Source organism: Oryzias melastigma, linkage group LG4 (assembly GCF_002922805.2).
Source record: "Oryzias melastigma strain HK-1 linkage group LG4, ASM292280v2, whole genome shotgun sequence".
In the NCBI taxonomy this organism is placed as follows: Eukaryota; Metazoa; Chordata; class Actinopteri; order Beloniformes; family Adrianichthyidae; genus Oryzias; species Oryzias melastigma.
Genome location: NC_050515.1, coordinates 2,131,229 through 2,202,028, shown reverse-complemented (window position 1 = coordinate 2,202,028; position 70,800 = coordinate 2,131,229). Strand labels below are relative to the sequence as shown.

Here is a 70,800-nt window from a genome sequence, read left to right as displayed (position 1 = left end):
AACTAGATATATAGCATTACCTGTGATAATGCTAGTGTGAATGCTGTAAACTGAATATGGCCGCTGAAGATGCTACTGCTGACAGCTGAAGATGCTGAAGCTGATAGCTGTAAATGTTGAAGTTGAGAGTCAGCTAAAATATTAGCTAAATGCCAAATTAGCATTGAAAACAAAAAAAATTAAGTTAGCAAAAACAGCTAGCATGTAGCTGAAAAAACAGCTAAACTTCAAAACAGCGTAAAAAACTGAAAAAGGCCTAAATTAGTAGAAACAGCTAGCATGTGGCTGAAATATTAACTAAACTCCAAAACAGCCTAAAAGACTGAACAAAAAAGCTTAACTTAGCCAAAACAGCTAGCATGTAGTTAAAATATTGGCAAACTACAAAACAACATAAAAACAAAAAAAAAAAAACTAAATTAGCCAAAACAGCTAGCATGTAGCTGAAATATTAATCAAACTCTAAAACAGCCTAAACACAAAGACTAAAATAGCCTAAACAGCTAGCATGTAAATATTAGCCAAACTACAAAACAGCACAAAACACTAAACGAAAGCCTAAATTAGCCAAAATAGGTAGCAAATAGCTGAAATATTGGACTGAGTGACTCCTCCCCCCTGGTGTTCCAAACAGGAAGTGGCTCCTAGAAGCCAAAATCCCCTAGACTTGTATAGAGAAATAAACAGCTACACAGTTGTTCCATTGGTCACAATAACCATTATTTCCATTCAGTTTTTTTCATAGTTCAGCCAGGGGTGTGACTTATACTCAGGAGTGACTTATTTGTGTTCTTGACTTTTTTTTTGTTGTTGTTATTTCAGACATAAATAAGCTAATTTATTTGTTTCCTCTGACAACCGCTAGAGGGCGCTGCATCTGAAATATTTGCTACAGATAGCAACAGAAGAAGTGTTGTCAAAAACAAACATGGAAGAGAATCCCATTGTTTTCCTCTTAAACTTTGATATTTTTCTTATACGGATGAAAATATTAGTATTCTTGTTTATATTTATTTATTTTTTTAGCTACACCGGGCTTGGCGGGTTTGTTCTGAAACATCAGACTTTTCTCCCAAAAGTGCGACTTACACTCAAGAGCAGGAGTATCAAACTCAATCGCACAAGGGGCCAAAATCCAAAACACACCTTAGCCGCGGGCCGAACAGGATAAACATTGAACACTCTGAAACTACATTTTTAAAACTAACTTTTTAACATAATTATGAACTAGATATATAGCATTACCTGTAATAATGCTAGTGTGAATGCTGGAAGCTGAAATTGGCCACTGAAGATACTAGTGCTGATAGCTGAAACTGCTGAAATTGATAGCTAAAAATGCTAAAGCTGACAGCTCAAAACGCTGAAGCTGATAGCTAGCTAAATTATTAGCTAAATGCCAAATTGCCCTAAAAATGTACAGAAATCAGGTTAACCAAACATCAAAATAGCCTAAAAACTGAAAAAAGTCTAAATTAGCCAAAACCGCTAGCATGTAGGTATTATCCTAACTCCAAAACAGCCTAAAATACTTAAAAAAAGCCTAAAGTAGCCAAAACAGCTAGCATGTCGCTGAAATATTAGCTGAACTCCAAAACAGCCTAAAGATCTTAGTAAATGCCAAAATAGTCCATAAAGCTAGCCTTGACTTTGACACGTGCCATAGACCATCTCATTTAGTATTTTTTCTTTGAATAAATTTCAAAAAAACAAATTATGTTCCAGGATAAAATGAAAAACAAGTTTTTTTTCAGGAATGAGCTTTAAAGCTGGTGTATTAGGTGATGTAATCATTTATCCGTTTACTTAGAAAAAGCAAATTTTTAACTCTAATGCAGGAATATTGACAGTTCATGTGGAGAACAAAGTAGAACCTTTCTGTCCTGTCTTCATTCTTGACCTATTTTCCAAATAAAAAGATAAACAAATTATGACGTGAAACAGAATTTATTTTTTTTATTCCGTTTTTAAAAGCAAAATATGAAAAAAGCTACACTTTTAGGGCAGAAAAACATCTTTACAGGGTTTATACTTAATAAATCAAATCAAAATGTAAGCGTTTTCTTTCTCTTCCTCTTTTGGATACAATTATTACTCACCAACATCACAAAAAAAACTTTTTTAAATTTAATCTCTAAAGGTATGATTAGATGATAAATCCTTAAAACCCACTACGATGAACATGTTTTTTTGTGTGTTTTTAACATTTTTTTGTGGCATTTTACTCATAATGGAAGACGTATTGAAAGACTAAAACTGCATTTCTAAATATTTGCAACAGTGATCCTTTTTCTCATTATTATTCCTTATTTATTCTTCCGTACATTTTTGGATTTGTAAAAACTTAAATCACACTTTCAGTAATTTCTGCAATTTTGGTATTAAAACATTCAGCTCTTTAGGACATTCCTGCTTTAATTGTGGAGTTAATATGTTTTAAAAATTTTTATATTTTACGCAGTTTGTGTGATTTCTCAGCTCCATTGAAAATTAATAGGATTTTTTTCAAATTTCTGCAATTCTGCAAATTCAAAATATTCAGCATGTTCAGGACATTGATGCTTGTACTATAACATATGCATTTTTTTTCATTTTACCCCAATTTTCAATTTGTTTTCACATAATTCTTCAAATATTTGTGAACTTTATGCAAATTATGCAACTTTGGTATCAAAAGGTTTAACTCGTTAAGGACATTCCTGTTTGTAATTTTGGAATTTGTACATTTTTGGTTTCTTTTTTGGATTTTACGCAGTTTGTGTGATTGAAAATAAATGGGATTTTTTTTTATTTTTGTAAATAAACATTCATTAGCTAAACTCCATTTTTTAATTACTATAAAATATGAAAATATATTCCATGAATATATTTAAAGGCTTGTTGCTAATGTACTTCAAAATTTTGAAATTCTAAGACTTTCTCATTCATTTCCTATGGGGCATATTTTGCTCAATATTTCAAAAAACTATAACGTTTATAAATAACAAAACTAAAAGCAGTAATGTCCTGAACGAGCTGAACGTTTTGGTACCAAGATTGATGAAATCATTGAAAATGTGATTTTTATGTGCTGAAAAACGTACAGGAAGGAGAATCACAATAGTGTGAACGCTGACTAAACATTCACAATCAAAAGACGCTTCGGAAATCGATCGGAATCGATTATGATGAAGTTCAACTGATCCGTGTTGTTCACTGAGTGTTCAGCACCTTTGTGTTTGGGCTTGTAGATGGGCTTGTCGGTCTGGATGAAGACAGCCGTGCCCGTGCTCTCCACGGTGACGGTGGTGAAGTTGTGGAAAATGTAACCTCCCTCTGTAAGATGGCGGTTCCCCCACACTTTCAAATGAGCCTGACCTCTCAGCCCGGAGGGAACCTGCAGGCAGAAACGCTCGTGAGAGCCGAGCCGAGCCGGATCGGGGCTGGGTCACAAACAAAGGCAGAAAGTTGGACGGTGCGATGACACGAGATTTAAAAGGACTTCTTGATTTAGTGCGTTTAATAATAAGAGAACGCAGGAACAAAGCGATGACATAAAAGAGGAGAAGGAGGCCGTGTATTACATGTGACAGCTCTGGAGGGAAGTCCGGGTGTGATTTGGAAATAAGACAACAAAGCGAGGATGTTGTGCAAACTGGATTGATGTGTTGCAGCCTTCAGGGGCGGCAGCTCATACGTGCATGTCAGCAGCTGTTGTGTGTTATATTGAGGCCATTACGGTGCTCACAATGAATGAACAGAGACAGATGTTGCGTTATAAATGATGTTAGTGTTGATGCGCATGCTGCCAGAGGAATGTGGCCGTAACTGAGGGAAACAGAGGAATCGGAGGTATGTGATAAACACTGTCAGACTTACCTTCAGTTTAATGGTTCCTTTATCTAAAACAACAAGAGACAAAACAAGTCAGGCTTTTTTTATGTTTGTTTTTGCAAATTTTGTCACTTGTGTGGTTTTCTACATGTTGTTTTTCTGTAACCCGTTAACACCGGAGCTCCAGTGTTTTATGTTCTTTGATTTACTCGAAGTTTTCAACCGTTAAAACTTAAGGAGAAAAGCGGCTCACGCCACTTTTCTACTTAAGAATCTACTGCAATTATCATGTTAACAAGTTTCTAATGATAAAAACATTCATGGTTTCCCAGCTAGCAAGGCTAACTCCACCCCGATAGGGTTTGTCTGCAGTTTCTGGGGTGGCCTCACCAGAGTTGGTTTAATAGTTTAAGTGGACACTCAGTGGGTTGGCCCGCTATGCTAGCCACCCTCCCAGTGGACGCGTAGCATGCTAGCGAGCTCTACTGTAGCGAGCTAGTGAGCTAGCGAGCTCTGTGGGAGTGAGCTCCGCTGTATCGAGCTAGTGAGCCCCTTGCTGGAGCGAGTTATAGTGTATTTAAGTAGTGAGATCCACTGCAGCAAACAAGCGAGGTCTGTTGTAGCGAGCTAGTGAGCTTCGCTGTATTGAGCTAGCGAGCTCCACTGTAGCGAACTTCACTGTATTGAACTAGCAAGCTCCGCTAGCTAGCAACTTTGCTTTATTGAGCTAGCAAGCTCCACTGTAGCGAGCTCCGCTGTAGCGAGCTAGCGAGCTTCGCTGTATTGAACTAGCAAGCTCGGCTAGCTAGCAACTTCGCTTTATTGAGCTAGCAAGCTCCACTGTAGCGAGCTTCGCTTTATTGAGCTACCGGGCTTTACTGTAGCGAGCTAGAGAGCTTCGCTGTATTGAGCTAACGGGCTCCATTGTAGCGAGTACTGCTGTATCAAGCTAGCACACTTCCCTGTATTGAGCTAGCGAGCTCCACTTCAGGAAGTTCTATTGTAGTGAGCTTTACTGTATTGAGATAGCAAGTTCTACTGTAGCAATCTCCGCTGTAGCAAGCTAGCGAGCTCTACTGTAGCAAGCTCTACTGTAGCGAGATCCACTGTAGCGAGCTAACGATCTTCGCTGTATTGAGCTAGCGAGCTCCACGTTAGCGAACTCTGCTGTATTGAGCTAGTGAACTTCCCTATCCACCGGGCGGCTGGTTAGCGTAGCTAGTTAACCCACTGAGTGCCCACTTAAGCCAATGTGGGCACACAGGTGGAGTCTCCACAGAAACTGCAGACAAACCCACATTTTCTGCCCACTTTCAAACCATATGAAGCTCACTTGACCCTGTAGGCTGGATTCACTTGATTTTGGAATTGTATATTCGGACAGCACTGCAAAATGGTGAACGCACAGTAGAGTGAGTCGTGAAGGATTTTGGACGAGTAAACCATCGACTGTATATGAGAACTGGACAGAGTGACCCCTCCCCCCGCGTTCCAAAGAGGAAGTGGCTCCAAGAAGCCAAAATCCCGCAGACTTCTGTAGAGAAACAAACAGCTGTTACTCATTCATTCTATTGGTAAGAATTATCATTCTTGTTCTGATGCATTTTTTAGCATCTTCTTGATAATTCTCATTTTATTTTCATTTTTTTCTGTAATTCAAGTTTTAAACTGACCAATCAAATGGCTCATTAAAAGTAGGTGGAGCCTGCTGGCCCCAAAGCGTTTGACTGACAGATGTTCTGTAGCCTGCTTTCAAGTGGTAGGGGTGTGGCCTTCCAACAAGCTCACTCCTGATTGGTGGGAGGGTTGCCATAGAAACATTAACTCAGACCGACCAATCACTGCTTAATAACCTCGTCTAGCTTCAACATGACAACTGAATTGACTTCCTTTGGTTGCGGGTGACATCACAATCGCTCACTCCAGTTCTCGGACACAGTCGATGGAGAAACCTCAGCTTTGAGTTTGTCCTCACCGAACACGGAGCTGTGGCTGTGCGCCACCGTCTGCCCCTTCACCGACAGCTGCGCCTGAACCCGCGTTTCCGCTTTTGGGTTGAAGAGGGTCACGCTCACGCTCTCCTCGACGCCGGCTCGGAAAACTGAGGGTGCGGCGACCAGGTAACCCCTGACAGGAGATCCAACCGAAGAGTGAGAGGAGGGTCGGACAGATGAGGATGAGGAGGGACAAAACAGAGAAGAGGTCAGGAGGTCAAAAACACACAATTCACAAACAAAATGATTCATATTTAGTCATTCAGCAGAGAGTTTAAGTTGAAGCAACTAACATGTTAGATAAATAAAAAAACCTCGTATCCCTTCCGCTCTCCTTAGCTTGTTTACATTAAGAGTGGGGTCATCTGGACCCCCCAAGACAGTGCGCTGAACTTTTTTTTATCTTTGATTTTTGAGTTTCACTAATGTCCACAGCAGACATAAAATCCTGTCCACATTTGTCATGGAAGAAATCACATATCAATATGTGGTTGGAGTCATCTGGACCCCAAAGGGAGCGGAGGGGTTAATTTAAACTCAGAGAAAAACATGCATACGCAATTTTTGAAGTTGTACGCAAATTTTGCTTTTTTTCACGTAATTCTCCAAATTATTCATGTACTTCCTGCAAATTATGATAGTTTGGTATCAAAACGTTCAGCTTTTTCAGGACTTTCATGTCTGTACTTTTGGTATTCATACCTCTTACGCATTTTTTTTTTTGCGATCTTTTTTACAAAATTGTTCCAATTCTTTGTGCACTTTGAAATCTATGCAATATTGGTGTCAAAACGTTCAGCACATTCAGGACATTTCTGCTATTATTTTTGGTATTTAAATATTTTATGCAATTTTTGTAATCTCTTCTAATTAAAACTCAGAGAAAAACATGTTTTCTTTTCATCAACTATTGAGAATAATAGTAAATAATAGTAATAGTAAATTCACAAAATTGAAAATGTCTTTCACAAGTAAATTTGTGTCATATAAATGTGCACACCATTCAGGAAAGTTACTTATATTGCCTTTCAATACAATTAAACTATTGACAAACCCATTTTATGAGCTGTCTGCACCATTAAAAACAAAATAACTGATCAAAAAAACGATCCAGTAACTGAGTTTTCACTGAGTGAAAAAACAAAAAACATTAATTTACAATTACAAACAGCATATAAACAATGAAATGACGGTTCAAATACCTACAAATCAAAATTTCCTAAGAGTAAATCTCTGAATTGTCCTTTTTTTCTGTGGCACACAGATTAACAAATGAGGTTTTCAAACACAAAATAAAATAGTTCAATAAACATAATTCATAGAATGCGATTAGATATCACCTTCAGTCTTACTACACATGATGAACATATAAGATTATTCACATAAACACAAAAGAACTGAAGAAAAAAGCATCAAGATACCAAAACACTATCATGAAGCCATAATTGGCCATTTATTGTCTCATTTTTAAATGTATGTCTTGGACCACTTTGTGGTTGATCTGCAACAGTTCCAGTTTTATAAAATTTGCAAATACGTTTTGCCACAGTGTTGTGTGTGATGCTTGTTCAACTTTTTCTGTTAGAATTTTGTTAAACTGCTGCCTCCCGATCCAGTCATCTGTATAATTCAAATTTATTGCCCTTAGATCGCATGCCGAACAGGATAAACCTTTATTGAACACTGTAAAACTACATTTTCAAAACTTTAAAACCTTAACTTTTTAACATAGTGATGAACTAGATATACAGCATTACCTGAGATAATGCTAGTGTGAATGCTGGAAGCTGAATTTGGCCACTAAAGATCCTAGTGCTGATAGCTGAAGATGCTGAAACTGATAGCTAAAAACACTGAAGCTGATAGCCAACTAAAATATTAATTAAATGCCAAGTCAGCCTTAAATTAAAAAATATTCGCTGCATCCAAAGTATTTGCTACTGACAGCAGCAGAAGAAGTGTCGTCCAAAACAAACATGGCAGAGAATCCGATTGTTTTCCTCTTAAACTTTAATGTTTTTCTTATATCAAAATATTAGCGCTCTTGCTTTTATTTATTTTATTGTTTTTAGCTACACCGGGCTTGGCAAATTTGTTCTGAAACATCAGACTTTTCCCAAAAAGTACAACTTATACTCCACAGCAAGGGTGTCAAACTCAATCGCAGGGGGGGAAAATCCAAAACACACCTGAGGTCGCGGGCCGAACAGGATAAACATTTATTGAGACCACTACAACTACATTTTTAAAACTTTAAAACCGTAACTTTTAACATAATAGTAGAATAATAATAGTTATGAACTAGATATATAGCATTACCTGTGAGAATGTTAGTGTGAATGCTGTAAGCTGAAGTTGGCTGAAATTGATAGCTGAAAACGCTGAAGCTGATAGCTAAAAACGCTGAAGTTGATAGCCAGCTAAAATATTTGCTAAATGCCAAATTAGCCTAAAAACCTAAAAAAAAAAACTTAAGGTAGCCAAAACAGCTAGCATGTTGCTGAAAAAATAACTAAACTTCAAAATAGCCTAAAAATGGAAAAAGCCTAAATTAGCCAAAACAGCTAGCATGTAGCTGAAATATTAGCTAAACTCCGAAACAGTCTAAAAAATCTTAGTAAAAACCAAAATAGTCCAAAAAAGCTAGCAGAATGACAATTTTTAAAACTTTAAAACAGTAACATTAATAACAATAAAATCAAATGATCTGGAGGGCCGGATCCGGCCCCCGGGCCTTGACTTTGAGACTTGCTCCACAGCGACTTCTTCTTGATTAAAAATGTTTTGCTCTTGCGACTTATATTCCGTAAAATACGGTAATTCTTAAACTTTCCTGGAAGTTAGTTTACATTTTTTGATAATTACAGTATAACGTTGTATTTTTCCTCTAATTAGCATCTAAAAATAGCTAAATATTGATTTAAAGATGTGTTATAAACGGACAAACAGGTGATAAATGGGACCCCCACTACTTCCATAACATGTTTTTGTCCTTGCCCACTTCCCTGAGCCCCTGATTCTAGGTTTTCTATGTGGAAAAACACCCCTAGAGATCACATAAATTAGAACCCAATTGCATGCATGAGGGAAGGATCAGGTGGTTGGCATTACAGCTCTGCAGCTCTGGAGCCAGGAGCAGCTCAAGTTCTTGTGAGAGTCATGAGAAACAATCCCTGGAAAACAAGTGGGAGCCGTTTGATCTGTGGAGTTTAGCCCTCTCTTGGATGAGCTTGAATCAGGAGGTGGGGAAGGTCTTCCTCTGAGTCACATGGCTCACTGTACTCAGATTCTCATTGTTTTTGGCCAGCAGTCGGTCAGAGCCTGAGAGGGATTTGCCTTTCATCAGCCAGTCACATGTTCTCATGTTGTTGGCTCTGGCAAACTTGAAAGACTTTTTGACAACATGTGACAGAACACGAAAAAAAGAGACTTTTTTACAAGTTTGCATCCTTAAAGGAACTAGCTCATTAAATGCATCAATATGCAATTTAAAAAAAGAATGTTTAAAGATAAAAACGTGCCTTTAACAGTCCCTCCTTTGTGTTGAACAAACAGAAGCATCATGGAAAAACCACTCACTGCTTTTCTTCTGCTCCCATTGGGGAAACGCTGGACAGGATCAGGATCCACAGCGAATGCAAAGCTGGTAAACGCAGCATGTTCCGTCACTTCTGGAGATCCTGGATGAATGAGACTGGAGGAAAGCTTTGGATCAGGAACCCGCTCAGCCTCTCACTCCATTCAGGCGGTGCGCAGAGCTTCCTCCGGAACCACAGTGGCTGTAATCATCCCTTTTAGGCAAATCCACTTCTTTTCTTTTTTTCTTTCTTCTTCTCCTTTTACAGCCAGGAGTTCACGGCAAGTCCTCTCCCATGTGCTTTCCTTCACCCGCCCCGGTTCTGTTCTCTCATATTTCAGCATTAAAGTGCGGCGGTGTCCTCCCACTCCCGCGCGGCGCGGCGCTGCGTGCGCACGAGCTGCGGATCCGTTCCGGGATCCGTTCGGGGCTCGATCCGGTCGTTTCCAGCGAAACGGAGCCCAGAAACGTTCGGTCGCTCGCGGATCTTCATTCACTCCAACATAAGCTCTGACTGCACGTCTGTGCGCAAGAGCCGGCCTGGAACCGCAAACACGCTCCACAAAAAAATAAATAAATAAAAAAGCAGGATTTTTTTGTACGCATCACATTTATTTTAATGTTATTTAAATACACTAATGTCCCTGGCAAACCTTAAAAGAGAATATAACACAAATAATAATTGTGTTTTTTCATAAAGTTTTTATTCAGATAAACAGTGCCCTCTAGCGGCGGGGACGCACAGATGCAGAGTTTGAACCTGTTCGAGTTTATTCTGAATTCAGAGCATAGACTGTATATAATATATATATATATTTACAGTCAATAATTCAGAGTAAACATTCACACTATAGTGATTCTGATACTGCTTTCTAAACGTTTTTGACACGTAAAAACTCAATCACACTTTCAACGATTCCAAGAATCTTGATCTAAAAATGTTCAGCTCGCTCAGGACATTCTTGTAGTTCTTGAATACTAAATATTTCAAAAACTTTATATTTTTTGAAAAACTTCATAGTTTTTTTTTAATATTGAGCAAAATATGCCCCGTAGGAAATGAATGAAAAATGTCTAAAATCCAACAAAAATATTGTGCATTTGGACACGTCTGTGAACTTTCAGCTATAGACACCATTCAAACCTTAACATGTTTAGAAACTACTGTTTTTTAAGGTTATTTAGAGTTTAGCTTTTATTTTAGAAACATGTTAGCTGTTTTTGTCTAATTTAGACAAAATGCTAAAATATTGGCAAAATGAAACATGTTTTGTGTATCTTAGGCTAATTTGGAGTTCGGCTGATATTTTTGGCTTTATCTGATTGACAAAATTAGACTTTTTTCCAGCTATTTTAGTCTCATTCAGAGTTTAGCTAATATTTTAGTATTGGGCTAGCTGTTTTAGCAGGATTAGACATTTTCCCTGTTTTTTAGGCTAATTTGGAGTTTACTTCAAATTTATTATTATTATAGCTAATATTCTAGCAGTTTTGGCAAAGTGTCCAGTTTTTAAGGATAATTTGGAGTTTAGCTAACATTTTAGCATCATGCTAACTGTTTTGGGTAACTTAGACATTTTCCCATTTTTTTAGACTAATTTGGAGTTTAGCTATTATTTGTTAATATTAAAGCTGTTTTGGCAAAATCAGTCAAGTTTCCTGTTTTTTAGTTTAGTTTTTTGAGTTCAGCTAATATTTTAACATCATGCTAGCTGTTTTGACAAAATTAGATTTTTTTTAAAAAAACTTTTAGGATAATTTGGAGTTTAGCTCATATTTTAGCTAGCTGTTTTGGCTAAATTAGACATTTTCTTTTTTTGCTTATTTGGCATTAAGCTAATATTTTAGCAAGCTTTCGGCTTCTCTATTTTTAGCTAGCTATGAGTTTCAGCAGCCACATTCAGCTTACAGAGTTAATTTGTGAAAAACAATCACACTTTCAGCCATTTAGGCAATCTTTGTATGAAAACATTGAACTCTTTAAGGACATTCCTGCTTGTACTTTTGGTATTTTTACATTTGACGGTTTATAAGATTTTACACAATTTATGCAATTTTTCAGCCCCATTGAAAATAAATAGGACATTTTTCAAATGTATGCAATTTATAGTTAAAAACATTCAGTATGTTCTCGACATTCATGCTCTTACTTTTATAGAAACATTTGTAGTCTAACCAAGCTAAAAAAAAAAGCTTAAAAATAATATAAAAATATCAGAATAATTGATCTGAAACACCCGTTTGTGCTGTGCTAGCAATCCCTCTCTGAACAAGCCAACTTCAACTGCTTGAGCTTGTTGAAACATGAAATAACAGTTAAAACTTTGAACCAAAGATGGCGTCTCTGACATCAGATCTTCTGTCTGTTTTTGCAGTAATAGATAGAATAGAATAGAACGCTGCGACTTCCAACACCTGAGCAGCAACAGACAAAAACACAAACTCCAAAATTAAAATTTTTATTCAGTTAAAAAAACAAATCATAATTGGGAGCCAAAGAAAGAGCTTCTACTGGGCGCTCGTCTCATGCTGACCTTGGAGCAGCAGCCCTGAGAGGGACGTCAGGTTCTCAGGACTCTCACTGTGGTAACGTTTACAGTCCAGTGCTGTTGGTTTAGGCTCAGTAAAAGCAGATTTGGAAAAGAGAACTTGGTTTTCCAGGTCAACTTGAACGCCACACAGCTGACAGAGCTGAGCTGCGAGCGGCGGGTCTAAGCGCAGGAGCTGAGCGAGTCTGTCCAGAGGGAAGCGGCAGTTGCGGCTGCTGAATCCGTGGCTGTAGATCAGGAGGAGGGTCCGGCGGCACGTCACCAGGTGACGGTGCAGCGCGCACGTCTGCAGAAAGCTCAGGCCGCCGGCCAACCGCAGCAGCCGCACAGGGTTCCTCTCCAGGAAGGCTTGGTTGATGGACGTGGCGAGCGCGACTGAAGGGGACGTGCGAAGCTGCAGGGGGAGTTCCAGCACGTGCTGGTGGGCACGGACTGAACCTGCGGGGGGAAATCGAGCGGTTAGGCCTTCCAACTACCTTTACAGGTGGTTACGGGCCATCTGCGGGCGAAAAAGGGTCAAACCTGAACGGCAGGTGACCCGCACAAAATCAGCGAAGGGCCTCTGGTGCCGAGCAAGATGGGGCAACTTCAGGAAACCCTTTCACAAATACTTTAAAAACTTTTCAGAACTGTTAGCTTCAAAGCTAATAGTTCTGATAACGTGAATAAACTAACAGTTTACTGTGAAAGATGAGCCTCAAATGAGACAGAGAACGATAATCGTTTTATTTCTGTAATTCAATATTAACAAGTGTTCAAATTTGTATAACTTCACTCGTTTACCTCCAGAGAAAAAGCCAGCGAAATGCAGTTTTTTCTCTATGAATCAGATGATCAGAGAAGTAGTTACAGTAGAGCCGGGCGATATGGCCAAAAAAGAGAAGAAAAAAAAAGAAAAAAATCTTTTTTTTTCCTCCCTTCTTTTATTTTTTTTTTTAACAAAGGTTACAAATGACAATATTTTTAGCAAAAACTATTTTATTTGAACATGTCTTTTGTAAATCGGCTCAAAGACAAAGTGAAACTAAGTACAAACTGTAAAAATGTTTGTAGATCAAAGCAGCAGATGTTTTGTGAGCTACCGCTAGCCTTAGCATCCTATAAAGAGTTGCAGACCTCTGTCTAGACTTAACTTCAATAAATATTAGCTGACTTGTGTCGGGAAAATTCTTATCTAAATCCCAAGAAAACACACTTTACTTTGTTTTAAAACGTTTATGAAAATTGACTGTAGTTTCTCAGTAAAAGTGTTAAATGTCTTTAGTTAAAATATGTACATTTATCCTTTAAATTTTAGACAAATCATTATAAAAGAAGAAGGATTTTATAATAACTAAAATAGTTTCTGCATTTATACCTTCTTCGTCTGGTTTTATTCTGATTATTTTAAGCAGAATGCATTCCTCCTTCCCTCAGGCAGAAAGCATCGAAGGCATCAACTGACCTAAATTGTAGAGTAACCCCAGAGCCTGGAACTCCTCCTGGTTTGGGTTTGGACCAGAACCGGCTGTGTAGCAATCAAACAGCCAGCTGAGGAATTCCTGCAGGTGCGTGTCATTGATCCGCGGGTCGAACAGCCGTACGGGTTCCCCGCACAGACGGTAAGAAGCATAAATGAGGAACCGCACGATGGGCTCCAGGAGAGCCACACAGTCAGATCCAGACACTCTCTGGATGATCATGTCCTGCTTCACGCTCCGCAACCGATCGAAGACAAAGTTATAAACCTGAAAGACAAAATCACATCAGGGAAATCCATGTCGACAGGAAACGTTGATATATTTTGTTGTTTCAGGCTCTGCTTTTCAGTAAAAACTATTTATTGAATACTTTTCCTCTTAAGAATGTTGGAAAGATTTAAATGTAATACAACTGTATAATGAATGCATTGAGAACAAATGGTACAGGTGAGAGATAAAATATTTGAACTACTTTAAGATTTGACACCACAGAATTGGTTAAAGAAAAATAAATGTAACTTTATATGAGGAGCAACAAATGAAAATTAAAATTACGAAGCAATACTTAAAAAAAAAAAAAAATTGAAAACGTTGCTTTTGCATAAATTTGGGGAAAAACGATAATAGCACACGGGGAAAACAGTTGTTGTTTTCTTGATGCTGGCTCCTGAACATGTGACAAAAGTTAAAGGTGCAAAAAATAAGTTCAAGGTTAATCAAATATATTTTTACAAGGACTGTGAAAGTTGACACATTAGCGCACGCGATTAATAAATCATAATTAATACGTTATTATGTATTAAAGCTCTCAGGTGTGAGATCACCGAAATAAAACTCTGTTAAAATAAACAAACTTTTTTACATTCTGTGATTAAGGTTTTATTAAATTAAAAAGTCAATGTGGCATTTATTTGTAGTTTTTGGAGAAAAAGGATCTTTTATTTTTATAAAAAAGCAGGAAATGAACATCGATCTGACGGCTGTAATGCAGAGTAGCAACCTCGCTTTGGGGGCGGAGCCTAATGGAGCTGTCTCCTGTTAGAAATCCAAATACAAGGAAACTAACCATTATTTTATTTTGGGATGGGGACTGGCATGAATTTTCTACAATAAGGAGCATCGGCGTTGTCTAAAAATTGCGGAAACTCAGCGGTTCTCCGCAAAAGCCCCGCCCACTGCTGTTACGAGAGGCGAGCAGTTCAGAATGGGAAGACACGCCCCCACCTGTGTAGATTCCAGCCGAGCTGATTTGAAATCCAGCTGGATCAAACTTCCCAAAAAAACGTATTATTTATCACAAATACAATAAGGAAATTTTGGGATTAAAAAAAGCTGAAAAAAAAACATAAAGTAAAATAAAATCAAATAGAGAGTAGAGCTCTTGGGAGAAAATAATCTTGTTTTTTGGGCTGCCTGGAAGTTATAGCCACACAGACAGACTGAAGCCACATCCATCAGAAAGATCACATCATGGAGCTGTGAGGTCTGTGATTTTCATCTATCAACAGAAATATATGAGGCCCAAAGAAATCTGTTAATTTAGCCTGGATTTTTTTTAATATTTTCATTCAAAAACATTGTTAAGTCAAACTCAGGGAAACTGAGGTTTCAATATATTTTAAAGTAAATAAAAAGTAAAAAAAAAAAAACACAATAGATAAAAAGATACAAAAATAAATAAATAATAGTGCAAAGAAAATAAATAAGATTTTAACAGGAATTAAATAGTTAAGAAGTAAATTGTGATATTTGAGATTTAAAAAAAGAAAATATGATTGCGAAAGTAGGTCAAGTGCGGCAGGTGAGCAATTAAGCTGCGTCACCACGTCAGCGCGCCAACACGCACACAGTGATTCGGGTGTTTTGGAGAAAAGATTGATCTGACACGCCATCAGACAGAAACGAGCTTTGGGGGCCGTTCATCAACCGCGAGACTTTCCAAGGCATCTAAAAAGAAAAGTGGAGAGGCAGCCGGTAAGATGCGGAAACGCGGAAATAAACGGGGTGTTTGCTATTGATCAGCTGTTTCTTGCGGCTTCAAGTGCGCGTTTTGGTTGTGAATAGTTTGTAAATCCACGCTGTTAAATTTATTCTGTTTCTAATTTTTTTGATTGATGTAACTTTGTGTAATGCAATTTTGTATAGTTATTTATTTAAGTATGAAACGAAATTTATAAAATGAAAAAAAAACTCATTGTATTTATATTTGTGTACAGGTTTTTCACCTTGTTTGCTCACTGGGCTCACAAAAATGCGAAACTCTATTTGGAAAAATCACCATTGTGAAATGAGAAGAAAATCCAAATAAAAGAGTGGAAGACAAGTAATTGGGTCATGAGTGGAATCCTGCTAGTATTTCCTCCATTGGATGCCTTCCCCTTCAAGTGGGGTAAAAGAACTTGACAAACATGATGATTAGTTTAGTGACTAATGTTACTGTTGTTGTTTTTATGAAATTACACCTAAACTTTCATTATATGTTGTAAAAATAGTTTGTTGAACATTTTGGGGGTTTCCACAGCAAAATGAATCCCATTTTTCCAGATGGATTTTTCTGTTTTTGCATGATTTTGATGTCTAATGTGTGAATATAACATGGAAAAATGACATCAAATAAGCAACCAGGTAGTTTTTTAAATTGAAAATACAGAAAATTGAGTTTTAGACTCTTAAAGTGTTAAGAATAAACGTTCTAAATGTACAATTTTGCATGCGATTTCATATTGTGATTATTTGCAGATATAAGTAGTTGGCAAATACTGTTAAAATAAAAAAGTCACGATTAATCGCGATTAGTTTTCTCAAATAATTAATTTGTTAATTATTTTATATTTTTATTCATTATTATGCTGTTCCAGTTGATCTGTAAACAAACAAACATTTATGCTCTAAAGACCAGTTCTCCTCCACTTTTAAACTGACCTCTGTCCAGGGATGCAGATTGGGAGAAGCAGCGATTTCATCAATGAGGTAGTGAACTGTTTTCAACAACACGGCCGGTGGTCGAAGGTCAGTGGGGTTTGTGGCGTCTTTCCCAGCGGCTGGTCTCGCGTACTCCTTGACGGCACGCCGAGGGTCACCCTTGGGCCTTCGGTCTTTCTCGGTGCCCGGCACCATTTCAAAATGGTGAAGCCTGTTCTGAGCCTCGCGGTCCTGCAGTTCCTGAGAGGGACACATGGTCTGGCATGTTCCCTTGGGAACTGCTTCTGTGATTTTCTGTGCGAACTTCTGCTTCTCGTCCTCTGTAGCCACCGCTGGAGCTGGCCTTTGCCTCTGTCTCTGCCATTGGTCTCTGTTGTCCTCTCTCCTCTGCCTTCCTGATGTCACAGCACTCCTCTGTGACCGAGAGCTGCTGAAAAGAGTTTATTTTGAGTGGATTCAGATCGACACAACACACCGGAATAACACAGATTTTTTAAAAGTAAAAGTCACAACTGAGCTAAAACTGTTTGCCAAGAAGTCTGACATGATGTTAATGTAGCACAATTGTTTTCTTATTCAATGAGACACGAGAAAACTCCTAATTCATCTAAACATGACATTAATCCCCACTTAATTAAAAAATATATATATATTTAAAAAATAAAAAAGTGGGTTGTCAAACAATTCATTATTTTTGTTTAGTCCCTTCATTTGGTTCTTTCAATCTTAACAAAAAACACCGTTATGTTCATTATAAGCTAGGCTAATTGTAAGCTAGCTAACAACAACACGCGTCATTTCTATTCTTTTTATCATAAACGTAGCACAATTATGTGATCAACTGCCAGTTAACAAACACAAGTTTAACTATGTATTCATACTTTGTTTAGTTTTCAGAGAAATGCTTGTTTATTTGACACCTACATGTAACGGGCAGCTCTCCCGCGGTTCATTGGTACCCTCCGGACAATACCACCGGTACACTTCTTAAACAACGAATCAAATTAGTCATTTTATATAACGTAACTTCCGGAGGAGCATCCAGAATTCACGATATTAAATATTGGTCATAATATTTATCATTAAAATAAATTATATAAGAAAAACACATGTATACTATTTACTGACATTTTGTCTACATTTTGTTGTTTTTATCAGCCGCCTCAAAAGACCTAAGCGGAACATATATTTGTTCGACTTGTTCCTTCCGGTTCAGTATGCGGACGTACTGGCGGCTTTTCTTCAAAACATTATGGCGTCGAGACGAAAGACAGTAGCACCAAGTAGTTTTAAAAATACTTCTTCTGAGGGAAAAGGGTAAGTCACGGTGTATTAAGTAACATTTAAACATTTAGGATAACTCGAGTGTGTTAAAACGTTAATGCGATAAAAACGAAAGAATCGTCAATCTTGTGAGTTGTTGATTTGGCTAGCAGCGACGTTTGTTTATTTATTTATTTATCGCTGCAAGTTTAAACCTTTTGCGCTGTTTTTTAAAAGTTAATTTTTCCCATGTTTATTTCGCCTAACATTTTTTGTTTGTTTCCTAGTGTAAAAAGTGGAACGACAGCGGATACCAAAGCGAACAACAGCGGGAATGCAAAGAAAACTGTTAAACGCAAGTATTTAAAATGTGTTTTCACTTTGAACCCTTTGTTCAAAATAATCTGACAACAGTTTAATTCACCAATCTTTTTATTTTAAAACTGTTCTATTAAATTTACTAATCTCTTTAGTGTCTGTCAAGGAAATGATACATTTAACTCAAACTTAATTAATTTGTTTCTTTATTTCATTACTTTAAAAATAAAGATTATTATCCGCCTAAGGCATCTTTTTAATCTGTGATACAGTACTGTCATTTATTCTTTTTTTTAATGTAATTTTTGTACACCAATTTGTTAGAGATTTTTCTTTATCATAAGTTCATGTTCATGTCTGTTTTCTTGGAGGTTTGATATTTGTGGTGTTCAAAAACAAATTTTAAAGGTTATATCTGATAAGAGATAATAAACTGTTGAATATTATTTTTTTTTTTTAACTGTATGAGTATAAATCCACCTGAAGCATTTTTGGAGCGTTCTGTTGACATTGTTCTTTTCATTGTTAGCGAGTGGCACCATCGTCAAGTCTCGGTATCTCCAAGCTGCTGAGAAGACTTCCCTGTCAAAGGTTTGTATCTTTCATCTGTTTTGTTCTAGCATGTGCAGCATATGGAAATTTTCATTTTTTTATGTTCTTTTTTTTATTTTCATTTTTGAAGCTACACACAAGATTATATGATTGTTTACAGATTTTTCGGACTTAATTTCTATTCTAAATTGAGGTATATTCATGTTTCATTAATAATACATGCAGTGCTTAAAGGGAACTTTATGTTTTTATCTCTGATTATTTAGTTAATTTTGTCACGTCTCCATGCATCACCTCAGGGAGGAAATTTATTGTTTAGCTCCACTCAGCTGCAATACAGTTAATTTCAGTTAATCAGTTCATTATTAACATATTGTGTCTGTCAAATAAATTACACAATTCTAATAAACTAGGGCTGTGAAAGTTGACGCATTTACATGTGCAATTAATAAAAGACAATAAATGCATTGATATTTACCAACACTCTCAGGCGTCCTGCCTGCAGCTGTGAGATCAGTGTAATAAAACTGTCTAAAATAAACAAACTTCTTTTTACATTCTGTGAATGAGATTTTATTAAATTAAAAAAATAATATAGCATTTATTTGTAGTTTTTGGGCAAAAACGAACTTTTATTTTAATAACTAAGGTGGAGAACGACCATCAATCTGATGGCTGAAAGCAGCAGCAGCAGTAAACCTGTTATAGGGGGTGGAGCCTAACAGAAATGTCTGCTATTAGAAATCCAACCTTTGATTTTAGGAGGGGGTCCTACATGAATTTTCCACAATAACAAGCACCAGCGTTGTCTAAAAATTGCATAAACTCAGCGGTTCACTGCAAAAGTCCCGCCCACTGACGTCTCAGGGGGTGAGCAGTTCAGAATGGACAGACACGCCCCCACCTATGTAGATTCCACTCAAGCCGGCCTGAATCTAGCTGGATCAAACTTCTCCAAAAAAATGTTTTACTATTTTTCACAAACACAATAAAGATAAAGTATGCGAAAAAAAGAAAAAGCTGGAAAAAACAGAATTCCAGGAAAAATTGCAAATGGACAGCAGTGATGCATTTTTATTTTTTGGGCTGCCTGGTGTGACTTTAGCCTGGATTTTTTTTACATTTTCATTCAAAAACATGTTGATCAGTTTTTTTTTTTTTTTTTTTTTTGACAAATTGTATTGTTTTTGTTTTTATAAAATGACACCTAAAACTTTCATTCTATGTTGTAAAAACAATTTGTGAAACATTTTTGGGGTTTTCACAGCAAAATGAATCCCATTTTTCCAGATGGAATCTTCTGTTTTTGCATGATTCTATCTCCAGTGTGTGAATACAACATGGAAAAATGACAAAATAAAGGCGGTTTCACATAGGAGAGGTTGTGCTGAATAAATTGAGACCAAATAAGCAGCAGGTAGTTTTTAAAAATTCAAAACTAGACAAAAATTGAGTTTTAGACCCTTAAAGGGTAAAAAGTAAACCTTCTAAATGTACAGTTTTGTGTGTGATTTCACATTGTGATTCCTTCTAGATAATAAGCAGCTTCCAAATACTGTAACTTAAAAAAAAAATCGATGTCGATCAATTGCGATTAATTTTTTCCAGATTTGCGATAAATTCGTTAAATTTTTTTATCGATTCCTGAATAAACCCATTGAATCTAATTTTATAGAGTAACTCTCTGACCAATGAGTCGGTTGCAGCGCCTCAGCGTCCGTCTTCACCGAAACCCACCGCTGTCAAGCCAAAGTCGGGGACCCCAACCAGACGTTCAATGGCGCCTCAAGCACTTGCAGTGTGTGAGTTCTGGATATGATATTTATTTAAAATGGAACTCATCAGGAAAAACATTTTTAAATATAATAGTAAATTTTAAATAATTTTGTCATAAAATAACATTTTCGTTTTTTAAAGCGATGATGTCTAATGAAACCGAACCATCACTTCTGGGGAAAAGCGTTCTGCAGTCCACGTTTTCCGATGGTTCCTGTTTCCGTCCAGACTTTGATATTTCAGTCATCAAAGGTAAACTAAGTAAAACCTCTTAAAAATTCATTTATTTTGAAACTGCACTCTAACGTTTGCACTTTCACCTGAAACTTTAAAGACAAAACTGTGATTGAAAACACCGAGAAGTCGGACATAAATCCAGAAATTGCAAAGAGGATTGTTGAAATGGACACTTTTCTGCTAGCTTACCTCACAGCCAAGGTAAGAGCGCGTTTACTTTTCTGAATTAAACATTAACAGGAATATTGGGATTCATTAAGATAAACTGAGTCTCTCTTTCATTTGAGATGGAACACAATAATGCAAAATTCAAGGCGGAAGCCGAGGCAAGGATTTTGCAAGAGATGGAGGAAGAAGAGAAGCTGCGTGAAGAGATGAAAGAAAAGAAGCATCGATATCTTCTAGCAGAGAAGAAGAGGACTCTGAATGAACTGCTGGATTTGCAGGTCAGACGCTTGTTTCTAATCATTTGTTCTTAAGTTGATGTGGATGCTGTAGCCTGAGCTGTTTTTATGTGTTTAGTTTCAATTTAGTTATTTAAACAAATAATACATCATGAATTTGATCAATTATTTTCAGTGCTGTCATGCAATTATTTTTTAAAGGTATTTATTAATTGTGACTAGGGCTGCCACGATTAGTCGACTAATCGACGACTAATCGACTATTAAAATAGTCGACGACTAATTTAATAGTCGATTAGTCGTTACTTTATATTAAATGGAGTCAGTGTAGTAAATTTGAAAGTTATAATGGTGTTATGCTAGCTTATTGGACTATTTTGGCATTTATTAAGGTTTTTTAGGCTATTTTGGAGTTTTTATTTCAGCTACATGCTAGCTGTCTTTGCTAACTTAGGCTTTTTTAGGCTAATTTGGCCTTTAACTCATATTTTAGTTGGCTATCAGCATCTTCAGCCATCGTCACTAGCATCTTTTGCGGCCAAATTCAGCTTACATTTCATCTATAATGATGCTAGTGTGAATATATATATATATATATATATATATATATATAGTTTTTAGTTGGTTTAAAGTGAATGATGGTTAAGATTTGTGTTTTACATCAACTTTGTGCATGACCCGATTAGTCGACTAATCGGAAAAAATAATCGGTGATTAGTCGACTATTAAAATAATCGTTTGTGGCAGCCCTAATTGTGACCTGTAGTTAATTCCTTTTAATTGCAAATATTTAACCTAATTGATATAAAAAGCCTAATTTTTAAGGTTTTTTTTCCATCAACATTTGTGACATTGTGGTGCAGTAAAAGATCCACATATGACTCAAAAAGTGGATTTATACTTTTTTATTATTTTATTATTATTATAACAGACTTCCAGCATTTACTTTTTCAGCCCCAAGAGGTAGAATTTCAATCTTTAACAATTAAAAAAAACATAAATCCATCAGGCCTAAAGTTCTTAATTTATCATATCAAAAAACAGCAGAAACATTTTCAGAGAAATGAACTTCTTGTGATTAACATAATATATACTTTAGTCCACCTTTTATTACGACAGTAGAAAAGACGAGTGATTTTATAGTTTCCTTTAACCTGTTTGTTGAATTTGATCATTTTTTTTTACATAAGTAAATAAACGGAGGAAATGAAACCTGAAGACGTTGAGTGTGAGGGAATTTAAGAAGTTAGACTTTGTTTCTTTGAAACAAACATTTGCTTCATCGTCTGGACGAAAATGCGTATTCAAAGGGGAACTTTCCCTCTGGATGATGCTTCGTTTAACGTGTCACATCGATCACCTTCAGAGGGAATCCTCGGGGAGAGGAAAGTCGACTAGAGCTGAAGCCGTTACCATGACAACGTGACGCACCAGATTTCAGATAGTCCACTTTTAGTGAAAAATGAAATGAAAAGTTAAAAATATAGTAAGATTGGGTACGTTTTAGTTATGGATTTTAATATTAATGGTATGAGCAGGATAATGCCCTTCCAGGTGTGGATTATCAGACATGAACACCTTCATGGAGGAAGGAATCTGATGCAGTAATGAGATTAATTTAATTAAAAAAAAATGTCTGTAGTTAATTAATGCAATAATTTGACACCCCTAATTATATTTATTACAGATTGTTTTAAACGTTGGACTATCAGTAGGCATATACTCTACTGAAGCCCATTATGTAGGGATGGACAATAATAAAGAGACGATACTGGAATCAGAAGATTGTTGTAGAAATACATTCATCAATATGAAGATTTGTGGTTGTTGTTGTTATTGTGTACTTCTGTTTTGTATTTCTAAGGTACTTTTTAAACCTCAAACAGAGTTAGTGTTTGCTGTGGTTGAAATGTTGTATTTTTTGTACATATTGTCATGTATATCCTCCAGCAGCAACACTGCTTTGTAAAAATCCAAAATTGTGAACTCCTCCTGTTGACTGATGCTTTGTGTTTTGGTAAAACTGTTTTCTAGTCCACTGGTTTTTCATCATCTGAAAACTTTATTGTGACAAAAGAGGATGTCAATCCTTTATGTCTTCCTTTCATCAGATTGACATACTGGAGCCTGTGGCCGAAGCTGCCAAGCAGTTTACCAGCGACTACAAGTGTTTTGCATCCGCTGTCGACACCACCCGCCATTACTTACCGGTCAAGAATTTCCATGTTGACGGAGAGGGAAGACAGTTTTTAGGTAGCTCCCATATTTTCTCACCACAAATCGCTGAATTATTTAATTTTATTTAAATGACCCAATATCACAAAATAATTATTTCATTGGGCTTCATGCTGATAATTGTACAGAAGCAGAAGGTCGGTTATAAAATATAAACAATAGCTAAATGCTAAACTAAACAGACTAAATAAAACTGGTTATCCCTGCCCTTAAACCCTCCCGGTAAGGAAAAAAAAAACCTGATTCAGGAAAAAAAAAAAAAAAAGAGGAAAGCTTAGGGATGAAGGAGGGATCCTCTCCCAGGACGGACAGGCGATTTACCAGAACTGTTAAAAAGGAATTAGTTCATCTAACTCTACAACTACATATTTGAATGGAGTTCAGCCAGATAGGACTGGGGGACAGGTGGGGAGGGGGGGTCCACGGCCAAGACGAGCCAGAGGTGAGGTCCACGGCCAAGAACAGGAGCACAGAGGATCCAAGAGCGATCTCTCCCACTCCGAGATGCAAGTTGATGAGCCAGAGGTGTGGTCCACGGACAAGACGAGACAGAAGCACATTCCACGGCCAGGACGAGCCTGAAGCGTGGTCCACGGCCAAGACGAGCCAGAGGCGCGGCCCGCGGCCAGGACGTGCCTGAGGTGCGGATCGTCTGTGCCGAGAACAAGAGCACAGACGATCCACAAGGAATCTTGTAAATCCTCTTTCCCACTCGAATCGCTCTGCACCAAACAGAAGCATAGATAAATATAATAAAGAATAGAGGAGAGGAGAAGTAAATGAGAATACAGAATAGAACTCCAGAGCTGATGTGGATAATAATGATTAAAAAAAATCAAAAGTTTTTAGCGTATCAATATTAATCTAGACCTTCACTTCATTGCTTCTGTGTTTCAGTCATGCAGACTTTTACCAATTCAGCAGTAGAAATACCTAATTTATTTTGAAATTCTCACACTACTTTTTAGATAAAGCTGAAGCCTGCCTGAAGGAAACCGAGTCCCTGTTGTTGGAGTGCACACAGAGAGACCACGTGGAGACCAGCACGTCTTTGGAGTCCCTCAGGGACATGAAAACGGCATCGAGAGATATCAGTCAGCAGCTGTCAGGGTATGATGAACAACTCAAGATTGTTTTTGGATGTAATTATGTGACTTTAGTTTTCCTAGCTGCTGATAATGTTTTATTTGGAAACGCCTCTCTATTCATCCAGAGCGGTTGCTGAGCTGCAGGAGCTGTCCTCATTGGTCTGCCAACATTCAGTCCATGTGAAACAGGCTCAGGAGGAGGAGCAGCTCGGGACTTCAAGAACCAGGGAGCTGTTCTGCTCCAAGCAGTGATGGACGCTCCGTCAGCAGAAATGCACTTTGTATAACCGCTTAACTCCGAGTCCCAGCCTTGTTCTGCCCGCTTTAGATTTTTGTAACTATTTTGAGTATTTCTCTTTTTCACTGGCTGACTTTTTACCCATTTTCCTTTTTAAATGTTAATTAAAGTAAGAAGTCTTAATGATCAGTTATGTTGTGTTGATAAAAACTTGTATAAAATAAAAGTGTAGAAAATCCATACTTTGAGTGTCAAAGTTTTAAGAAGTTCTAGGTCAAAAATTGAAACATTTTTGACCTTTTTCTCTTGGAAAACAGCAGCATATGAAGTGCAAACTCATGTTTGACAAATAAAAACTGATCAGTCTATATTAGACCAGAAAATAATTTGTACAATGAATAAGGAGATTGGTCAAAAATAGGTTTGATTATATCTTGATAAATATTTTAATGTAGGATTCTTGACCACAGTAGGTGAAGTTTTTGGACCGTGACTGAAGCATCTGCTGTATCCATCTGTTCCTGACGGATGTAGAAGAGCTTTTTAGCTGTCTACTAAATAAATCTTTAGCAGGAAATTTACGGGAAGTGAAATTGTGTCTGGAACTTCATGGGCTAAAAACAGCGACAGCTTGCACAGTTTGCATGTAAATATGTTTTTTTTTTTTGTAAAATATCTTTCCCAACTCATTAGATAAATAAAGTGCATGACATTTTCCCATGTAATACTGACAAATGTAAGTCATCTCTTAACCACTAGATGGAGGCAAAGGTCAAAACCAACACAATCTCTGTACTTTTGCATTTAGTTCCTTCAGTTGGATTCCATGAAACATGCGTTTAACTAAATGAATAGTTTTTATGTTGTACTCTGTATAAATAAAACCATTTTCTACATTCTATTAACTCTTTTTCTGATTGTGGAGGAAATGTTTAAAGAAAATTAAGAAAACATTTCTGAGTATTTTTGAAACTGAATTGTGAATCAGAAGCAGATGCAAAAATTCAGTCTAAAAAAGATCATATTTGTGATGTTGAAAATGTACTGGGCGGGGCCACAAGCTTCCTGCTCCTCCCCATTCTGAGGCATCCGCTTACAGACAATTAAATCTTTAAATGTTCTCGTCTGAGCTGGAATCTGGGTCAAAACTACAACTGGATAGCTACGATACATTTATGCTGTACCGGTAAAGCCGTAAACTAGTGAGCATTTATGGGTGACAGGGAGGGGGGTGGGGGTTACCTGGCACCAACAGTGAACCTTCTAATGAACTCCTGCCGCTCTGCAGAAACTACATCCTAGAAAATGACAAAGTTTTTTAGTTTTGGCTAAAAACGGCCAAATCATTTCTATCCTTTGTTTGGACTCCATTAACTAGTACAAAATGACTAGGAATTGGCGGCGGAAGGACCCAAACGTAGGAAAGTAAAAGGTTTAATAAACAAACTGAAACACGACAAAAACCATAGGAGCACCTAAAAGGTGGCATAACAGCAGATGAACAGACCAGTACGAACTGAAAACCAGGCACTTCAACAAACTGAGGGCAATTGACTGAAATGAAAACAGCTGTGAATCACGATAAACCTGGAACTGGTGTGTCTGACAGAGAAACACCAAAAAAACAGAACCACTACAGTACCCCTCCCCAAAGGGGGCAATCCCAGACGCCCAAAATCAAATCACTCGGCAGAAGACATTTAACTGAATAAATATATACTTCTTGTGTCACAGCAAGTATAAATGGAAACATAAGTGTTCTGTATTCTAATAACTGTTTATTTAGTTTGAAGCTTACTCCTTATTCCTTAAAAATAGGTTGAAGAAATCCAACGACATATTTAAATTAACATTTTTGTTGTGTTTGAATTTTGTGATTGTGATCAAATCTTGAGAAAATAAAAACTACAACAGGTATAGATCCTCAGAACCTTGCTTAGTTTTTTTGTCAATTTTCTCGTGATAATGAGACGGTAGATGTCGTTATCACGAGATAACAAATAAAGATAAAGAATCCTGAAGGATCTCTTTTTCACACTGAGATCCAAAGAAATAATTTATTTTAGTTTGCTGTAGGCTGTACAATTTACATCAACTCTGAACTTGAAATGTTTTTTATTTATTTATTTTGATTGTATCTATTTGTTTTGTTAAATATTAAGGATATTGAAGGATAGGCATCTATTAAGCTTAATTTTCTTCTTCCTACTCTCTGCTTTTATTGGTTGTTTGTTTATACTGTATATTACGTAAACAACACAAATGGCAAACTAAACCAGTGAAAATAGAAAAAGAACGCTCCGTCTTCCCTACTTAAAGATGCACCAGGGTCAGGGTTGGACCGGCTGCAGCTGCGCAGGCGGCTCAGTGATCCTGCAGTTGTCAATTTCATCCGTGACCAGATAACAGGTTGTTGTGCGTTCCCGATGATCCCTCCCCCAACTTTAACGTGCCTTAGATAGCACAAGGAGTTGAGGAGAATTTCAGAGGATAAAGGTCAGCAGGTATCTCTGAACACCTGTCACCTTGGTGCTGGACCAATCAGCTGCGGCTCGGATCATGTATCAACAGACAGAAACTTGCATTCTATGATGTCATTTCAGACCAGGGTATGCTTTTACTCTGCTTAAGGAAACTGTACGATGGCCTTGCTCATAGGCAGCGACTCTCCTAAATGCATGAGACTGTCGGTTACAAGCTTTAACACTTGAACACCGGAGCTCCACTGTTTATGTTCTTTGATGTACTGCAATTTGTCATGGTGGTGCAGTGGTTGGCACTCTTCACAGGAAGAAGGTTCCCATTCCAGCTGGGTCCTTTCTCTGTGGAGTTTACATGTTTTCTTTTTGCATTTTCTCCAGGTACGACGGCTTCCTCCAAAAATGTGTTTCATAGGTTAATTGATGGCTCTTAATTGCTTGTAGCCAGGTGTGTGTGTGTGTGGGGGGGGGGGGGTGCAACAGACTGGTGACCTGTTCAGGATAAACCCCGCCTTCGCCCAACAACAGCAGAGCTGGTTACAAGAACCCTGTGATCCCAAAAGGGATTCAGAACAATCTGAGATGAATGGATGGATGGATTTTCCGTTGCAGTAATAACTGACAGCATGTAGTTAAAGCATATAAAATTCAGAGCTTCAATGCACGGCTGCATGTGTGCATCCCCGTCACACCTGTGCCTTCCTGCTGTGCAGCGTTCTTACCTGGCGATAAGCTGCAGTTTTCTTACACAGTGAGTGCTGACCCCACCGGTTTAAGCCAGTTTCCGACAATAGGTGGGATAGATGTGGTACTGGATGGCAAACACCACAATTTGCCCTCATTTGCTTCCAGAGATACAGAGAAGCAACATTTAACTGACTGTAGACAAGGGCTGCCACCATTAGTCGACGACTGATCAACTATTAAAATAGTCAACGACTAATTTAATAGTCAATTAGTCGTTATTTTATATCATATGGAGTCAGAGTGTACTAAATATAATGTTATAATGGCATTTATTTAGGTTTCTTAGGCTATTTTGGAGTTTAGCTAATATTTCAACTACATGCTCGTTGTTTTGGATAATTTAGGCTTTTTTAAGTTGTTTGAGGCTGTTCTGGATTTTAGCTATTTTTTCCAGCTGCATGCTAGCTGTTTCGGCTAAATTTGAAATTGTTTTCAGTTCTTTAGGCCAATTTGAGGTTTAGCTAATTAACCTTTTTTTGTTTTCAGGTTGTTTTTTAGTTTGGTTAATATTTCAGCTACATGCTAGCTGTTTTGACTAATTTTGATTTTTTTTCCCTTTTTTAGGCCAATTTGAGGTTTAGCTAATTAACCCTTTGTTTTGTTTTTAGGTTGTTTTTTTAGTTTGGCTATTTCAGCTACATGCTAGCTGTTTTGACTAATTTTTATTTTTTTGTTTTTTTTTCATTTTTTGGGCTTATTTGAGGTTTAGCTAATATTTAAGCTGCATGCTGGCTACTTTGGCTAGTTTTGGCTTTTTTTGTTGTTGTTTTTTTGGGTATTTAGGAGTTTGGCTAATATTTTTGCTACATGCTAGCTGTTTTGGCTAATTTAAGCGTTTTGTCATTTTTAGGCTAATTTGGTATCTAAGTAATATTTTAGCTGCATGCTAGCTATTTTGGCTGATTTAGGATTTTTTTGTATGTTTTTATTAGGCTATTTTGGAGTGTAGCTAATAGTTCTGCTATTTGATAGCTTTTTTGGCTAATTTGGAATTTTTGTCATTTTTTAGGCTTGTTTGGTATTTAACTAATATTTTAGTTGGCTATCAACTTCAGTGTTTTTAGCTATTAGCTTTAGGGATTTCAGCCTTCAACTTTAGCATTTTCAGCTATCAACTTTAGCATTTTTAGCTATCAACTTTAGCATTTTTAGCTAGCAATTTCAGCATCTTCAACTACCAGCACTATCATCTTCAGCGGCCAAATTCAGCATTCACACTAGCATTATCACAGGTAATGCTATATATCTAGTTTTTAGTTAGTTTAAAGCTGATGATGGTTAAGATGTGTGCTTTACAGCCAGTTTGTGCATTACCTGATTAGTCGACTAATCGGAAAAAATAATCTGTGATTAGCCGACCATTAAAATAATCGTTTGTGGCAGCGCTACTTTAGACCAACGGTTTCTGCTTTTGTTGATGTCATAATTTGACTCAGCGTCTCTGAAATAAAATGTTTGACCGAGTTTTCTGTGTTTCTGCTGAACATGGGGGTTAAGCTTTGAAGGCGGCTTCATTCTGACCTTTCTCTAATGAGTTTTTTGATAAAGGTTGGACCCTGGGGCATGTCAGTGTATCCTAAATGTGTGTGTGTCCCGCCCCACATCATCCGTCGGTTGGAGGACTAAGCCTTATCGTGGTTCTCTCACTCTAATAAAGCCGGCTGTTGTCCGTCCGTGGGCTGGCGGTCCGTCTCTCACCACCAGGCAATGCTCGGACCAGCGTCAGCTCTCATGGAGGATCCATCCACCAGCAGAAAACTCTTTCTGATCCTAACGAGTTTTAATGTTTAAAACAGACTTTACTGCTGTTTTCAGAAGTGTTCAGTCTGAACAGAGAAAGTGAGAAGAGTCTGTTGAAAGACGGCATTAAAAGGACTCGGTAACTGAATGAGAGTCCTTGTCTCCGACCTCAACCCTCCTGTCTCTGCTCCGAAACTCTGACGCTCAGCGACGGTTTTATCCATGTCACTGTGACCTCACTGATACTCTGCTGCTGGAAGATCCTGAAGAAAAGATTTTTATGATCACGAATGTTTTATTTTAGGATAAATCAAAATTGGGCTTAAAGAAACTCCATAAATGTGCTCAAGAATTAGACATTCCGTCTTTCATTTGCAGTAAACTGTTACTCATCACCCATCCGCCAGTCTGGTCCACATCGCCCACCAGGAATGCTTCAAATACACACAGACTTTTAGTGTTAAGCCAACAAGCAAGTTTAAAGGGAAACCAAACCCTGAATCAACTTTTTTTTACTGTTGACATCTGTTAACGAGGCTTTAAAAGTGCTGTCTGATGGTCTTTACCACAGTTTGACAATTTAAAATAAACATGTTTCATTCATGAACTATTGTCGAAAACCGTCGGTATGCTGCCCCCTACAGGTTAAATCGGGGTATTACATTAGAATTTTGTGATTGATCAAACCAATTAAAGTCTCTCTGAAGAAAATCATGTTTTTTTTGTGTGTTTCTAACATGTCCGTGTGGCATTTTTCCAATGAAAGAAAACAAATTTATTAAGAAATCATTTTGTTTTTGTATTTCCGAGTATTTCTCCTTTTAAATCTGTCAAACTGTCTTGGACAGACTCTGTTTGAATGAATGATCTTCTTTCCATCAACAGCTCTGCTGCACATGCACTAAACCCTCATCTGTTCCTAGTGTCTAGTTCAGGTTCTGGAGAAGAGAAGATGGTATCTTCACATTGACTGCAGTCAAATGAGCCGCCGTTCACATTTCTGTGGTCAAATCAGCATCACTGGATTTTTGGTGTGAGTTTCATCCAATACTTACGGTAGCAGGACTGAGAACGCTGGAAAATCTCCACCAGACTCCACGGAGCTTCTTGATGTGACCACGGAAATGTGAACGGCGGCTCATTTGACCGCAGTTGGAAAGGATTGTAAATCAATGAAAGAGCATTTCGATGTTAGCTTTGATTATTTTATCAAGAACTCTGAGAAACCAATGATTGAATGTATTGATCACAGTCAATAAACATTGGAGAATTAGCTAAAAGAGTCTTTGGTGAATGACCCGATTAGTCGACTATTAAAATAATCGTCACTATCTGACATTAGAGCCTCATAAATGGACTCTACAGGTGTTCCTGAGGTTCAGCTGCTCCTTATATGAAAAAATTCCCAAAGTACAGTTTTTTCCCATTAGAGCCAAGCCTTAAGTTTATTTGTAAAATGTAGTTTATAAGTATTCATTGAATGTTTTGGGTTGTTCTCTTTCATTTATTTTGTTTTTTGTTGTTTTTGTTTATAACTGTAAAGTGCTTCGAGCTCTGAAAGTTTAAGAAGTGCTTTTTTTAATTAATAAAGTTTGATTTTGTATATTTTTTTGGTATAATTTAAACACAATAGTCCTTGAGTTCTATACTCCAAAAAGAGAAGCCCTAAAAATAAGTCAAACATTCGTAACTTGACAAATTGTCTTACCAGTAATTCTTATTCCAATTTAAAAAAAGTTCCTGAACTAAGATTTACCTGCCAATATTTTTCTTTCTAGACTGAAAATAAGACATTTTTCTTGAAAAAAAGTTCTTTTTACCTTCTGTATGTTGCTTTTAGGACAAAAAAAAATATTTAATTTAAACGTTTTTAGCATATTTTCAAATAAAAAACTAAAATCTAACACCCACAACTTTTAGTTCTCACTAATCTCTGTTTTGTCACCGATGAGTGAACGCTGTCGGCTCCATCTCTCCGTCTGGAGCCACACGGTCCACCTTGTGCTCAAGCTGCATCCTAATTGTTTAATTATGGTGCTTACCTCCGGAGGTTTTAACCTGGGATCGGTGTTCGGTCTTGTGGATGTGTCACGCAGCTTCCTTGCTGCCGTCCTAAAAGCTTTGGGGGATTTCCTGGATGTCTCAGAGGCATGGGTGGGAGAACGCCCTCTGCCATGACGGGTCATCAGTTGGAAGAATTCATAGGACAGAAAACTCACATAATGTTAGTTTGATAAAGTACTCATGTAAAAAACCAAAAAAGTCTTTTTCTCATTATCCGGTGTGAGTCCTTAGGAAAGACCATTCAAGCTAATGTCTACCTATGTACCCACATAGGGGTACATAGCCCTGTGCCGGTCCCCAGCCCGGATAATATAATGGTTGGGTCAGGAAGGGTATCCAGCGTAAAGCTCTCTGCCAAAACCAAAAGTTCAGATCAGAGAAAGCAGATTTCACCTCAAACTAAAATGTATTTTCCAGTTTATTTCAATTTTATAAAGCTATGGGTCAGGGGTGTCAGAATTCAGGCCTCGAGGGCCGATGTGTGCGACATGTCCAACCAACGTGACATTGGAGCTCCTTATTGGCTGAACACACCTGATCCAGGTAATCAGCAGTAGAGGAGAGATTTCTGGGAAGTCAGCAGGTTTGACTAGTTTAGGTCAATTCACTCAAAACTCGCCTCAGACAGATCGATCAGGCTGGATCTCAGGGATTTAAATGGATTCATCCATTAATCCTAATCTTGAGATTAATTAAGCGCTGAGTATTGATATTTGTTTCCTAGCTTGTTGCCATTGTTAATAATTATGTTGAGAAATCAGAGTCTTCACATAGAGGAAGATCATCATTCATTATTAATAGGGTCGGGAATCGATTAAAAAAATTAACTTATTAATCGCGATTAATCGCTTTTTTGTCTCAGTATTTGTCGACACTTTATTTTTTGCGAATAATCCCAATATGAAATCACTCACCAAACTACATTTAGAACGTTTATTTTGAATTAGTTCTGTCAATCGATTACAAAAAAGTTTTATTAATCGCACTTTTGTTTCAGGATTAATCACGATTAATCGCAATGTTTTACCAGGTAAAATTTATTTGTACAATATGGCACTGGACCGTGGATCAAATAGTTCGCTTTTTGTGAAAAAGTGATCGAAACCACAAAACTAGGAAGAATAAAGTACTAAAAACTGATTGAATATTTCGGTATTTTGTAAGTGAAAATGACGGAGTGGGATGATACCCGGCGAAATGTTTTAACGCGCCATGGAAGCCTGAACCGCCAAGTTGAAGTGAAGGACTGTTTCTTCGATTCATTTGCGTTTATACATATTAACGTGTTAATTCTTTTTGATTAATCGCATGCGTTAATGTTCACATAATAATGTATAACTAGAGGCAAACTAAGCAAATTTGTCATTTCAAACTGGCAGCCCTTCGTTTGACTCAGTACCCACGAAGTAGCCCTCAGTTTGAAAAAGGTCGGTGACCCCGGATGTAAAGCGCGTTTTTGGACTGTAGCAGGAAGCTGGAGAGAGTCCGAAGAAAACCCCCAAATGCTCGGGGAGCCTGATAATAATAAAAACTGGAAATAATTTGTTTATTAAAACAATTGTTCCAACAGTTACAAGAGGCACAAATTAAACGATTAATACAAAAATACATATTTTTTTTACTTTTGGACATTAGGAGGGTGGGACATTTTTCAAGGCTACTCCACACTTTTTTTATTTTTATTTAAACACAATGTTCGTACAACATTTAATACTCAAGGACATTCCAGAGACAAACAAACAAAAAAGAATGAACAATATGAAACATACATAGTCAACAAAAGAAAAAAAAGAAAAAGTGAGGGGTCTGCTCAATCTGAAGCAAAAAATCCAAAAAGTTTAAATAGTCTAATTGTTTTTTTTAATTTCCTATTACATATTTTTAATTTTTCTAGAGGCTACACATAATTTAAGATCTGTTTCTTTAAAATTATTTAAAAGGGGAGTTTTTTTCTGAACATTTTTTCATATGAATATAACATTTTTCCAAGATTATAATACAGTTAATTATATATGCTTCATTGGAGTGGACAATTGAATCATCAAACATAAATAAAATCATGTGTTTAGATAAACAACATTTTTTCCAATCGTACCCGTTAGGTAAAATTCCATGTCCTTCTACTTATTTGGTTTTTAAAAAAAACGACTTTCTTTTAGTTTTTGTAGATTTGGTCTCAAGAAAAGTGATATTAGTCAGAAACGGCATGTTTTAGTATTTTGTCCGTGGATTATGGGATGGGTGAGAGTTTTATGTCGTATAACTGTGAGCTAGCAGCTCTCCTGTGTGAGAACCTGTTCCCGGCTATAGCAGAGCAGTGTAGCGTGCAGTGAGGAGTGAGCAGAGGCGGCCGAGGCCAGAGCAGCCTCGGTGTCCTGCTAATCCCCGCGTTTTCAGGACCCCTGGCCCGTACTTGATGAGCTTGAGCAAGAAAAAGGTTGTGCGCACTCTCATGTGCCTTTCTGTCCTCGCGTCCCGCTCTCTGTCTCTTTCATTCTCACACCCCCCTCCACTCTTCCTCATCCCCTGGAGCCACTTTGCGAATCACTGGATCCCAAGTGTTTGCTCAGCAACTCCGCCTGTTCTTCTCACCCTCCACTCAGGGCTTCATCAGAGGAGAAAAGTAACTGACAGGTCCATCGGCTCCAGGCGCATCGGTGAATGGGATTGATGGTGGCTTTGTTTCTGTGCTGTTTTTGAAGCTGCTTTCACTGAGTCATCATTCATTACCATAAAGGTAGTTTGTTCACAGAAAGTGGGATCATGACCGCACGGTTTCAGGAACACCTCTGGGATGTTGGAGACTTGTTGTTGTATTCCTCCTGACTGTTGAGGAGAACATTTCTAAACCTGCAAATCTCCAAGCCACTGAAAACTACTGAATTCACTCCTTTTGGTTTATACAAACGACATTAGGGGCTTATCAAAGGGTCTATTCAGACTGGACACATCTGGGTCGCTTAATCCACATGTGTCAAAGTCAAGGCCCGGGGGCCGGATCCGGCCCTCCAGATAATTTTATTTTATTATCATTAATGACCCGATGTTATCTTGGGCTCATTTCTAACTTGTATCATTTTGACAAAATGTATTTTTCTGGAGAGTATTGAATATTATTTAAGGTTTAAGTTGTTTTATTCTGGAATAATATTCCTGCATTTTTATTATTCAGAATTATGTTAAAAAGTTACAGTTTTAAAAATTGCCGTTTTGCTAGCTTTTTGGACTATTTTGGCATTTATAAGATTTTTTTTGACAATTTTGGAGTTTATCTAATATTTCAGCCCCATGCTAGCTGTTTCGGCTAATTTAGGCTTTTTTTAAGTTGTTTAGGCTGTTTTGGAGTTTAGCTATTATTTCTGGTACATTCTAGCAGTTTTGGCTAATTTAGACTTTTTTAAAACATTTTTTAGGCTGTTTTGGAGTTAGGTTAATATTTACACGTTTGTTCTTTTGGCTGATTTAGGATTTTTTCGTTTTTTGGGGGTATTTTGAAGTTCAGTCATTTTTTTCAGCTACATGCTAGCTCTTTAGGCTAACCTGTTTTTTTGTTTGTTTTGTTTTTTTTTTTTTTTTTTTTAGGCTAGTTTGGCATTTAGCTAAACTTTTAGCGGGCTATGAGCTTCAACGTTTTTAACTATCAATTTCAGCATCTTCAGCTATCAGTACTAGAATCTTCAGCGGCCAAATTCAGCTTACAGCATTCACACTAGCATCATCACAGGTAATGCTATATGCATAGTTCATAATATGTTAAGAAGTTACCGTTTTAACGTTTTAAAAATATAGTTTTAGAGTGTTCAGTAAGTATTTATCCTGTTCGGCCTGTGACCTAAGGTGTGTTTTGGATTGAGTTTGACACCCCTGGCTTAACCCTATTTTATGGGGTCCAGATGACCCCTGCCTTACATTGACGTGTTCTCCGCCCCATGACTAATATGGATGAAGGTGGACAGGATTTCATGTCTGCCATGGGCACCAGAGAAGATAAAAACTCATTTCCTTTAAAGTTCAGCGCGCTGTCTTGTGGGGTCCAGATGACCCCTCTTACCACGTAAGCATACCTCGGATAGCATAAGAGTTCAGAGTTCGCACCTGAGTTCGTTTCCCCCAATAATCCAGAACAAATTTTCAGTCTGAATGCTTCCAACGGTCCCTGGTCCAGGACCAGGAACCACTTCTGACCCATCTTTCGAGGTGGTCTTGGTTTGTTTCCAATCGGACTGAACTCTGGTTTGCTCTGAGATCACTCAGTCTGAATACAGTCCGCTCTCGGAGTGGAACAACTGGACCAAAACAGTAACTGTAGCCAGTAGTCATATGATGTAAACAGGTCAGAAATGAAGCGATTGTTGAGCTGCAATCAAATATAAATGTAAAGCATCGTCGTGTTATTATAGAGGAAATACTGTACTTGGTCCAACTGTTTACTTGTTAGAATGTTTTTTAGACAAAGATAAAAATCCTTGTTACATGCATTTCCAGCAGCCCCAGCACACAGTTCCTGGATGCTGCTCAGCTGTCTCTAATTTTTCAACCACCCACAGGACACCTAAGCACCGCTCAGAGCCTCACTCAGTGTGAAGTATTGTTTATACCATCCAGCCTGCATTACTGAGCATTTCAATCTGGACCTGATCTTCTGTTTCTGACCCTACTTTATCTCTGATTACCTGCTGCCTGCCCTGACCCTCACCTGGACTCTGATAACTCTAGACTCTTCTTGGGTGATCCCATAGTTGTGATGGACTTCTGCCTGTCTGACCCTGATTTAGCTTTGTGGACTTTTTGCCGTGCTTAGTTCCTTTCTAAACGAATAAACCAGCTGCACATGGAAGCAGCTTTCGGTCCGTCTGTGACAGTTACAGCACACACGGCACGTCTTCATGCCAGTAACCGTCTTGCAGGAAGCCTCTACCGTACCAAAGTAACAAGTAAAAACTGTAACTATTCCAATAAGGATTTGGGGACTTTTTCTTGTTGTTTTGACTCGCCTCGTAGCTCCTGGCCAATGACTGAAGAGATCTTTAGTCACGTGGATTTGTTTACAAGCTTTGGACAGAAACAGAAATCTCTGGTAGATGCCAGTCTGAATTCAGACCAAATGCAAGATTCAGGACTCAATTTGGAACAAATCAAGTGGACTCGGTTCAAATCAATGGACTTTCTCAGTCTGAAAACACCCAAAGATACCAAATATGATGAGGTAGGCTCTGGGAATTGTAGTTTTTAGTGCATTTCTAAAAAATATACCTTTTTGTTTTTCACTGGTAGTCAGTAGAATTTCAGGAAAAACTGTTTTAGAACTATAATGAAATCAAATGAATTTCTCTTTTCCTTTAGGGTGAAAACCAAAGTCCTTCTGTTAGTCTTTCAACGTGGCTGGACATGAGGAGACCAGATCTAAAAAGTGGCCCGGAGACCAGGTGTGTTACATACTTTGAATTTTCTGTTCATCAAGAAGTCATATTTCAAATAACTGTAAACCTAAACTAATCAAACATGAAAAGAAATAAAAAGAACTGCTTCAGGTAATCTACAATCTATTTTTAAAATGTTCCCAGTGATCTTTTAAATATGATTATTACGTTTCAAGCCAGAAATTATTGAAAAATATCATTTTCTATGTTGTTTTCTAGGAAATAATTTCTGCAGAGCAGCAGGAGTTCATTAGAAATTCACCTGTGAGATGCAGGTGAGTTCTCCGTTTACACCCTCTCTCGCTAGCTTACAGCCCCTCACATGGCGAGCAGTATCAGAGCTATCCAGCCGTACAGTTCTGATTCAGATTCCAGGAAAACAAAGACGTTCATGGATCTATTTGTGATGCATCAGAATGGGGCGGAGCTGGGAGCTTGTGGCCCCGCCCAGTGGGTTTTCTACATCACAAATACAATCTTTTTTAATTGCATTTTTCGTCTTTTCTGGATTCACAGAGATTTGAATAAAGAAATTGAATTTAATGTAAATTTTCTTTCTATATTCATCAGAGAAATGCCACAAGAACAGTTTAAAACAACAAAAATATAATTTTCATTGGAAATTTCACTTTAGCCTTTTTTTTCCTTGGATGAAAACTTTTATAATCATGCAAAAGACGATCCACCAAAAGCAAGAAGTCTGAAAAATGGTCACTATAGCAACAAGTAAACAAATGTTGATGTTTTTGGAGTGCTGATATATAAATATATATATTGTTCTGGTTGCATAAGTTTAGGTTTTTCTACCCTAAAGGATTCATCACATTAAATATACGCAGAGTGGTCTTGAAAAATGAATTTGGTGTGGAGGTGTGGGGAGGCTGTGACAGGGTGGCGGGACGGTTTGGGCGGGGGATTAGTAAGAGGCCGTCGGCCCCGGGGCAGAGGACCTCGTTTCCTGGCCTGAGCCCCTGTTTGTCCTGCCTGACCTGGCAGCTCTGGGGGCAGATCCTGCTCGGATACATCCCTGCTCCCACGCCTGTCTGAAGCTGTTAGCCACTGGCTGTGAGTAGCTAGCTGGGCTTAGTGATGTCTGAGCTGTGGCTGGAGGGGGGGTGTACAGTCATCTGAGTGATGGGAGGGGGGGCAGACAGCAGCTGTGCATTGGCAGGACGGGATGGTGGTGACACATCTAAAAGAACAGTGTGAGAACATAATTGACCGCAACTGTTTGATCATTTTTTGCATCTTTTTATGTCCAATCATATCGAGCTGCAAATAAATCAAGATTTACAAGATATTCATTTCAGAAGAAACAGTTTGTCTTAAATCCAATAGTAGAATAGTAGATCGTTTAACTTTTTAGTCTGACCCGCCACACTGGAATAAATACTACACAGTATATAGAATCCTTAATGTTTTATTTTCCCTGTATGTCCTAGATAGTAGATAACAAATATATTGACCTTCATCTGAAGGTGTAGAAAGTTATTCTGGATTCATGTGGTTTTGGAAGATGTTTTTCTTTTCCCGACGTTCATGTGTTTTTTGAGTCGGACAGGCATTTATCCGATCATTTGGACACCACATGAACAAACACATTCTCATCCCCAAGTCGTCGTTTTTTGATGTTCTGGCTGTTAGTAACATCAAGAGTCTGCAACCTTCGGGACGCAGTACCAGATGCGGAACCGGACATGGACTGGTCCTCTGGATGCACCCAACCCGGTACCCTAAACTAGTACCGGTACTCTGATCCAGTACCAGTACCCTGACCCAGTACTGGTTTGCGTCCAGCACAGCGTCTGGTTTGCGGAATCTGTCAGGGACCAGGTCTAGAACTGGATGTGAACCAGTACCAAAAACCCAACCCAGTACCAGTTTGCGGAACTGGTCCAGTAATGGACGCAAACTGGTGTGGGCCGCACCCAATACTGTACCGGTTCCACAAATCGGTACCAGATGTGAACCGGTAACAGGTTAGGGTACCAGTACTAGGTTAGGGATGCGCCCAGTACTGGACTAGTTCCGCGAACCGGTACCGGACACTGTACCAGTCGCAAACCGGTACTGGATTAGGGTACTAGTACTAGGTTAGGGTACCGGTACAGGACAAGAACTCATACTGGGTTAGGGTACTGGTTTGTTCCACGTCCTGGTACTGAACCGGTTCCGCGAACTGGGCCTGGAATCCTAACCCAGTACCTGTACCCTAATCTAGTAGTGGTTTGTGTCCAGTAATGTGTCTAATACTGGTCGAGTATTGGGCCCGGATCACACCAGTTTACATCCGGTTCCGGACTGGTTCTTCGAACTATTACCAGATGCGAACTTGTACCGGACGCGAACTGGTATCAGGTTAGGGTACCAATACTGGGTTAGGGTCGTGTATAGTACTGGACTGATACCGGACATGGTATCAGAAGCAAAACGGTACCAGGTTAGGGTACCAGTACTGGGTTAGGGTACCAGTGCGCTCCCCATTCCGGTACTGGACCAGTTCCGGTGTAGGTACCTTATGTGCTCGCCCTGCAGGATTGACTCGGGGACTCGCGACTTGATGTCGTGTAAGAATGCGATTGGTCCGGACCATTAGACCACAGGAAATGACACACATGCGCCTTAACAATGTACGGAGTCTTCCCGAGTAAAGAACCAAGGAGGTCCGAACAAGTACGCAAAGAATCACTACAGGGGGCTCAATATTCGCAATCAGCCGCAAAAACCTTGACAACAAAATAATCCGATGGAGGAGAATCATCACTGCATAGGAATCGTGTTTTAATAGGGAGAAATCAGGGTGGAAATTTGTGCTAAAGTGGGAGCTAGCGAGTAGCATGCTAGTTTGCTGTTGGTCCCACATAAAAAAAAAAGTGAGTAATTGCCTGTAATTTTTTCAAAATACGTCCTGGCAGTGTTGAACTTCGTTTTTTTCTTTCTTTTTTATAAACTTTATTGTAAACACCAGTTTTTCTGGACAGAAAAACGGTACAAAATAGCTAAGTCCTTTGTCTCAGTGGTGTTACCGTCGTGTGATGTCATCACTAGTCCCAAGCCCCCGATCTTGCAGGCCGAGCACATGTGGTACCTACACCGGTTCCGGTTCACGCCTTGGAGGTTGGGTACCCGTGATTTAACAGGAACAGCCAGCACATCAACAAGATGATGAGCTGGTGACACCAAAAAGATCAAAAAGTGATGCAGAGGGTCCTTTACCAAACGTCAACAAGTGAAGAGCTGTTAGGGAGAAAGTGTTGCTCGAACACGACATTTCTATAAGTTTGTGTTTTTCCCTGAGGGACATCAACCAATCAATACAACTGGCTCTAAAATGAGAGTAAAAACCACAAATTCTGAAATGAAAACTCCAAAATGTTGTATTTAAAGTCATTTTTGGACTAATTGAAGCCTGTTTTCATCCCGATTCCATCCTCCTCTTATGAGGTGGATTACCAGAACTCTCCACACATCCACGTCTGGTCCGGTCTTCTGTCAGATTTCAGATCCCTTTGAGACCCACGAGTCTGAACATTTGTCCACCGCTGTAGCAGAATGTGTGAACTCCATCAAACCTCCAAAACAACATTCACAAGTGAAGTGTTTGCCTAAACAATCCGATGGAAGCACTATCACTTTCTGGTGCTTAAAGGGTGTTGTCTGCATACCAACTGTGTGCACAGGAGTGTTTTGACTTCACAATCCATAAGATAACACGTCTCCTCTGCCAAGGGGGCTGTTTGATTATCACCCCTAGAAAAGGACTTTTCGTCACTCAAAGGTTTTCACAGCTCAATTGGTTGTTTTCAGCTGCTTGTTTTTATTTTTCGATCGGTGTTTGTCTTGGAATGGCTCGGCTCGGTTTGGCTCTGTGGCTGTTTCTGCTGAGAGAACAGGACAAAAGTGAGGAGTCCAAGAAAATTACGCACAAGAAAAGTGGACTTTTGATCAGTCATATATAGTTTTTTGGGTGGGTGGGTGTGGGGGTGGGGGGTGAGGGTCCTCCCGCCTCACTCGTCACTATGAACCCAGTGACGTCACTCCCGCCCTGTTTTATAAAGCTGTCAACGCCTTTCTCTCACCTGGACAGACGCGCGCCAGGGGAGCTTTACGCACCTGCTTTAACCCCCCCCATTCCACTCCAATGAGAGCGCGCGCCGGAGTCTTTTATGAATCTGGCTAATTACTCCTACTTCTCTGGCATGTGCAACATGACCGCAGAGCCGTCGCCCGCAGAGGCCAGTCCTGTCGGCATGTCCCCGTGCGTCAGCCTGGACTCCCCGCTACCCGCGGGGCTCCAGGCTCGGCCCAAAGACGGGGTTCTGATCAAGTCGGAGCCCCGGGGGGGCAGCCCGAGCGCGGAGGACGGTCAGACGGAGGAGCACCTGCCCTCGGGCAGCCGCCGCAGGAAGAGGCCCGTGCAGAGGGGCAAGCCGCCCTACAGCTACATCGCGCTCATCGCCATGGCCATCGCCAACTCCCCCGAGAGGAAGCTGACCCTGGGGGGCATCTACAAGTTCATCATGGAGCGCTTTCCGTTCTACAGAGAGAACTCCAAGAAGTGGCAGAACTCCATCCGCCACAACCTGACTCTCAACGACTGCTTCGTGAAGATCCCCCGGGAGCCCGGCAGGCCCGGAAAGGGCAACTACTGGACCCTGGACCCCGCGGCCGAGGACATGTTCGACAACGGCAGCTTTCTGAGGAGGAGGAAGCGCTTCAAACGCACGGACGTCAGCACATACCCGGGATACATGCAGAACTCCAGCGCCTTCACCCCCACCCCGATGGGCCGCCCGTCCTACCCGAACAGCCTTTACGCGGGGCTGGGTTCGGGTTACGGGTCGCAGCTGACGCCCGCATCCCCGCATCCGGCGATGCTGCACCACTACCAGAGCCCCCCCGGGGTGGGCCAAGGTCAGCCGCGGATGTTCAGCATCGACAACATCATCAACCAGCAGACCTGCGCCCCCGACGCCCAGGCGCTGCCGGGTTTGGGCGACCTGAGCTGCTCCGGCACCGGGACCGGCACCGACCCGTCCGCCTGCTTCCAGACTCAACCCGGCAACCCGTCAGCCAACATGCTGGGCAGGAACAGCGGGAACCTGCCCTCCAACCTGAGCGCCGCCGGGTACCAGTACTCCTCCGCCTCGGCCTCCCCCCCCAGCCTGCCCCCCATGAGCCAGGCCGGCTTCTCCCCGGGGGGCTCCCCGGTGTACTGCTCGGGTAACCGGCTGTCCCTGCCCGCGCTGCGCCCCGCGTCCTGCGCCGAGCACACGGAGCAGCTGCTGGGCCTCCCCGGCTCCATGAACTCCTACAACAGCAGCTACATGCGCCAGGCCAACTTTGCGTCAGGACTGGAGCGCTACATGTGAGGATGCGGCTGCGCCAGAAGAGCCAAAGACCGGAACCGGCCCGGTTATCAAGACGTGATCCATCATCACCAAATCTGATCATTTTATAGGTTTACATGTTTGTTGTTTAGGTGGATGTTTTTTATCTTTAGTCTAACTGTTGGTGTCAAGATTTTTGTTAAAAATACTCGTTCCTGACTGATGTTTTAAATAAAAATACTCACTTTTTATACTTTTACGCAGAATGTTTCTTTATTTGTTGCAAAAGTAAAACTGTTTAAACGTTTTCTGTTCAAAAAATCGGCTACAGCTAATTTATAAAACTCGACTTATCCACTTAATCCACATGTGTCGAAGTCAAGGCCCGGGGGCCGGATCCGGCCCTCCAGGTAATTCTATCCGGGCCTCCAAATAATCTTATTTTATTTTTAATGGCCCGATGTTATCTTGTGCTCATTTTTAACTTGTATAATTTTGACAAAATATATTTTTACAGAGAGTAAAATATTGAAGTAATTTAAGGTTTAAGTTGATTTATTCTGGAATAATATTCCTGCCTGTTTTTATTTATAATTATGTTAAAACTAAGTTTTAAAACTTTAATCTAGCTTTTTTCTTAAACTATTTTTGGCATTCGCTAAGATTTTCTTTGGGTAATTTTGTTGTTTATCTAATATTTCAGCTACATGTTAGCTGTTTTGGCTAACCTAAGTTTTTTTTTTCTTCGTTTTTTAGGCTAATCTGGTATTCAGCAAATATTTTAGCTGGTTATCAGCTTCAGCATTTTTAACTATCAATTTCAGCATCTTCAGCGGCCAAATTCAGTTTACAGCATTCACACTAGAATTATCACAGGTAATGCTATATATCTAGTTCATAATTATAATAAAAAGTTATGGTTTTCAAGTTTTAAAATGTAGTTTTAGAGTGTTCAGTAAATGTTTATCCTGTTCGTGACCTAAAGTGTTTTGGATCTTGGCCTCTTGTGCGATTGAGTTTGACATTCCTGATTTAATCTGAGCCAGTTTTTGCATAACTTTTGCATAAATGACCATAAATGACCATAAATGACCCCATAACCCGCTCTGTAAACTGATTTTGTTAAATCACACTTTTCACTTCCTCTCAGCCTTTTCTGCTGCCACAGACTGGAATGATTCACCAAAAACTCTCAGATTGGACACTTTTATTTCACAACCAGATTTAAAACTTACAGTGCAATGATTTTAGGGTTTTATAGTTTTTCTGATTCTATTTTATTTCTTGTTCTTGGGACTTGTTTCTTTTTTTATGCATTTGTCTGCCGGCCATAGTTATAAATAAGAACGTTGTTCACAATCTGGATAAATAAAGGTCAATTAAATAAAAATAAATGAAAAAACATTTATGACATTTATCAACTAAAAACTATTTTTAGGAACAATAAGGATGCACCAAATCTTTTTTTCTTTAAAAAAAGTATCTTTGTTCATTTAAAATTTAAAAATTACTAAAAGAATTAAATTCTAAACTGTGTTTGGATGAATATTTGGACCAAAAGGAAGAAAGTTTATTACCTTAAACAGGATTGGAGATAAGACTTGATTAAAATTTCCAAAATTTGTTTCAGATATTTATTAAAAGATTGTTTATTTGAACCAATATATAAAAATTAAACAAAGAAAACATGCAGTGTAAGTGTGTTACATTTTATTATCAGTCAGGGAAAATGTTGGTTTTTATTAATTCTTCCATTTTTTTTTTTTAATAAATGTTGGACAAAAGTGTCTGTATTTGTGCTTTTATTATTGGTTAAATACTAAGAAATAAATAATAACAATTAATAAAGTATTTTGGGGGGTTTATAAAAGAAAAAAGTTAGATAATAACTCATTACTAATATCAAAAAATATATATCTAATATTGCAACAACAATAATGAACAAACAGAAATAACAATCCAAGAAACAATGAAACTCATGTAGAAAGTAACACTTGAAAATGAGTTAAATTAATTAATCAAACAAAAACGGTTTTCTTTTATTTATTTCTATTCCTCTTCTTTTCTATTTTTTTACTGTTTTCTTTTCATTCCATTTCTTTTCTTTTAAAAATATGAAAAATATATATACAATTTTGATCAAAAACTATAACAAACTGACAAAACATAATTTCGGTTTACATTTGGTCCAAACTCAGGCATATTTTCTCAAAATAGATTCAAATGTTGAGTTCAGTTCTTGTTGGAGACACTCAGTAGTTTTGGATTCTGCCGCTAGGGGGCAGCAACACCCCAAACTTCATTCACTCCCGCGCGAAGATTCGTTCTACAAAATCGAGATGTCCCGAGAGGTCTGCGCATGCGCAGTAGGTGCATCTGTAGCACAGTGGAACACACAATCGCACTATATATTATGTCTATGGGTTTTACAACTCTGGTTAGTGAAATTACAAACTGTTTTGTTTTATTTTATAAATCTACTCAGAGGACTTCCAGGGAAACTGCAGAAACGTAATTATAAAGAGGGATTTTCTGTTTTTTTTTTTTTTATAAAACTTGTTTAAAATCGGCACTTGTGTTTCATGGTGGAAAAAAAGTTATTTAAATTTAAAAGAAGTAAGAAAAACTAAAAAACCCAAAACAATTATAATGTATTATGCTGTACAACAACAACAAAACCAACATTTTTGGATAGAAAATTCATATTTTTATACCTCCCAGCTGTCTAAAGCTCCAAGCACAGAGCAAACATGCTTATTTATGCTCTTTTTAGCACATTACAGACACGTTTATATTCTATTTTGCTCTATTGTTATTTGTTTTTTGCACTGAGGTGGTGACTCGTTCAGTTTTACTGCCCAGCGTCTCTTTCTTATCAGTCTGTCTCACACTGAGTGACCAGCAGGGGGCGCATTAACTCCACTGATGCCTCAGGATCAGCAGAAAATCCGATCTCACACTTGAACTCAGATCCAGATGGAAGATAAAGATCCGGGAATTTTAAGACTTCAGGAGTAATTATACAAATATTTCTACATATATACAAAAATAAAGAAAAGAAAATATTCACTAATTATTGCATAGATAATATTTTTAAACATTTACAAGCGAATAGAATCATTTGTGAATGTATGTATGTGAAGAATAATTTAAAAACATAACAAACATAATTAGTTTCAAGTTTTATTCTGTTGCATTGGATTAAGCCAAATAATAAAGGTAAACAAATAATTGTTTTGAGCTGCTGCAGATCATATCTAATCTAAAACGGGGATTAATCAAGCAGAAACGTAATTGAATAAATAAATAAATAGGTTTTTAAATTATTATATAATTTAAAAACACATTTTTTGAGGAAATAATTTATTTTCTCAGTTTTTCTAAAGAATATTAAGCTGAAAGTTTCTTTTTTTTAATAAATGTATTTTTATGAATTGTTTTTTGCCAGAGATGAAAATAAATCAATGTATCTGATTATAAAAGTATAAATAAATGGCAGTACGAGAAAATAAATGTTACTGTTTAAACTGAGAAAGCTATAAATAATAAATATTCTGTAGAAAAAAGAAATAAATCAAATGTATTGTGTGTCTGTAACAGCTGCTCCTCATATCGCAGTGGATCCGTTTGGTTTGTTTCTCAGGTAATTCTCTGGAATAATAATAATAAGTATAATAATAATATAAATAATAATAACTTAAAACAAAAACTATTTAAAAGTGGTTAATAACTGATGTTGAAGTTTAATGACCTGATCGTCTCCACGCGTCCTCGTGCGCCGCAGACATCCTGATTTCCTTTGATTCCTGCATGAAGACAAACGCAGCTGAGAGAAAATATTTTTTCTGTTATGTGATTCAAAAAGTCCTTAAAGACATTAATGCACGTTTAAAAGTAAAACAAAAATAAGGAAGTCATCGAGTTTGTTGCGTCACAAACACATAAACTATGGAGGGAATTAATTATTTAAATTAAGATTAAAAAACGAAAATAACTAAATATGTTATTTATTTATTTGCATTAAAAACATTTAAATTGTGACAAAATATGTTTTTATTTGTAGTTTTAATTAAAAGTATATTTTTGGAGGATATTTTGTTTGTAAGTTTTGCTGGTTTTGCTTTTTTAAATTTTCTTTTATTTTTTTTCTCCAAAAAAACAGAAGTTAATTGATTAAAAAGTAAAAAAATGTTTTAAGTTAAAATGTTAAATCCTATTTTAAGAAGATAATTCTTGCAAAAAAATTTAGCATTTTAATATTTGAAAATAAAATATTTGACCTAAATGAGAGTCCAATTGAATTTTATATTTAAGAGAAAAAAATCCCTCCAGTTCCTGGTTACAGTGACTCAAAGACCACGTGACCAGCGCAGTCCTATAAATACTTTTGAGAGCAAAGGAGGGTAGAGTGACATTGTGGTCGGATACCTTCCCAATCTCGTGCGTAAAAGCTGTTTGGCGAAGACATTTGGATAACCGACAAGAAGTAGCCTGACGTGATCCCCGCGCACGGAACGAGACACTGACCTGTCGCTTTGCGCGCGTGACAATCCCCAAGTTTTGGTTCCTTCGGCCTTGACAGAGCGGCGGCGGGAGGCAGGAAGGCGCTGGACGCACAGGTCAAAGAGTTTTCTGTCTTTCTCGTTGATTCTAGCCATGCGCGCGTGCGTTAGTTGGAGATAAAGCTGTGTGGTTGCAGGGAGCAGGGGAGAGTGCGCGCGCGCTCCCGCTCTGAAGCACGAGACAGGGAAGGATGACTTTGGGGACGGATATGTCCGACAGCTCTGCTTTGTCCGAGGACGTGGACATCGATGTGGTCGGCGGGGACGTGACGGTGGGGAAGGACGGGACGTTCATCCACCGGGAGTACGACTCGGACGAGCACGCGGCCGACGGGGCAGCGTCTCCCGCGGAGCCGCCGGGAGCCGGCGCGGAGGCAGGCGCCGCGAGCGCCGACAAACCCCGGAAAAGCGCGCTGGTGAAGCCGCCCTACTCCTACATCGCGCTGATCACCATGGCGATCCTGCAGAGCCCCAAGAAGCGCCTGACGCTCAGCGAGATCTGCGAGTTCATCAGCAACAGATTCCCCTACTACCGGGAGAAGTTCCCCGCGTGGCAGAACTCCATCCGCCACAACCTGTCCCTGAACGACTGCTTTGTGAAAATCCCGCGGGAGCCCGGGAACCCCGGGAAGGGCAACTACTGGACCCTGGACCCCGACTCCGCGGACATGTTCGACAACGGGAGCTTTTTACGCAGGAGGAAACGCTTCAAGCGGCACCAGAGCAACGAAATCCTCAGGGACTCCGGCGGCTTCCTGCCGGGCTTTGGATACGCGCCATACGGATACAACTACGGACTGCAGCTGCAGAACTTCCACGGCGCGTACCACCCGCACCCCTCGGGCGGCTCCTTCCCGTTCCCAAACTCCCACTGCACCTTGCCCGCGTCCGCCTCCATCTTCCCCGCGCCGCACCACCTCCCCTCCCTGCTGGGGGCCAAACCCTTCTACCCCCAGCTCAGCCCGTCCCTGCCGCCCCTCAAGACGGACTCGAGCGGCCCGACCCGGCCCTCGTTCTCCATCGACAACATCATCGGGGCGTCCAACTCCAGCAGCGGCGCGTCGTACGGCGCGCACGCGGGCGGCCAGGCGCAGATCCTGGCCATGCTGACCCCGGCGCTGAACTTACCGCCGGAGAGCGCGCCGCAGACGCAGACTTTTCCCACCAAAAATATCAACACTTGTCCTTTCTGAAGATTTTTCAAATTGGGAACTATTAATAATGAGAATAAAACAATATTTTGACGTCGTTGTAAAATAATTGGAGACGAAAAACTGAAAAAGGAGCTTATTTATGGGTTGTACATAGGGAGAAAAAACAGGAAAAATGATCTTGTTTTGGTTCTGCGGCCTCCATTCAAACACAAAATGAAGATATTTAAAGTTTTCAGTGACGACTTGGATTATTTCCATTTTTATAAATATAATTGAAGCTTTCTATTGTGTTCTTTTTGGGGAAATGGCACTGTTGTTGTTGTTGTTGTTGTTGACATAGCGAGGGCAAAAACTCAGGTTTTGACTTAGAAAGCACATGAAAACCCGCCAAAAGGGTTCTGAAATTCAAATAATCATATTAATAATAATAATTTGGGCCTCCTTTACGGTGAACTTGTGACTCTATCATTTCATGTTGTGATCTCAGAGCCTTTTACTGACAGCTGAACCTGTGAAACATCCGGTTGTGTCATGTGTAGATAAACGCTTCAATGTTTATAGGTCATTTCTGTTGTAATGAAGAGATTAATAAATGTTTGTGAATTCAATAGATTTTATTTATTTATTTAAACCCTTTTTTATTGTTTCCTAAACACAATCCGATTTATTTAAAGAGTTTAAATTGAAGGCGCTTCTTTTTTTTTAGTCTCCAATTAGTCTAAAGTGTGAGAAACGCACAAAATTCTGTTTCCAACTGAATCACGCAACAGTGCGCAAATGCGCCTCCTGTGTGGCTTCTGCTCGTTTGTAAAGAACATTTTTTTCCTGCAGCTACAAAGGCCCCAAATGAATGGGGACGTTCGCGGGCCTCGGCGCTCTGTAATTGAAAGTGAAGACGGATCTCGCCGCGCTCTTTTGGGGCTTTCGTTACTAATTTGTAGCAGCATTTTTCATCAGGGTCCTAATCCGCCATAATGCGTCTTTTTGGCCCGTTTGTTGATGTTGTCAGCGCGGACCCCTGGCCTAAGTGAGTGAATGTGCGCGCAGCGAGCGGTCCCACGCCTGCAGGCGGGATCAGCCACACGCATTTAGAGCCTGAAAAGCAATCTTCTCAAAAGGCCCTCGGGTTTGCGCCCGCTTTCAGCTCCGCCGGGACTCAGAGAAAGGGCGCAGTGGGACTTTTCAGACATGTTTCCACACAGAAGGGCGCGCAAAGGCCTCTTTATTTACCAGATCTGTGCGCAAATGGCTAAATGAGTTTGTGGGTGTTTTGACAGATGATTATTAAGGATGAAGGGTGGGAGGGCTGACTCCCACCCTTTAAAACGAAAACATGTCCCTTTTCTTTGCCCCCCTCCCCCTCTTTTAATTCTCCTCGCTTGTTAGCGCGCCGATAAAAGTCTCACGGATTTGGCAAATAATTTTGATTAGCGCCTCTCCCGCTGGATCCGCAGCGTTAATGGATATCCTCCACGTATAATTTGGAGAGTAAATGATCTGGAAAAAAACACACCAGCAGACTATTGAAGTTTTCTCCGCACCGCCGCCCTGACAGGGAGTCATTACGCACCGCATCAGACCATTAAAATCCACATCAAGCGTCTGTTGGGTTGGTTCGAAAACATTTAGAGAACGAGAGGAGCCAATAAAAATCTCACAGCACCAGATAGCACCCGCGCGCGCACCTCCAGAATAGACCGAATTCAGAGCTCAGCCGCGCGCGCCTCATCCAAACTCCATGAAATGTATCCGGAGCGAATCTCACCCTGTAATTGTTGTTCGCAGCGAAACGGGTTATCATCCGCGCCTATAAATTGACGGGTTAATTCTGTTTTCCGCGCGGTTGTCACTTTTGAGGGGGGAGGGAGGGAGGGGGGGACCACCCACGGGATCAACACCAGAGCGCGCGTCCTCGTTTTTAGGCACCACAAAGACATCAGTCATCTTTGGACACGTTTTCTCAAACAGAATAAGGGCTTCATGAGAGGCGAAGTGACAGCCAAATGACTCAACACTCACCGCAAACACGTTCAGACATTTCGAGCCGGTTCCCAGCCTCAAATAACCGCTTCCATATGGCGCGTTGCTGCGTCAAACCCGCGTTTGCGCCACCACGTTTATTTATAGCCTTCAGACCTAAAGACGATTATTGTTATTATTATTATTAGATCAACAGCAGCTGATCGATGCATCAAATGATGAAAGGAGGACAAATGCGCGCGTGCCACCTTTTCTTCTACAAGATCTGTGCGTAAAACTGAAAACTTTTTATTTTTGGTTCGACTTTTTCAAAACTTAAAATAGAAGGTTTCAGTTTAATTAATCAATTCATCCAATTAAGTCACTTAAATTATAATTAGTTTCTTTATTATTTACTCTATTTACTATTGTAATCTATTTATCCTAATAATGTTGTTTTTTGAATTATTTATTCTCATGTCTTGTATGACATCTTGTGTCGCGTGAGCGCCCACACACTGTAAAAAGTGAAACATTGGTTCAATTAACAAAAGTTTTGTCATTTAAAAATATAAATTATTATTATTATTTTCAAGTTGAGTAAACTATCAACAAAAATCGGAAATTTATGAAAATTATTAATTTTGAATGTAATAAATTGCAGAACTTGTGTTCCCTCCTCCTGCAGAGGAGAAACGTTTTGCTGGCGGGCTCCGCCGCGGCCTCCCTCCCTCCTCCCTCCCCCCGCTCGTTTTTCGGTGTATCTGCTGCACCTCCCGCCATAAATCACCGCCGCCTCCCCTCCCTGCTCCTCCTGACCCCCCCTCCGTGTTTTTGCAGCAGACTGAGGATTCCTGCGCTTAATTAATTTAGTTTGTGTCAATAAAGCGGACAGTGAACTCCCCCATCATGTCTGGAAACACAATATTAACTTTAGAAGATCCGCGCCGCGCGCAACAGCAACAACATGACGAGCACCTGCTGCACCGAGACGAGATGAGGGATGGCGCGTGCACGGACACACGCGCCTGTGTACTGTAAAGGTGTTCACGGACAATCAGAACATGCAGGTGATGCTCGTCCACCTGTCTGTCCAACTAACGCGGAAATGTTCGTCAAAGTTGCTCCACTAAACAGTTTGTTTATTCTAAATGTTTTTAAAATCTGAATTTCTTGGGTTAAAGGACACATTTCCTTCCTGAAATAATTAAAAACTGTCTTTCTGCTTTTGAACTAGAGTAGAGTTTGTGGAAGAATGAGGACAAAAGACTGTTGTGCGTAATTACGCACAGAATTATTTGTGCGTAATTACGCACAGAATTATTTGTGCGTATTCTCGTTTATTTTCCTCAGGCATTTTTATTAATTAACAAAGTCATAGATTAGAGTTCCGTAAGTTTATTTTTTACTAAAAATTAATGTTGCTTCATGAAACTGATTCACGCATTAAGGCGCGGGAAACAGACACGCACAAAGACTCATTTGCTGCACCACTCTTTAACTTCTTTTTCTGTTTTGATTTGTTTCATTAAAGCTTTATTTTCCTTTTCTTAACTGTTTTCTATGGGTGTCATTACCTAGTAAACATTTTTTTCTTTCAAAAACACATCCCTATTTTCCTTTCTCCAAAGAAGGCCCTTCAGGAGCCTCTGGGCTCCACCTCCCCACGACGGGCCCTCGAACCTCCTCTAGCTGCTCCATCCTCTCCATCAGGCCGGCTTCTCTGTTGAATGAAACCCGCGTCCTCTGTCGCTTCACTGGGGAGTCGCAGCTGCCACAGGGCCGTGCGGGCGCATGCGGGCTTCTTCCCTTTGACCTTTGATGCCAGAATCAAGGATTCGCTTTCCCCACTCACCACACTGAGACCTGCGCCACTGAACATCCATGTCAATCCACGAGTTTTCAAAAAATGAACAAGTCAGAATAAAAGGAATAAACATCTGAACTCATTTATTTAAACACAACAGAATAAAATCACGCAAACAACTTTTTTAGAGAACTTAATCATATTAAGACCACGTGACCTCATGATTTCATAGATACTGTGTAAGTTGTTGGATGTAAAGCTAAACTATAAATAAACTCTGAAAGGTGAAAATGAAACTTTGCTTAAGCTGATATTTAATCTTCTTCAGCGTGAAAGTGTTTTTTTCTAAAGTCGAGGAAAACCTCGCGATAAAGTTGAAGTTTACTATCCAGAGTGAAATGCGATCAGGCCGAGGTCGCGGGGCCAAACTTTTTAAGACTAATGTTTGTTTAGAGAAGTGAGCGCTGTCTATGGGACTCCCCGTTCTCCCAGAATGCCGCGCTAATGTCTTTACCAGGCCAGACTGGACCACCAGCGCGCAGCAGCTCTGCACCGCGCGCGCGCACAGCCTCCTGTGGCCACGCGGGACTTCATCCGCGCACAGCGCATCTACCCCGGTGATCCACGAGATTAATGGTTGATAAAGTGCGAATCATTTAATCTTTCTTTTATTTTTCTAAAATGTGTTTCCACTCTTTGAAAGTCTTCTGAAAATAAATTTCATCTTGAAAGTGCCGCAGAAAATGCGCCTCCTCCGCTCGCAGCGCAGCAGCGTGTTTTCTTACAGTTTGTAAAATTGAATTAGATCTGCTGCGGAATCTGACCTCTTCCAGGACCCGCGCAAACTCCTCCTCGGGTGTTTTCTCAGCTGCGCATGTCATCAGCAGACGGTGTGTCCGTGCCGTCCGTTTCTGTCTTTACCGCCCCTCTCCTCCTCCTCCTCCTCCTCCCGCCCCGTTCCAAGTCCCGTCCACACCTCAGCCCCCCCACCCCTCTGAGACGCCAACCACCGGCGTTGATCCGAGCCCAACTGCAGGGAACCGTGCAGACCTCGAGCACCAAACCCTCTGGATCGGTCAGCTGCTTCATCATGCACGAGCAGGGGCGTGCTTAGCAGTTTGGGGGGCCCGGGCGAACAATAAGAGGAGGCCTCTGCTGTGGTTGTTTCATCAAATCCTTAAGACGTCTTAAGATTTTATTTTTATTGAAAGAATTTAAATTATGTAAATAAATAAATATAAAAAAGTGGGAAAAGACACAAAAATACTGAATTGTGGAACAATTCCGTACGGACAGATTTCAAAGATGACAAGTTTCTGCCCCTCCGTTTACATTTCTTCTCTTTAAATTCTCGACGTCCTTCGTCTTCTTTTATATTTCCTTTGATTCTGTTTTTCTTTTGTCTGTTTTGTCATTTTTCTTGCACTGTTTGGAAGTGTAGCAACCGCTTATTTTTGCATTCTCGTTCCTTTTTTCACTCATGGTTGATTACCTTTTTTTCTTTCAAACTCTTTAAAGAGTTTTTGCTGTTGAGAGAATATTTAATCGCTGCACATTTACGAGGGACAATGAATTTGATTACCTTAATTGAGAAAGGGAGAATGCATACTAAGATAAAAAAATATAACTTGAAGAATTGCATTTCCTACGATAATACTAGTGTGATACTCAAATACTGAAGATGCTGAAGCTTTTCGCTGAAAAAAGTGAACTTTAATTGCTGAAGAGATGAAAATGCAAAATGTTAAATTTGCTAAAAGGTTGTAAATTTTGTTAAAGAACTATAAAAGAGTGCTGAAGTTGACCTAAATTTCTAAAAAACTTGTAGTAAAATTGCTTAAAATCCCTAATCCGTGCCAATTTTGCTTAGATATTTAACGTGTTGAATAAATACTAGCTAAACTCCAAAATATCCCCAAAAAACTTTAGTAGATGCCAAATTGGCCAAAAGAGTTAGCTCGTTGCTGAAATATTCGCTAAACTCCAAAATAGCCTAAAATTCCTCAGTAAACCAAATTAGTCAAAATCGTTAGAATGTTGCTAACATAGAAGCTAACTTTCAAATTAGCTCCCAAAAAACCTTAGTAGATAACAAATTAGTTTAAAAAACACACACACATTAGCATGTCGCTCAAATATTGGCTAACCTCCAAATTTTAACAGAAAAAAACTTAGTAGATAACAAATTAGCCACAAAAGCTTCCTCATTGCTTACATACTAGCTAAACTCCAAAATAGCCTAAAATCTTAAAATGTTATCCTAAAAAAAATCCTAAAAATGTTAGCCTGTTGCTAAAATGGAAGCTAAACTCAAATTAGCCAAAAACGTAAGCATGTTGCTTAAATAGAAGCCATAAAAGAATATTTTTAATTTTTTTTTTTAAGTCTTCAGCTTGGGGTCCCTCAAAAGTTCGGGGGCCCAAGGCGGCCCCCTACCTCTCCCGAATGGTAAGTCCGCCCCTGTGCACAAGTGTGATCTCACATGTGAAAATAAACCAGCCGGATTTCTTTGGAACAGCGTTATCGAGCTCGTTCTGGAGTTCAGGCGGTACTTGTGTCCTTGATGTGTGAAGGTCGTTCTTCATTTTTCTGTTCACACCATCAAGATATGACAGCCAAATAAATATGGATCTAGTGCTGTAACCGAACCGAAAAATCCAAAGTGCCCGATCCATTTCTGTAAATGATCCGTTTCTCTCAAGAAAAACAAACAGTCGCTCAAACTCTCACCCAGAGGACCCAGAAATGTTTTGTACATGTAAACAAAAAAAAAAGTCTTTCATTTTTAATACGTTTCTTGGCTGGAGATCGAACAGTTTCCAGAGACAGATGGATCCTTTTCTTCTTGCAGAAGGGACTGAATGGAAGAAGTGCAATTGAGCAGAAGAAAGAGCGATTTGCTGCTGCTGAGCTCTGAGGAGCAGCAGCTGAAACAAAGCTCCCATGCAGGCAGCCTCTTCACACAGGAGGCCCGCGGTGCAGCGGGGAGAGGTTCTCGTCTGAATGTGTCCTGGAAGCACAAACTTCCCCAAAACTCTCGATGCAACCACAACTTTCTGCATGTTTTGCAAAAGGAGAACTGGTAATATTCCTCCTCTATTAGCTTAAATACCCGTTTTTGTGCAGTTTCCTATGAAAAAACAGGAATCCTCGTGTTTCATCATCTTCTTTGCAGCCCGAGTTCAATTAGAAATGATGCCTCATAAATAGGCGGCGTCATTATGGCTTATTTTATTGCGTCGGTTCGCGAGTAAAAAGCGTGCCTCTGAGTGTGATTGCAAGAAAGTTCAGAGAAAGCCGAGGTTCAAAGGCGAGCCAAATGAAAAGGCCGAGAGATGATAAAGCCACTCCGAGGCCTCTCGCCGAGGAGAAATGTCACATGTAAAGAAGGGAAGCAGAGCAAAGAAACAACAGTCTGCACAGTGAGAGGCTGATGCAGGGGCGGAGTAGCCCCAGATTGCACTCTAAGTAGAGGTAAAGGGGCATCTGATCATGTGTATGTGCATATGTGTGTCCCTGCGCATTTGGATGGGGGGAGGTTAATGATGTTCATAAGTAGTAGAGTCATTTCACGGGCCCAGAGGCGCGGCGGGATGATGGATTGGGAGCTGAAGGGGCGAGCAGATGGGTAAGTAGAGAAAGTGAGGTTAAGTGGCATTTAGATGCTGCAGATCTAAGTAGATCGAGAGTACGGGTGCAGCGTGGCGGAGGGTGAGTGACAGCCAAAGCAGCCTGGCAGCCGCAAACTAGTTTTCAAAGAGTGCCACCAACACGTATAATAATACTTGCATTTCTGACAGATTTGGAGGCTCTAAAGTTAAAGTGGCGCCGGTGCTCCGGATTTGATTCGGCCTCCTTTCCAAACGTATTTTTACAGCCAGGAACACAATTGTTTTACTGGTGTTTTGGAGGACGTGAGTGACCCAGGGTCTGATTACAAAGCCTTTGAAAGTTCTGTTTGTTGCTGAGGAAGCAGAAAGGTAAACGTACTTCAGCCTTTTTGTGTTAATGCGAGGGCTATGAACGTTAACGAAGGCGATTATTCCAAAAGAATTAACACATTAAAATGTGTTAAAGCAAATTAATTAAAAATACAGTCCTTACATGGCGTAAGTTAAAGCACGTCATCAGGTGTTATCCCACTCATACTATGGTCACTCACAAAATAAGTCACATGTGTAAAACTCAAGGCCCGGGGGCCGGATCCGGCCCTCCAGACCATTTTATTTTACTGTTCTTTTTGGCCCGATGTTATTGTGTGTTTATTTGTAACTTCTAAACTAAAAAAAACACCCTATAAAAACCTCAGTAAGTAACAAAAGTAGCTAAAAACGTTAGCATGTTGCTTAACTACTGGCTAAATTCCAAAATAGCTTAAATTCCTGAGTAAACTAAGTCAAAAACATCAGCCTGTCCCTAAAATAGAAGCTAAACTCTAAATTAGCCTGTAAAAACCTCAGTAGATAACGAATTAGCTAAAAAGGTTAGCATGTTGCTTAACTACTGGCTAAACTCCAAAATGGCTTAAATTCCTCAGTAAACTAAGTTTGTCAAAAGCGTTAGCCTGTTGCTAAAACAGAAGCTAAACTCTAAATTAGCCAATAAAAACACCAGTAGGTAAGTAACTAGCCCCAAAACGTTAGCATATTGCTAAAATATTAACTAAACTCCAAATCAACATAAAAAAACCTCAGATGATGCCAAATTAGGGAAAAAGCTAGCATATTGCTTAGGCTAAATGCTAGCTAAACTCCAAAATAGCAAAAAATTACTCGGTAAACTTAATAATTAAAAAATATTAGCCTGTTGCTTAAATAGAAGTAAAACTCTAAATTAACCTAAAACCCCCCAGTAGATAACCCCCAGTAATAACGGTTAGCTAAAAAAGCTAGCACATTGCTTAGGCTAAAAACATTAAAATACCCAAAAATTCCTCAGTACACTAAATAAGTCAAAAACGTTAGTTCTTGTGGCCAAAAAAAAAGTATTGTGATTAATCGCAATTAATTTCCTCCAATTTATGATTAAAAAAAATGTTTGCGATTAATTTTTCCCCAGTTTGCGATTAATTTTTTTAATCTATTCCCCAGAATACCCGTTTAAATGTTTGTTTAGACCCACTCTATAGGTGGTTTTGACTTGTTATTGTGGCAAAAAAAAGGTGTGGCGATTAATTTTCCCCAATTTGCGATAAAGAAATTATTGTGATTAACTTCTCCCAGTTTGTCATTGAAAAAATAATCACGATTAATTTTTCCCAGGTTTGCGGTTAATTTGTTAACATTTTAAATTTATTCCCAGCCCTAGTGAATACCCTTTTAAATACGACCCATTCTATTGGCGTTTTTGATTTGTTCTTGTGGCAAAAAAAAAGTATCGCGATTAATTCCCCCCAATTTGTGATTAAAGAAATAATCGCGATTAATTTTTCCCATTTTGCGATTAATTTGTTAATTTTTTTTAAACCGATTCCCGGCCCTATTGAACACCCTTTAACGTGTTTGTTTAAAGACCCACTCCGTTGGTGTTCTTGACTTGTTATTGTGGCGTTTCCCTGATGATGGAGGAAAATCCATCCATCCATTTTCTTGACCGCTTCTTCCCTTTCGGGGTTGCGGGGGTGCCGGAGCCTATCCCGGCTACTGATGGGCGAAGGCGGAGTACACCCTGGACAGGTCGCCAGTCTGTCGCAGGGCCTCAATCACACACATTCACTCTCACATTCACACCTAGGGGCAATTTAGAGTCACCAATTAACCTATGAAGCATGTTTTTGGACGGTGGGAGGAAGCCGGAGTCCCCGGTGAAAACCCACGCATGCACGGGGAGAACATGCAAACTCCACACAGAAAGGTCCCAGCCGGGATTCGAACCGGGGCCTTCTCGCCGTGAGGCGAGAGCGCCAACCACTGCACCACCGTGCAGCCCGATGGAGGAAAATTTACCTTAAAATTGCAATTCTGAGTATTTCTTTATTTCAATAGTTTTGAATCAAGAGCAGATGCAGAAATACAGTTTGAAATAGCTTGTAGTTGTTAAACTACAATCGCTGGCCTACAAGCTCCGCCCCATTCTGATGCATCCACTTCTAGACAAACAGATCCACAAACGTCTTTGTTTTCCTGGTCTGAGCTGGAATCTGGGCGGCTGGATCGCTCCGATATCGCTCACCATTTTTTGCACCGCTAATTTCACCTTCAAGGTGTGAGGGGCTGTAAGCTAGCAGGAGAGATTGTAAACAAAGAGATGATGGGAAATGAGGGCAGGCTTACACCATGACACAACTCAGGAATTTCTAGGGAACTCCTGCAGAAGATTTTTGGTTTGGGGTAAAAACGGCATCATCCTAATTAAAAATCCTGTGGGAACAATTAAAAATAGATCAAAAGATGAAATGAGCGGGACAAAAAAAGGCAGAATTTAATTCTCGTCATGGCAAAATCTGTTGCCCAACTTTAAGAAATGGGGACATTTCTTAATTTCTAGGCACATATTTGAAGCCTAAACAAGGACAGCAGATAAAGACTCTACATAACCACCGAGTCATTTGAAAATAAAAGAAAAGGGTTGAAAGTCTTGCACTGTGACGTCCCTCGTCTGTGGAACCACAGTGGAGCGTTTAACTCTGATTAGGACGTGATCCCCTCCTGGTCGGAGCACTTACTGGCTGAGCCGCTCAGAACGAGGGAGGCCACACAGCGAGGAGCTTCCAGGAGGAGGAGGAGGAGGAGGAGGGAGGCGAGCTGTGTTCAGGCTGTTTTTCTTTGCTCGTACTGGGACGGCCGGCTGGTCCAGACTGGCTGCCAGGGTGGCAGGCTTGTCACGGTCCTGTCAGAGCGCTGTCGCTCTCCATTGTGGCGGCGTGGAATTGATGAGGTGCAGCAACAGGAAGAGGAAGGAGATGAGGAACTCAGTGAGGACTGTTCAGCATTCTTGTGAATTAAATGGTATTTTATTGGGAAATAATGACATAAATCGGTTTAGCCTTTTTTATAAAACAAACTCCTTTTTGATCCGAATTCATCAAAGAAAAAATGGCCGTATTAAACCTAAAAAACATCCAACAATTGACCTCAGGACATCAAATTTCCGACTTTCCAAACTTCTCACACTCTGGAAAATCAGGCAGGAATTTGATCGAGTCATAAATCTGTGATCCTTCACGAAGCTCCTGCTGTTTCAGACTTCCTAGACGGAGATAGAAGATCCCACCTGCTGCTCCCAGTTATTCCAAAACAGTTTAGCAAATAAAACCTCGTTTTTTTAATGATCTGTTTTGACTTCTCAGACCCTCATAAATGCTGCCGTCCATCTTTAAATTTCATTCTGCGAGTGAACTCTCCGTCTCTCAGTTGTTTTATCTTTCTGTATCTTTCATTCACAGTTTTCTTCTTGTTTTGCTGCGATTTGCCTCAGATTTCTGCCTGCAGCTCCTGCTGCCTCCCTGGATGGAGGCTGAGAAGGGTCATTCCTGGGTGAGAGATATCACTTCACACCTATCTCCTTCCTTTTTCACCCTTTCCCCTCTTCTTGACCCTCTGTTTGCCTTTGGGATTTTTTTTCTCTTCAGTCCAGTTTTCTTTTCTCCAGACATGACTCCTCTTTTTCCAGTTTTTCATTTTTTTATTGCAAAAAAAAAAAAAAAAAAATCTTAAGCAGTTTCAATCCTTCAACGTTCAACAATGTGTTCATTTTTATTAGATAAACATAAACATTTCCTGACATTTCTTGAAGCAATTTTCTCCATGGAGCCAATAGAGCACGTGTCAAAGTCAAGGCCCGGGGGCCGGATCCGGCCCTCCAGATCATTTTATTTTATTGTTATTAATGACCCGATGTTATCTTTTACTTATTTCTAACTTGTATAATTTTGACAAAATATATTTTTATGGAGAGTAAAATACTAAAAGTTATTTAAGGTTTAGTTTGATTTATTCTGGAATAATATTCCTGACTTTTTATTATTATTCATAGTTATACAAAAAAAGTTACAGTTTTAAAGTTTTCATAATTGGCATTCTGCCAGCTTTTTCGTCTATTTTGGCATTTACTAATGTGACACAGAATGTGTTTTCACATTATAAGTTTTGGCGAAATACACTTTTCCGCCATGGTGGCGTTTATATTTTAGGTACATGCTAGCTGTTTAGGCTAATTAAGGTTTTTTCATTTTTTAGGATATTTTGAAGTTTAGCCATTTTTCAGCTACATGCTAGCATGCTAGCTTGTTTGGCTAATTTAGTTTATATTTTTTTAATACGTTTTTTAGGCTGTTTTAAAGTTTAGCCATGTTTTCAGCTACATGCTAGCTGTTTTAGTTAATTTAGGCTTTTGTAGGTTTTTTTTTAAGGATATTTTGAAGTTTAGCAATTTTTTAAACTATATTTTAGCTGTTTTGGCTAATTTAATCTTTTCTTTTTAGGTTTTTTAGGCTGTTTTGGAGTTTAACCAATCTTTCAGCTACATGCTAGCTGTTTTGGCTAAATTAGATTTTTTTTCTGTTTGTTTTAGAATATTTTAAAGCTTATCTTTTTTTTTTTAGCTACAAGCTAGCTGTTTTGGCTAACCTAAGTTTTTTTTATTTTTTTATTTTTTTATTTATTTATTTTTTTTAGGCTAATTTGGCTTTTAGATAATATTTTAGCTGATCATCAATTTCAGCCTCTTCAGCGGCCAAATTCAGCTATTCACACTAGCATTATTACAGGTAATGCTATATATCTAGTTCATAAATATGATAAAAAAGTTACAGTTTTAAAGTTTAAAAAACATAGTTTTGGAGTGTTCAATGAATGTTTATCCTGTTCGGCCCGCGACCTAAGGTGTGTTTTGGATTTTGACATCCCTATAATAGAGGAATAAATTAAGTCTGTGAGTGAGAGTGATTCGGAGGGATCGAATGCTGGAAAAGGACGTTGCTCAAGGACACGAGAAACATAAAGAAGGAAAAGAGACATAAAAGGGGTAAAAGATGGACAGGCCAGTGTGTGTTCTTGTGGGGGGCAACTTAAGGGATCATCTTCCCCCCGAAGCCCCTCCCTGGCCCCAGCCAGAAGCCTCGAGGGGTCCCTGGGTTCCTGAGGAAAAACATCTCGGCCCCCATCACCCCTGAACCCGGCGCTGGGCTGTTTACCTTGGCTTGGCCGCCTGACAGCTTTACTGATGTTACATACAGGCACACGGGGACCCGGAGTCGGGGAGGGAGTGGGAGCGCAAGGACAGAGGTGGAGGAGGATGGAGAAAGAAGGAGCAGGGATGGTGGCGAGGGATGAGGGGAGGAGCAGGAGGTGTGAGGGAGCCCCGGTGTTGGTTTACCGCCGTGGTATCACCAGCATCAGATCCTTTCTGCAGAGCTGCTCTGAGGGTAAACCGAGTCCAGAAGAAACATCATCGGGCAAAAAGCCTGAAACAAAAGACACTCATTTTCATTAGCTCCATCATTACGGTGATAAAAAACTTTGTTTTGAGGAGGATTTCTCAGAAAACCTTGAACTGGAGACGGGGGGGGGGGGGGTTTACGGAGGTTTGCTTTTAAATGCAATTACTCTTTGCTAATGTTATTTTAAACTTATTCTTAAATGAATTTGGATTTGATATATCAAACATTTAATTAAATTAAAGTAAATAAATTCACTGCAAAATAAGGGAGTTGCTAGTTAATTGAAGCACTTAACATTATATTAATAATTTTGATTGATATTCTTTATTGCTACTGTGTAATGGGATTCGAATTTGTTAATATTTATTGCTATCATTATGTGTGCTTTAGGGTTTTTACCTATTGACAGCTGACTGACAAAATTGAAATTAAATGGAAAATGATCTCAACCCAGCGGGCGAAGCCAGGTGGGCCCCACATGGTTTACAAGTGGCAAGAAAATGTGGGTCCCAATTGGGTTTGTCCAAAGTTTCTGTGGGTTAGCTCGTTTCGCTAGTCAGCTGCCTGGTGTAAAGCGGAGGGTGCTAGCAAACTCCACTGTAGCATGCTAGCAAACTCCACTGTAGCATGCTAGTGAGCTCCACCGTAACATGCTAGCAAACTCCACTGTAGCATGCTAGCAAACTCCACTGTAGAATGCTAGCAAACTCCACTGTAGAATGCTAGCAAACTCCACTGTAGCATGCTAGCAAACTCCACTGTAGCATGCTAGTGAGCCCCTCTACAGTGAGCTAGCGAGCTCCACTATAGCATGCTAGCAAGGTTTGCTGTAGTGAGCTAGTGAGCTCCACTGTACCATTTTAGCAAGGTCCGTGAAAGCAAGCTCCATTGTAGCATGCTAGCGAGCGACATTGTAGCATGCTAGCGAGCTCCTCTATAGTGAGCTGGCGAGGTCTGCTGTAGCAAGCTCCGCTGTAGTGAGCTAGCGATAGCATAGCGAGCCTACCCACTGAGCGTCCGCTTAAGGACAAACCCATTCGGGGGTTTGTTCCCACTTTTAAACCACATGTCGCCCACTTTTCTTTGCTGGTTGGGAAGTGGCAGTTTGAGTAAATCAACCTTCAACTTTGGATGCTCATCCCTTTTTATCTGTGGGAAAAAAAAAAAATTAGGAAACACTCGACACCGCCCCCTTTCATTCACACAAATGAGGTTGGAAAAAAAGTCACAAAATTCTGTCTGAACTTTACAAACAAAGATTTCAAACCAGTTTTCTGAAAAACATTAGGAAAATCCGTTCATGTTTTTCAGACTTTAAAAGCATTTATTGCAATGTTTTTAACAGGAATTAGAATCTCCTCCTCATGCCTGACAGTTTGTCTGTTTGTAGGCGTCTGTTTGTCCATCTCCGAGCGGCGGCGCGGTGCTGGGCTCGGCGCTGGGCTCGGCTCGACCGCAGGGGTTTGTGCGATGGGGTGGGAGGTCTGTGTTTTGTAGCTCTGAGCTCCTAAGTCTTGTTTGTCTGTCCCGAGCAGCTGGACAAGCTGTAATAATACAAACAGGCCTTTGAACAGGCTGCTGTGTTGTGAGGATCTGGGTTCGGTTACATCCCACACACTTCACAGACACACACACACTCACGACTGGCAACAACACAGACAAATAAATTGATGCCAAAAACACATGTTCCCAATCTCACGAGCAGAGGTTTGTGTGCACATGAGAACATGCTCGGCAGTCCACTAAACACAACTCCCCCTGATATCTGCCCGTCCGGCGTGATTGATCATCCTAAAGCCGCCCGTCACTCCGGCGGACGGCCTGTTTGCCTGTCTCCCCTGCGTGTTTGTTTGTTTGTTAGTTTGTTTGTGTGGACGTACGGGCGGCGTGCTTGTTGTTTGTTTAGGGCGGATCATTTGTCACAATAAATCATTAGGGAGGGACGCGCTTGCACTTTTGAGCGGCGCGGATGGCTTTTCCAGTCCTTCTCAAACCCATTTAGGCTTAGACAAACACTTGAGCCCCGCTGAGCCGTCGGCCTCACACGCCGGAGGGGGCGGAGCCCGAAGAGAGAGTGAGAACGGGGGGCAGAGTTGACTTCTTCTGACTCCACCGCATTGACAGATGACTTCCCCTGTCATTATGCAATGGAGTTGTTGGGTTTGCTGGCTGAGCCTCGGTGCTCTCTCCAGTATACGAGTGGACGGGGAATTGGGCTGTAGCCTGGTCACGGCCTGGTCAGCCCCCCGGGGACCGAGATCACATTCAGGGCAGAACGAGAGGAGCTGGGGGTGTCCGTTCACACAGCCCAACCATTTGATCCGCACCAGACTTTAGAACGCGCAACGTGTTCAAGGATTCAAGGATCTTTACTGTCTGTTCATGATAAAGTGAAACGAAATGAGTAACTTTGGTCTCTGAAAAGCAATAAATAAAATTAACTATTAAACTAAAGTGCAAGAAAAAAGTGTAAACTTTCACTGGCTGATCAGTTGCTGCACTCCCCTCACCCCCCTCTTTACCCCGTTATCCCGGTCAAAGCTGCACTTGACAGTCATTTAAAAAATCCCTTTTTCGAAAGGCCTGCTTTTCTTTTGGGTTTATCTCTATAGCAACCATTTTGTTTTTTAGTCTCTTGGGGGTGACGAAGAGATCTATGTCATTTTTGGAGAAATCTGCAAAAGTAGAATTTTGGATTTCCTTGGCAACCAAAGATTGTTTTCTTCTTATTGTTAAAGGGTAACCAAACCCTAAATTAGCTTTTTTGCCTGTTGATCTCCATAATGGGGCTTAAAAAGTGGAGTCTGTTGCCACATTTTTGACAGTTAAAAATGAAACTGTTTATATTCTGAAATTATAGTCTAAACCTGTATATGTGCTGCCCCCTACAGGTTGAAAAGGGTATTACAGTTGAATTTTGTGATTCGTCAACTGGTGGTCCTACGTCATTTCTAAAGTTTCACGTCATCGTGCTGTGCAGCTCCAGTATAAAAGCCATCTTTGAATCTGTAACGGTCGGTCGTTATCGTGTTAGCTTTAGCACGGCTAGTCGGTGTTTTTACTTTGGCCGTCAAAGATCTACCGGCTTGCATTACTTTCCAGTGGGCTTAGAAGTTAGACAACAGCAATTGAGTTCAATTTGCACTGAATCCAACAAACTCCGTCCTGTTGATTGGAGTTTGTAATGAACGTTTCACTCCGGATTGTTAGTTTAATACGTTAGCCTTTATTAGCTTATGATGCTAGCTTCAATTTACCACTCTTATACACGGGTGCAAACCCTCAGATATGTTTCCTCTGCCAGAATTTGTATCCCCTTTCGCTAGCTTCATTGATTTGTTTTGTAACAAATCAAATCGGTCGGGCATTAAAGAGGGAAATCCTCAATCTCCACAGAAGATTCTGTGGTGAAACCATAGACATTTATTACCATTATATTATCACATTATATCACAATATACAATCAATAGTGAAACTGGCATCAATTTGCTCTTCATTGCTTTCAATTATTAAAGACTCGGCGTAGCCTCCCTTAGCCCCGCCCCCTTTTTGCTTTTATTTAATCTGAGCTGAGAGTGAAGTCAGCCTCCAACTGTCCTGTTGTGTTACCCTTTAACTACGCCCATATTCTAAAATTTTTTCATATTGAATTTTAGATCTTTTTTGTTCAGGTTGAACAAAGTACTAATGTGTTGAATTTTTTAAATATTCTGATTAAAAAAAAGTGCCTGCAACAGGGAAACACCACTTTTGGGAGCTCGCCACGCTAACATTGTTCAAAATCGACAAACTTTAGAACTAACAGTTTTTCTCAAGTAGCTTCCAAATGAGGATATTGATAGAAAACAAGAGGCGAGGTCCACTGCCAAGAACAGGAGCACAGACGATCCAGCAAGAATATGAGGAACAACACGTGAATCACACTGTACCAAACATTTCTTTTCCCATGTCGTGCGAAAATGTAAAAATTGTCAAATTTCCCACTGTGCTACAAGTTTAAGGTCCTGTGGCCATCCAATAATTATTTTAGGACTTCCTATAGATATACTTTAGTTTTATGAATGGCTTTTTAAATATTGTTCAGTCCCATAAGGCGGGGCAAAATTTCTGCTCCAAGAGGCAGTAAAAAAGAAGAATTACCCATGGTCCTTCAGTCCAGGACTGCTGTGGGGTAGAATGACCTGGGATGACCTATTTGTCCAGATTGAGTTCAACAGATTGAGTTGAGGACAACATGAGGAAAGAGATTACTGTTTTCATCCTCAAGGATGAATCTGAGAAATGGAAGACAAAAAACTAAATTTCATAACAGCTCAATGCTCAGATATGTTTAAGTTTCCAAAAACATCAAATTAAAAAGAAACATTGATTTCAGTTTGAGGACAATCTCTTTAATACAAAGATGAACTTGTTATCTGCAGCCAAAAGGGCAGTGAGGCTTTGATCTGCCTGGATTATCCAGTCATAGGTTAAATAGAGTTTAACATCTGGCCCCCAAAACCAGCAAAGATAGTGTTTCAGGGATCAAGATAGGAGCACCAGAAACCCAGATAACCAGAAGGACAGAAGCTCCTCCTGATCAGATGTTTTGATAGGGTTGGCTTTGAGGTAAAAACAAAAGCTGAGACATGTTTCCCTACAGAGAATTCTCAGAATGCGTTTAGCAGGTAGAGCTCTTATAGGTACCTCAACATACATGTCTGAAATGCAAACATATGGGCAGGCTGCTGGGAACAGAAAGCAGCTGATTAACGGAGACAACAAAGGAAAACAGAGAAGGGATTTGGGTTACCAGAAACTACCAGAGACTTTTTAGTATTAGAAAGCAACATTTGTGTAAATAATGTGTGTTAATTTGACCAGGGGTCTCCAAACGTTTTCTTGTGAGGGCCATGCAACTCTTATAATCTCTGATGGGGGTCAGGGTCGATTTGTAGACTGACAGAAAAAGTGTAACAATCACATGCGTAAAGGTAAAGAGTTATAGTTTTCCAGAAAGCCTCACACAGCCTAAATTTAAATTATTCATTTCTGCAATCTTCACAGAAAAAATAATACTAAAACATTTTTAAAACTAGATATATAGCATATATAGATATATAGCTAGATATATTGCAATAGATTAATAGCTGAAGATGCTTGAATTATTGACTAAAAAACGCTAAAGCTGATAGCTAGCTAAAATATTTGCAAAGTGCCGAATTAACTCAAAAAATGTTAATCATCCAAAACAGTTAGCATGTAGCTGAAATATTAGCTAAACTCAAAATCAGTCTAAAAACTGAAAACAGCTAGTATGTGGCTGAAATATTTGCCAAAATAGCCTAAAAACTGAAAAAAGATTAATTTAGCCAAAGCAATTAGCACATAGCTGAAAAATTTGCTAAACTTCAAAACAGCCTACGAACTGAAAAGACTAAATTAGCCAAAACAATTAGCATGTGGCTGAAATATTAGCTAAACTCCAAATTAACCTAAAAAAACTGAAAACAGCTAGTATGTAGCTGATATATTAGCTAAACCCCAGATTAACCTAAAAAAACAAAAAACAAAAAAAGCCTTAATTAATTAGTTTAATTAATGTATTTCTAAACAAATGTGTATAAAAGTATAAACTCAAAACTGCAGATTTTTCCAAAGATGACATAAACCTGTTCATCACCCCCAAAGGACCAATACATGAAATGGTTTCTATGGAGATAAAAGCAACACAAAGCAGCCATTTTGGAAGAAGTGTTTTTAAAAAAAATGAATTTATCATGTGCAGGATGGCAGGGCAAGAGGGGGAGAGAGAGGGCCGTGAAGCAGCCACTCAGTTGATGAGGGCGGGTCAAAGGTAGGCCCACGCAATGCAGCTTACGGCTTTAATTTAGGTTTATATTTAAAAACATGAGATTTTCTCTTTTTATGTTTTATGTGGTCTTCGGCGTGCTTTCATGCTGCCATTAACCTTAATGTAAAAAACAAAACATTTGCGTTAAAGCCAAATAAATGTAAATGTTTAAATGTGTTTTATTGAACGAAAGAAAAGAGCTTTAAACCTAAAATACACCAAACTGGACGAAACCTTTTGTCGTCGTTTTCTTGGTATTTTAAGTGTGTTCATTCAGGAGTGATGGTTGAGTGTCTCTGGATTAAAGTTACTGTCAGGAGGTGTTAAAAAATATGAGTTAAAACAGGCGTTTTACTTAAAAAGATTACATTATAGTAACTAAAAATCCCCATCCAGTTCAAAATGGTATTATTTTATCTTCAAAGCCACAAATACAAATCGCAGGGATGAGATTTGTGGTTTGAGGGCCTTTTTTGTTTTTTTTACACACAGATATTTTACAAAAAAAAAGATCATTCCTGACATTTTTTATTTAAATCTCATTTCTGTTCAGTTTCATGATTTAGACTCCGATTTAACCACCAGCTGAATCCAAATGGGCAGAAAACAACCCAAAATAGAAGCTCAGCGACTGAAAGAGAAAAGAGCGACCAGGGAAAATTCAAAGGACAGAAAGGAAGAAGCTGAGAAAACAAAAGCATTCTCGTTCCTGTCCTCCCAGCACCCGTCTGACCCTCGGCTTTTTGGGGCAGCATGAAAACTGGTCTGCTTGTCCTTTTCTTTTACAGCAGAAGTGTGCATGAAACGCTTTTACAAGCTGGTTTGAGGTGTGTCACCCATTAAAAAAGTCAAAGTTTACCACAAGAAAATTCAGTTGCTGTGAATCCTCCGTAAGACTTTTCCAACTCAGCAGTGTAAGACTACCAAGGTCCAACCACAAACTAAAATAACAAAACCCAGAGGTATAAGACTACCAAGGTCCAACCACAAACTAAAATAACAATATCCAACAGTATAAGACTACCAAGGTCCAACCTCAAACTAAAATAACAAAAACCAGAGGTATAAGACTACCAAGGTCCGACCACAAACTAAAACAACAAAACCCTGCAGTGTGAGACTACCGAGGTCCGACCACAAACTAAAACAACAAAACCCTGCATTGTGAGACTGCTGAGGACAAAGACAGTAAAAAAGAATGAAACACTAAGTCCCGATCCGAATACTCCCCTTCTCCCTACCCCTCTGTGCTTGCTCCAAACGGAGGATGATGAAAAAATAGTGTCTAATATTTCAGACGTGACTTTCATTCAATGACGTCATCAATATTGGTGGTCCGCTAGCGTTAGCGTTGACCTTCCAGCGCCTAAATAAACATAAAAACGGCAGTTTTATAACTTGAAGAAGGTCACGCTACAACATAAAGTCATAACTTACGTTTAAATGTAAACTTCTGTGGTTTAGAGCGCGCTAAAGTGAAGACAAGAGCTTCTCAGCACGACACGGTTTACTCTAGCAGACTTTGGACCCCTCTGTTTGGAGTGTGAAACTTAAAAAATAATAATCCGGACACGACTTTGACTTCAACTGCCACTTCAAATCAAGGCAAGGGAAGAGGGAAGGGAAGGGAGAAGGAGAGTATTCGGATCGGGCCTAAGACACCCGGCTCCTCAGCCTGCCTCGGGGAGGTCTCCTCACCAGCCAGCAGGTTCCAATTAAGGCACATTGGCCACACCTGCCAGGTGAGCAGAGGGACTGGATGGAGAAAGGTCCAGCAGGACGTAACACATGGTAAAAGTAAAGCTACAGTTCTGAAGAGTCGTCTCTCTTAGTCGTCCCACCGTCTTTTGTCGGCTTGTGCTCCTGCTTCCATTTTTTGGTTTAAATTTATGCTTAGTGGACCTTTGTGTGTTGGTTCACTCATTGCTTGGCTATTTATAAATGTACACACTGCAGACAAGTCCTGGCTCTGCATGAGCGGCTCCTTATGACTCGTTAAGTATTTTCCTCTCTTGCTCTTTCAGCACCTTTCACCACTTTGTGTTTTCTCAAAGCATGCTGGGATTTGTTTTCTTGTTTGGTTTAGGACTCCTTAGCCGCGGTCTTCATTATGAAGCGGAGGGGCACGTATTTGTGGTAGGAAGGTGGAGGTCGGACCTGCATGCATGAGCGGCCAGTCTGTCGCCGTGAGTTACGGTTCTCTGAGGAGTCAGCAGAACAACTGCTGTGTGTTTGTGGAGGGACAAAACACAAACATCTTAACACATTTTACTTTTTTAATTTAGTGATTTGTTTTTATTTAATCATTTAAAGAATCAATGTGCATTTTCTTTACGTAAAAGACTACTTTTCAACTTTTCTGTTAACATCTTCATAAGCATTGTGGTTCCTTTTGGAGTCAGCCAGTCGTCCCTCTCGTGTCTCCAGACGGTCCAGAACGCTGCTGCTCAGGTTCTGGTTGGAGGGACCACATCACCCCCGTCCTGCATGCCCTCCACTGGCTGCCTGGGAATTTTAGAATTCATTTTAAGATTCTTTTATTTGTTTTTAAACCTCTCTGATCTTCTCTGTCCTCACGAATGACACGGAGCCTCAGGTCAGCTGATCAGCTGCTCCTGGAGGAGCTGAGGTCTCAGAGGAAGCTCAGGCGGACGAGCGTTTTCATCTGTGCACCGAAACTGTGGAACGCTTTACCGCTGAGCATTCGGGAGACGCTTCACTGTGTTAATCTTAAACTTAAGATTAAGTTTAAACTTGAACCTAAACTTTTGTGGAAATGAAAAGAAATAAACACATTGAAAAAAAATATTGAATTCAAGTTATAAACTGACCAATCAGAAGCCTCAATAAAAGCAGGTGGTTTCATGTCCAATTATCGGAACTTGGACCAATCGCTGCTTACCAACGTTGGTTCCAACATGGCGGCATCTGTATAGTAAAAAAATGGCGACTGAACCATTTTCCATGGATGATGTCACACTCAGTCCAGTTCTCAGATACAGTCAATGTGGAAAACAAATAAATATGTTAATTAATGGACTTCTTCAGTCTTCTAAACTCTTAGAAAAAAGGATTTTAAATTTAGACAAGCCTTCATTTTTGTATTCCTCGGATGAGTTGTATGTACGACACAAAACACACACGTGTGATGCAGATATTCCTCATGGTGCCCCCCCCCCCCCGCTGTTTGCACAGTGTTTGTCAAGTTTATGACGGCGTGTCAGATGCTTTAATAACAAATGTTTTTTCCATCGGAACACAAGAGTTCCTCCTGTGAGGATGAGAGGAAGATGCAGATAAAAAAGGAAAAACACATAAACTGTTGTTGTAAACGGATCAAAAATGATTTTTGAAGGAATCTACGGCTCAAGTTTTGGTGCATTTTAGATCACTGCAAAAAACATCCAAAAAGTTTTTTTTGGGGTTTTTACGAAATAATTGTGGTTACCAGAGAAATGTTGTAAAAACTAGAGTTTCACAGTAAATTACACGAAAAGAAAAAAAAGTGTGAATCACTTTGAAGTGATAGAAATCACAACTGAATCACTTTAAAAATCTGTAAAGTCAACAACATTTTCATTTTAATTTATCTTAAGTTCCTTGTAAATAAATCCACGTTTTAATGTCATTCTTAAATCAGTTAAAAGCTTAATGGACATCAATATTTTGTAAAATTAACCAAAACATTTTGAACATAAAAGTGCTTTACTCTGTAAAAGCAGCTAAAAGTGTTCAGCAGACTTTGTTTCAGTTTGGACAGAAAATCTGTTCTTAATGTTATTGTCTCTCTGTGTATTTTCAACTCAGATTACTCTGAAACCGGAATTTAATTTACTTTATATAGTACTTTTTACACATTCCTATTTTATGAAACAAAGCTAACTTCCTTTGAATGTGTA

The 70,800-nt window shown here is 39.6% G+C and overlaps 5 protein-coding genes across 9 annotated transcripts in view; 3 read left to right on the top strand and 2 right to left on the bottom strand.

The window, feature by feature from the left end:
* Positions 1 to 10,141, bottom strand: part of cpamd8 (C3 and PZP like alpha-2-macroglobulin domain containing 8) — a 65,510-nt gene extending 55,369 nt beyond the window's left edge. For all 3 annotated transcript variants that reach the window (XR_002919932.2, XM_024278331.2, XM_024278332.2), the window contains exons 1-4: positions 9,387 to 10,141; positions 5,789 to 5,940; positions 3,859 to 3,881; positions 3,211 to 3,376 (exon numbers count right to left, since the gene is read on the bottom strand). Coding sequence is in view for 2 of the 3 variants with exons in the window: in XM_024278331.2 (XP_024134099.1) it covers positions 3,211 to 3,376; positions 3,859 to 3,881; positions 5,789 to 5,940; positions 9,387 to 9,466 (421 nt within the window). In the remaining variant the exon portion in view is untranslated. The remainder of the gene's footprint in view (positions 1 to 3,210; positions 3,377 to 3,858; positions 3,882 to 5,788; positions 5,941 to 9,386) is intronic.
* Positions 10,142 to 11,827: 1,686 nt separating this feature from the next.
* Positions 11,828 to 17,327, bottom strand: sac3d1 (SAC3 domain containing 1). Of its 3 annotated transcripts, none has more exons than XM_024278334.1 (4): positions 17,240 to 17,327; positions 16,316 to 16,745; positions 13,378 to 13,660; positions 11,828 to 12,371 (listed from the first exon to the last, which is right to left on the bottom strand). In XM_024278334.1, exons 1-4 carry the CDS (start codon positions 17,266 to 17,268, stop codon positions 11,893 to 11,895), a joined length of 1,221 nt encoding a protein of 406 aa, XP_024134102.1. In that variant the 5' UTR covers positions 17,269 to 17,327; the 3' UTR covers positions 11,828 to 11,892. The 3 variants fall into 3 exon arrangements, with proteins under 3 accessions (XP_024134102.1, XP_024134103.1, XP_024134104.1); XM_024278335.1 differs by having other exon boundaries at positions 16,316 to 16,742; positions 17,240 to 17,326; XM_024278336.2 differs by lacking the exon at positions 17,240 to 17,327 and adding an exon at positions 17,197 to 17,214.
* Positions 17,328 to 17,474: 147 nt separating this feature from the next.
* On the top strand, positions 17,475 to 25,009 carry haus8 (HAUS augmin like complex subunit 8). The gene is made up of 10 exons (XM_024278333.2): positions 17,475 to 17,632; positions 17,866 to 17,933; positions 18,426 to 18,487; positions 20,124 to 20,250; positions 20,366 to 20,476; positions 20,559 to 20,662; positions 20,749 to 20,907; positions 22,977 to 23,118; positions 24,069 to 24,210; positions 24,314 to 25,009. The coding sequence occupies exons 1-10, from the start codon at positions 17,568 to 17,570 to the stop codon at positions 24,438 to 24,440; spliced, it is 1,107 nt and encodes a 368-aa protein (XP_024134101.2). The 5' UTR covers positions 17,475 to 17,567; the 3' UTR covers positions 24,441 to 25,009.
* A 14,255-nt stretch (positions 25,010 to 39,264) lies between these two features.
* Positions 39,265 to 42,421, top strand: foxe3 (forkhead box E3). Its single transcript, XM_024278339.2, has one exon. The coding sequence runs from the start codon at positions 41,044 to 41,046 to the stop codon at positions 42,247 to 42,249; it is 1,206 nt and encodes a 401-aa protein (XP_024134107.1). The 5' UTR covers positions 39,265 to 41,043; the 3' UTR covers positions 42,250 to 42,421.
* A 3,991-nt stretch (positions 42,422 to 46,412) lies between these two features.
* Positions 46,413 to 48,531, top strand: foxd2 (forkhead box D2). Its single transcript, XM_024278340.2, has one exon. The coding sequence runs from the start codon at positions 46,961 to 46,963 to the stop codon at positions 47,960 to 47,962; it is 1,002 nt and encodes a 333-aa protein (XP_024134108.1). The 5' UTR covers positions 46,413 to 46,960; the 3' UTR covers positions 47,963 to 48,531.
* Positions 48,532 to 70,800: the final 22,269 nt, after the last annotated feature.

What these genes read in the sequence shown, in the direction of transcription:
- sac3d1 (XM_024278334.1), bottom strand. Translation starts at nt 17,268, where the DNA reads ATGAACCGCGGGAGAGCTGCCCGTTACAT. An exon ending in GGGAGAGCTGCCCGTTACAT is followed by an intron (nt 16,746 to 17,239) that starts GTAGGTGTCAAA and finishes AACTCTTTTCAG; the next exon opens with CAGCTCTCGGTCACAGAGGA. An exon ending in GGGGTTACTCTACAATTTAG is followed by an intron (nt 12,372 to 13,377) that starts GTCAGTTGATGC and finishes TTCCCCCCGCAG; the next exon opens with GTTCAGTCCGTGCCCACCAG.
- foxd2 (XM_024278340.2), top strand. Translation starts at nt 46,961, where the DNA reads ATGACTTTGGGGACGGATATGTCCGACAGCTCTGCTTTGTCCGAGGAC.
- haus8 (XM_024278333.2), top strand. Translation starts at nt 17,568, where the DNA reads ATGGCGTCGAGACGAAAGACAGTAGCACCAAGTAGTTTTAAAAATACT. An exon ending in TGCAAAGAAAACTGTTAAAC is followed by an intron (nt 17,934 to 18,425) that starts GCAAGTATTTAA and finishes TTTCATTGTTAG; the next exon opens with CGAGTGGCACCATCGTCAAG. An exon ending in ATCAGTCAGCAGCTGTCAGG is followed by an intron (nt 24,211 to 24,313) that starts GTATGATGAACA and finishes CTATTCATCCAG; the next exon opens with AGCGGTTGCTGAGCTGCAGG.
- foxe3 (XM_024278339.2), top strand. Translation starts at nt 41,044, where the DNA reads ATGAATCTGGCTAATTACTCCTACTTCTCTGGCATGTGCAACATGACC.